Here is a 72,089-nt window from a genome sequence, read left to right as displayed (position 1 = left end):
TTTGGGTTGACCGAATTATTGGCAATATGCCCTAACCCTAACCACACTATTCCCATATCTAATCCTAACCCTAATCTTAACCACACTCTATTCTCACAGCTAACCCTAACCCTAGTGGTCTTCTGATCTCTACCCTACCAACCCCACTCACTAACCCTAACCCTAGATGTTACTGAATTCTAATTAACTAACCCTAGCTGTCTTCTGATTGGTACTCTACTAACCCTACCCACTAACTCTAACCATAGTCGTCATCTTCATCTTTTAACTCTAACTATAGCTGTCTTCGCAACCCTAACCCTAACCCTAACCCTAGCATATAAATAAATAAATAAATAAAAGATATCATTGGATGAAACAGACTTATACTTTACTAACCCTATCCACTAACTCTAACCCTAGCCGTCATCTTCACATTTAAACTCTAACTCTAGCTGTCTTCGCAACCCTAACCCTAACCCTAACCCTAACCCTAGTATAGAAATAAATAAATAAAGATATAATTGGATAAAACAGACTCGTACTTTACTAACCAACCCTATCCACTAACTCTAACCTTAGCCGTCATCTTCACCTTTTAATTCTAACTCTAATTGTCTTCGTAACCCTAACCCTAACCCTAACCCTAGCATAGAAATAAAGAAATAATTAATTAAATATATCATTGAGTAAAACAGAGATAAAAACCATTAAAACACTTAAACTACACATATAAAACAATTAAAACACCAATACATTCAATAAACTTCAGATTAAAAGTTAAAAATATCAAAGGTGGTATGAAGATTAAAATCCATTTAATAATAATTAATATAGTTATAATGCATTATATGTGCAGTTTTACAATGGCAAAACTCATGAGAACTACATTTCATTGGGGGATTATAGGGTTAAGGGTAATGGTGAAAAATAAATTCGGTTCATTGTTGGGAGAAAAAGTTATGCAAATGAGGGATATAAAAGCCAGCGCACACGAAGAGCCTCAGTTTGCATTTGACCACCGGAGTGACAACACAAAGAGCTGCGCTTGGGGAATCTGTGTGCCAGGGACCTGAAGAAGGCTCACAAGAGCCGAAACGTCGTCCAGGCACACGGGGATACAATTCTTGGGGGGTTTTTTTTGGTTGTTTTTTTTGTTTTGGTTTTTTCAATTGTTTTTTGGTTTTTTGGTTGATTATTATAAAAATACATTACAAATTGATACCTTGGCTAATAAATACAAAACAAATCAAACAATTCATTACTTATATAACCAAGGCGAATTCTTTACTTATATAACCAAGGCGAACTCATAATTAAAAAATACAAATAAATAAATAAATAAATAAATAATTACAACCTAAGTAACAAAACATGGGTTGGGATGGCCAGTGGACTACGGTCCGCTATGGAGGACGTGGCCGGACGGACCGTCAGCAACAGGGGCGGCGGGAGGACGGGTATGGGCGCGGGGGGATGGACCGTGCACTTCCTTCCCGATCCCGGGGTGGGGATTATCGCCCCAACACCGGGAGAGGGAGGGATCGGTTTCATTCCCCTAACCCTAACCCTAACCCTAACCCTAACCCTAACCCTAACCCTAACCCTAAACCCTAACCCACTAACCCTAACCCTAACCCTAACCCTAACCCTAACCCTAACCTTTTCTTTCCGGGGGTCGGAAAGAGACCTTTCACCCTCGGAGAGGAAGGGTTCAGCCCTCCTTTCCTAACCCTAACCCTAACCCTCTAACTCTAGTTGTCTTCGCAACCCTAACCCTAGCATAGAAATAAATAAATAATTAATTAAATATATCATTAAGTAAAACAGATAAAAACCATTAAAACACTTCAACTACACATATAAAACAATTAAAACACCAATACATTCAACAAACTTCAGATTAAAAGTTAAAAATATCAAAGGTGGTATGAAGATTAAAAACCATTTAATAATAATTAATATAGTTATAATGCATTATATGTGCAGTTTTACAATGGGAAAACTCATTAGAACTACATTTCATTGGGGGATTATAGGGTTAAGGGTAATGGTGAAAAATAAATTCGGTTCATTGTTGGGAGAAAACGTTTATGCAAATGAGGGAGTATATAAAAGCCAGCGCACACGAAGAGCCTCAGTTTGCATTTGACCACCGGAGTGACAACACAAAGAGCTGCGCTTGGGGAATCTTTGTGCCAGGGACCTGAAGAAGGCTCACAAGAGCCGAACCGTCGTCCAGGCACACGGGGATACAATTCTTGGGGGGTTTTTTTTGGTTGTTTTTTTGTTTTTGGTTTTTTTCAATTGTTTTTTGGTTGATTATTATAAAAATACATTACAAATTGATACCTTGGCTAATAAATACAAAACAAATCAAACAATTCATTACTTATATAACCAAGGCGAATTCATTAATTATATAACCAAGGCGAACTCAGAATTAAAAAATACAAATAAATTAATTAAATAAATAATTACAACCTAAGTAACAAAACATGGGTTGGGATGGCCAGTGGACTACGGTCCGCTATGGAGGACGTGGCCGGACGGACCGTCAGCAACAGGGGCGGCGGGAGGACGGGTATGGGCGCGGGGGGATGGACCGTGCACTTCCTTCCCGATCCCGGGGTGGGGATTATCGCCCCAACACCGGGAGAGGGAGGGATCGGTTTCATTCCCCTAACCCTAACCCTATTAAAAGAAAGCCTATAAATAAAAAAGCTATTAAAAAAGTCTATTGAAAAAGATAAAAAAAGAAGTCTATAAAATAAAAAGTCTATAAAATAAAGTCTATTAAATAAAAATATTAAAAAAGTATTTTAAAAATATATAAAAAAAGTATAAAAAAAAGTCAATAATAAAGTCATTAATAAGGGTCAAAAGAGTTAACAGTTAAACCACAGTTCATATAAGTTAAATGGCATTAAAAGCTAAAAAACTGAACTAATAAACTACAACAACTAAAAAATATATAAAAACAATACTATTGAACCTAATTAATAATCAAGTGTTATAATAAAAACAATGTTATTTCAAATTAGCACATCATTTGGTTGGATATACAGTGATTTTTAGGGACATTGCAAAACATTTGGCTATTATGGGGTTAATTTCTAAATTGAAACACAAAATGTTAGTGTTGTAAAAAGATCTGTATTATCAATACAGATCTAACCTAATAAATAGCATAATTGAAAACAACCGTTATTATTTACATAGCAAAGGCGAATCCACCACAATAAATAAATAATTACTGGATAAAAGAAATATTCACAAATTAAAAACAAAGATGTGGAATGGGCAGTGGACCCAAGTCCACTATGGACGACGACGCCAACAGGCGCGTCACCGGGAACTGGAGGACGGAGAAGGACCGTGCACCCCCCTCCCGATCCTGGAAGGGGGATTACGTCCCTGTGTCCGGGAGAGCTCGGTTCCCCTCTCCTAACCCTACCTATTAATATAGTACATCTAAAATAATAAATTACATAAGACTATACAATTCATTGGGAATTTAAAAAAAAGAATTTAAGACAGTAAACATACGACAGTTCAAACTTTACTCAAAATGGCGACCGCGGTGAAGTCACATTCAAGCGACACTTCCGCCATGAGGACGAAGACAATTATGCATAACGCCGCTAAAACACCACGCCAACACTAGAAAATGCTTCACACCACAAGCCAGCGACGCCGCCGAGTCAATTCATTGGGGCGTCGAGTAAAGCTCAAACTTTGCTCAACAAAACAGCCACGCGCTACAGCGGCGGCGGCGTCATATTCAAGCGACACTCCCGCCACGAGGACGACGGAAATTGGTCATTCCAACACAGCTAAAACACTCAAAGGCTTCACAGCGCCGCAAAGTGTAAAACGCCAAGCCAACGACGCGACCAGGTCAATTATTTATTTGGGCGTCGAGTAAGGATCGAACTTTGCTCAAAATGGCGACCGCGGAGAAGCTGCAGTGACGTCACATTCAAGCGACGCTTCCGCCATGAGGACGAAGACAATTGTGCATAACACCGCTAAAACACCACACTAACACTCAAAAATGCTTCACATCACAAGCCAGCGACGCCACAGAGTCAATTATTCATTTGGGCGTCGAGTAAAGTTCAAACTTTACTCAAAATGGCGACCGCGGAGCAGCAGTGTCGAGGTCATATTCAAGCGACACTCCCGCCATGAGGACGAAGACAATTGTGCATTACAACACCGCTTAAATATTGGAAACTCCTTCGCACCACTCACGCGAAGTTTAAAATGCCAAGCCAGCGACGCCAATTATACATTTGGGCGTCGAATAAAGCTCAAAGTTTACTAAACAATGGCGACCGCGGAGCAGAAACGCTGCCGCAGTGACGTCACATTTAAGCGACAGTCCCGCCACAGGACGACGGCAATTGTGCGTTACAACACCGATAAAAAAAAACTCCAAACGCATTCGCACCGCTCGGGCAATGTGTAAAATGCCAAACCAGTGACGTCAGGAAGCCTATTATGCATTTGGTCGTTAAGTAAAGCTCAAACTTTGCGCCACAAAATGGCGACCCCGCAGATACACTGAGCTGTGTAAGCACCAACTAACGCATCTAAAATCACTCACAAGACACTATCAGATTCCGGGTGGGTGCCCGAGTCAAACATGTAAAAAACGCGCTCAAATAAGTCAAGTTACAGCAAAAACAACATTCATTGCTAGAGAGCGTGAAACAGCACCCTCACCTTGACAGGAACAAAGAGGAAGTCACGCCACTCGCCTCAGGCGTTTAAGCGATCCAAACCGGAAATAGATTTACTGCATTAACCAATCAGCTTAGTTTGCGTACCTTTTGGCGCAATATGCGACCAATCAGATGACCAAGTCCTAATTATGTCCGAGAACTGTACATTTCTCATTTCTCGCTTGATTGAAGTCATTCACGTGATGCCTAAGTCTGCTGTACTCGTACTAGTACTCGGAGGAAAGGTTGTCAATGATGTTTCATTTGCATCACAGTTTTTATTTTTGAAATAACTGAATGGTTCAGGGTCACGACACACAATGGAAGTTTTTCGTTCAAATGTTATATTTTCAAAGACATTTAGAAAACAAATATTCCCCAAAAAGTTTGGATTCTGCAGCTTTTGCCATAAATGTAGTAAAATTTTTACATAGTTGTTTAATTAGTCTGCATTGATTCTCATGAGGCCACAATTTGGGTATAAGTGCATTACTTTTCTATTTAGAAGTGGAGGTATTTTTTACTTTATTTTCACAATGCTCTGCAACAATCACTGCGTTTTCCAATACGGTTTATTCCTTACTGGATGGATTCACAAACAACATACAGAACACACTGAGGCATTTGAAACGCACGCCTGTCATGCAATAGTCCATCTGAAAGCAGAGTTGTGTTGGGAAAAGAGTCAAAGTCAGTTTATGACAGAACACCTTTATAGCTCCTCACTCTAAACATTTAATTAATCAACAATTAAGAGAAATGACAACTTCATATTGTGTCAGCTTTGTTGGTCACAATGTATGTAGGGAGAAGCTGCGGCAAACGTTTTCATACAAACCGAACAAACTGACACGCAGGTATTAATAAAACTTACTTTTAAGTCAGACACGTTGGAAGCAGCAGCAGTCGCACATTTATCACACCATCAAGTCATTTTAATTTCCAAAGCTTATCTTTGTTATATGACGGAACAACTGGCAACACGCACACACTCGTGCAAGCACCCCGCATTGCGGAATCATTGTTAACCCCATTAAATTACATTCAAACAACCATTGATAAAATTAAATATACATGAGCTTTCTTTTTAAAACCAATATACACATTGCAATCACATGTTCAGAACAAGTTGATGATACAATTTCAAAAAGTTACACATTGTAGACAAACATTTTATTTTCATCAATAAGTGATTCATGAGTCTACTTAAGCTTTAGCTTTAAGCTTCAAATGGATAACGGGGTTACCATGGTAACACGTTGGCCCGGCGCATCAGTGGACACAGGAGCAGGAACGCCACAGCCATGGATCACATCGATGGGCGTGCATTTTTACATTACATATTTAATAGTTCATCACAAATAAAAATGCATATTCTTCACCTAATTTGACGTAAACGTGTGTACACGCGCATTTCCCTACATCAAGAAGTCTGTAAAGTGCGAGCCCAGACACAGTAAACTTTAAATGAACGCCACATTGCACACACCGTTGGAGTGTGTCGCTCTACTTGGCACAACACCACAAAAGCCTTGAAGGCAAAAAGGCAGCAGCGCACACTGGATGCAGAAACTGCACCCGACGACAGTGGAGCTTGGCGATGCTCGACCGTGAGCGGAAACGAGCATGTTCCTGCACGCGCTATCATTTAGTATGCCCCTCACAGCAAGCATCAGCTTAGACTAAACATGCTTATGCAAACGACGAATTTGTCCATTTGGCCAACTTGATTTCTTGATGGATCCAATCGTGTTTATGAACGCACGGGGGGATGGACCTGTGGGTGGTGGGGGATTGGACAGCCAACCCACGAGAGCAAGACAATAAGAACAATTGGGAACAACTGGCAAAGCAAACATTCAAATTGATGCATTACATCTAGAGTCAGCTGATCATGAACCACCTCCATGACCTCTTTAGTTGAGGTCACAACAAGCCAAACAAAGTCAAAACCACTTGAGCACCTTGCATGTGCAGATCATTATCAGTATTATTATCAGTAGTATTATTAACAGCAGCGGCACAGTGGACGACTGGTTAGAACGTCAGCCTCACAGTTCTGAGGACCCGGATTCAATCCCCGGCCCTGCCTGTGTGGAGTTTGCATGTTCTCCCCGTGCCTGCGTGGATTTTCTCCGAGCACTCCGGTTTCCTCCCACATCCCCAAAACATGCATACTAGGTTAATTGAAGACTCTAAATTGCCCGTAGGTGTGACTCTGCGTGCGAATGGTTGTTAGTTTGTATGTGCCCTGCGATTGGCTGGCAACCGGTTCAGGGTGTACCCCGCCTCCTGCCCGATGACGGCTGGGATAGGCTCCGGCACGCCCGCGACCCTAGTGAGGAGAAGCGGCTCAGAAAATGGATGGATTATTAACAGCTCGACACACAAATACATTCAATGTTTTTCTTTTCTGTTCAACGTCCAAGATTTCTGCACATCGGCTTCTGGTGTCATTGAAGGTTGCGTGGCGTAGAAACAAGGTGTCCACGAAAAGTCTCATTTCAGTCTGAAGGCGGTTTCCATCGTGTTGTTTCTAAAAGATGGCTGTAGTCCGCTGCATACAAGCAACGTGTAGAGACTGTTTATGACAAAATGACATAATTATAGGCTCTTTCATGAGCACAGCAGGCCAGTGGAGGAGCAATGCGAGTGACACCGCTTCGAAAAAAAAAAGCACAGTAAGGAAACGCAAAACAGCTAATCCTTGCCGCCTACGCCGCAGTCAGGACAGCGGGTGCAGGCAGATAAGAGGACGGCATCTCCTCACTCGCGGCGGTCAAGGTTAGGGGCCGGAAAAGATCGTCGGTTGCCTGGCGATTCTGCTTCAGGAGTCGTACACTTGACATCCCGTGTTCCTAAAGCGGCACGACCGCAAACGATTACAAACTCCAAATACGAGCTCGTACAAAAACCACGCTGTGTCCTATAGGTTGGATATCATTGGCGTTGGGTGGAATACTTGCATGTACAAAACCATCACTTTTCAGGAAAACAAAATAACTACGTTTTTATTAACACTGCATCATCAAAGAGCAAGCAATTTACAACGCTGAGTTATTTGTAAGAATAACAGTCCCACGGGGACTGAACAACAGTATCAATAGGTGAAAAAATATTCAATTGAACAGGTTAAGTCACTGGTGTAGTGGTGCACTCGCCTGACTTTGGTGCGGGCAGCGTAGGTTCAGTTCCCACTAAGTGATGGTGTGAATGTGAGTGCGAATGGTTGTCCCTGTCTATATGTGCCCTGCGACTGACTGGCGACCAGTTCAGGGTGTAGTCCGCCTTTCTCCCAAAGTCAGCTGGGAAAGGCTCCGACGCAGCGCCCCGCGACCTTTACCGGGATAAGCGGTGTTGAAAATGGATGGATGGACGGACTAAATTTGGACATGGAAGATTTTGGCCCGATGCCCGCAATATATACACTATATACACGTGCGCACAAAAATGATTTCCAAAAGTTCTTCTAAAAATGGTACATCTTTAACAACTGGCCACAACTTTAGGACCAATTATCATTTATAAAATACTTTTTGGATTGAAAATGTCAGAGAGGTATTCATTTAAAAAAATAAAAATAAACTCACTACACATGCTACTTTGTGTTGAAAACACTCGGAGCTGGCACGCTGACATCTAATTATGTTAATGTTGCAACATACATCGGCAGTGTGCAAGCACGCATGTTCTCAGGACAAAGGCTATTTCGGTGGGTGAGGCTCTCAAAAAGGATAGGAGAATAAATTGGTGGACAATATGGAAAGGGGGGGAAAGAAATGCTGTGTGAAAGCAGCTTCAAGCAGCTGGCAATGCAGCTGCAAATTATACCTCACCGGGCCGCTAGAGGGAAGAAAAGTAGCCTGCTCAAAACAACAGTCCAAATTCCAATTTGTCTGCAAGATGACTTTGGGTGTGTTTTATCGGCTGTTCCGACCTGAGAGCGAGCGGTTTAACTTTTGCTTGTGGAGCTTTTCCTTCTCCCTCTTCACCTTGACATGATCTTAAGCTTTATGCTGCTTTTACTACTGGGACGTGCCAACCCCTGGATGCACACACAATCACACGTGGCACAACGCACACAAGCACGCACGCCAGGGTGTTTCGCAATCCTTACCTCCTCGGCACAGTGCGTGAGTGGACAGATCCGGTGGATGTCATCCAGTTTGTGGAGCTCAGCACTCAGGCTGTTCAGGGTGAAGCGGAGCCCATCTTCCTCAGGGAACTCGGACTGAGGAGGATGAGAAGAAGGGTGCGCGAGAGATCAGATGGCCAAAAAGTGGCAGCAGCTAGTGGCGAGAGAGGTTACCAGATGTTTTCCATCCAGAAGCATGGTTGTCTCTGCCTGGAGAACTTTGCTGCTGTTGACAATTTCCACGGCTGTGCTGCGACTCCAAAACTGAAAATTAACAACACTTGTTTGAGTGATTTATCCAAAACCTACAAAACATGTATTTTTGGGAATTAAAGTCAAACATTTGGGGTTAGTGCTACATCAAAAGCAGAGTTGTGGCGCACTTTTTTTCTTTTTAAATCCATGACATGTCAGGCCACATGTTCTCTGGACGACAGTAAAGTAGTCCTGTAACATTCGTCGAGCCCTGCGCTCACTTTATCCGCGTACATCAGAATATGGTACAAAAATGGTATGAAATTCACACAACACACTGTAAAAGCGCTGTAAAAGCTGTATCACGGGTACTTCGCATTAATGCACTCTGGGATGGTTCGGGGTTGACACGTAACAGCGTCCCCGCACATCTCACGTTCAAATGTGCATTGAGTGGGTCCAACGGCGGGCCGTCTGTAGTCCCGTCTGGACCCATCTGCCTACACCTGGTGCCCCTACCTCAGGGCTGGACAGCTTGGCCTTGGTCAGCACCGTGGCGCTGGCGTTGACAGCGTGTGCCAGCTCCTGCTCCACCAGCTTGTGGATCTTGGCGGCCTCGCGGATCCTGGGGAGGAGTGAAAATAGGAAGCGACGATATATCAAGTGTTATAATAAAAACAATGATATGTCAAGTTAGGACATCTTTCTGTTGGCTATACATTGATTTATTGGACATGACAAAACTTTTGCCCATTATGGGGTTAATTTCTACATTGAAACACTAAATGTTAGTAGTGTAAAAAGAAAAGTAAATACAATGATGAGCAGAGGTTATATAAGGATGTGCACTCAGTTTAGCTCAATTCAAGTTGGTTCACCGCAGTGCGAACATCGAACATCGCGAACCTGGTGTGCTGTGACTGTCTGCCATTGGACCTGAGGAAGGCTCAAGGAGCAAAAACGTTGCCTAGGCACACAGAATTGGACCGGAAGTCACAGCCTATTTCAGATTTGGCCATTTTTTTAGTTTTTTTGGGTTTAATGAAAAATATGTTTTTTTTTTAATTATATAAAAATACATTATCAATACAGATCTAACCTAATAAATAGCACAATTGAAAACAACCATTATTATTTATATAGCAAAGGCGAATCCATTACAATTAATAAATAAATAAATATTACTGGATAAAATATAAATATACACATAAATTAAAAACAGAAAAATGGGGAATGGACAGTGGACCCAAGTCTACTATGGACGACGACGCCAACAGGCGCGTCACCAGGAACGGGAGGACGGAGGGGAGCGTTGGGGGAAGGACCGTGCACCTCCCTCCCGATCCTGGAAGGGGGATTATATCCCTGTGTGCGGGAGAGGGAGGTCTCGGTTCCCCTCACCGAACCCTTCATTCCCCTCACTTAACCCTTCATTCCCCTACCCTAACCACTAACCCTAATTCACACTAACCCTTATAAAGATAAATAATTGAATAAGAATAAAGAAATTACTTATTAGAAAATCTTATGAACATTACGATAAATTAGGGGACAACAATAAAAACCAAGCATAGGATTCAGATTAAGACATTAAAACAGGAAAGGGAACTAATGGGTGCATAAAAACAATAAAAAAATGATTTAAATTTATAGGACATTTAAAACACTATAAAATTACATAAAATGGTAAATATGTTCCTAATACGATGATAGGATAAAAATACAGATTACAGGGATTGAAATTATATATAGTGCATATAGAGTTCTTATTAAAAAAAGAAAAAAACTAAAAAAAAACACAGAAAAACTATAAAAACTGTAAAACACATTAAAAAACAAAACCAGTTAAAAGATATTAATAAGGTTAACATTTTTGGTTAAAATGGTATAAATACAGTTAAAATAGAGGTTATTTAATGGTTATAGATAATAAAAGACAACAACATAGGGTTAATTTGAAGTTGTTACTTTTAACAGAAGTTAAAATGTTGTAAAAAGAGCAGCATATAAAAGGCTGACAAGCCCAGAGGCCTCAGTTTTGTTTTGGATTTCGGAGGGAGAACATCACCAAAGAGTATAGCTGCTTTGCTCTTGTTGTTTTTAAAAAAAAAAAAAAGTGTGCCACGACCTGAGGAAGGCCCTTACAGGCCGAAACGTTGTCGGGGCACACGCATAATAGGTTGTTATAGGTTTTTTGGTTTGAATTACGGATTTTTTTTTTTTATTGACTTTTATTTTATTTCTTTGATTCAAATACATTATAAATTCATAACAAAACTAATAAATAAGAAACAACAAAAATAAAGATTACTTAAATAGCCAAGGCGAACTCAAATAAAAGAAACAAACATCATGGAGGGTGGGGGTTGGACAGAGGTCCGCTATGGGCGGGGCTGCCAGACCACATACCCCAGGGATTGTAACCAGGGTTACGGGAGGGGGAAGCATGGGTGGATGGACCGTGCACCATCCTTTCCGACAGGAAGAGGGGGCAATGCCCCCAATTCCTGGTGGGGAAGAGTTCAGTTCCCCAAACCTAACCCAATGGGAGTGGTTCACAGGAAGGTTAGGATTAGCTGGACACGTAGAAATTGAAATGGTGCCAATCGGTTGAGAAATTAGGAAACTGTAGCTAAATTTGTAAACATTTTGAATTTCTGGCTTTTATTTTGAAAATTCGCAAAATTTAGGGAATGAGAGTGGTTCACAGAATGGCCAGAATGAGCTGAACACATAGAAGTTGAAGCGGTGTGAATAGCTAAGAGACTTTTGTGAGGGCTCTATTGTCTTTGTGGTTAGGGTTAGGTTAGGGTTAGGATGAGTGAGAAGAGCCCCCCTCCCGTTATTTTGGGAGGAGGTGAATGCACGGTCCTTCCTCCAGTGTTCCCGTCCCTCCCGGTACCGAGGTGGTTGGTCTCCGACTCCATATCTCCTGGCTTTGGGGTCAGTCCGGGCATCTTCGCCCATAGCGAAGCACTGTCCATTCATCATTCCCAAGCATGGTTTATTTATTTATTTATTCAGCACGTTTTCTTTTTTGAGTCACCTCCTTTGTTAAGGCTTTTGTTAGATTTGTTTATCTATTTCTTGTTTTTCTTTTTTTATTGAAAAAAGAAAAACAATGTTTTTGTATTTAATTATTTGTAACTTTTTTCAAATTTGTTTTTTTTTTACTTTTTTTGGTTGTTGTATTGTTGTCTTTTATCTGAATTTATTCTTATTTGTATTACTTTTATCCAATTTTCTTGTCCTGCTTTTTTTTTAAAAAAAGAACGGTATGTTGTATTTATGTGTGTCATGTATTATGTGTGGGGCTGTATTGCCCTCTAGTGGTGAGATGAGTAAATAAATGAGCTAATTGAAAAACGAAAAAAAGAAAAAGAGCCCAAAAGAAATGAGACTCAGAGAGAGAGATACAGAGTGCCCGTCGCGACGTTTCGACCTTTTAGGGCCTTCCTGGGAGAGAAGAGAAGACAAGAAAGAGAATAATTTACAGTAAAGTGGTTAATTAACCGGCTTACTGTTTGAATTGGCTTCAGCGGCTAAGGAGATGCTCACTTGTCGAGCAGCTGGGCAAAATGGTGGAGGCGGACGAGTCTCCGCCTACTTTTATTTTTAGATCGCGTTGCGACGCTTCCGGGTCGATGATCCAATGAGTGATCATAATTTTTGGGGGGAGGTCATTCATCATTCTTTTGTGATTCAGTCAACTTATTTTTTTCTTAATTTTTTAATGTTATTATATCTCTTAGTTTTTTAGGTAAACAGGGATGAAGATAAGTCCGAACAGGTAAGTATTCCAAATAGGGTAAATATTTAGAAAATCAAATATATACTTCCGGTGGGTTTTCCAGGTAAGTAGTAGTAGTAATTGTAATTATTAATATGTTGGTTGTAAGTTAATTAAATAATCCAATAAAAAGAAAAAAATAGTTTAATTAGATGAACCCTATGTTTTATTTTATGTATTTCAAAATTTTTTTAATGTAATTAAAAAAATATATATATATATATAAACCAATATATAGGTAAATATATTAAATAATTAAATGAACAAATAAATAAATAAATACTTTATTTTGTTATGTTGGCGTATTCTAAATGAATTAAATAATCCAAATAATTAAATCAATAAAATAAATTAATGAACATTATAAATAATATATTAATGATCAAATAAATAAATAAAGCCTTTATTTTATTTTGAGTATTATTAAGGTAAGTATTTGAGGTTAAGTATTTTTTTATTATTATTTTTCTTCAGAATTTGGATGCATCCCTGTAGATTTGGGGAAATCAATTTTAAGGTTAGGGCCCTCAGTTTGAGATAGTCAATTTTCAAATTGGTTAAATTTAGGAAAAGGTTCGAGTTAGTTGTTAGATGCCGGTTAAGTTTAGGCAGAGGTTTAGAATAGGTGTTGGGACTAAAATTATGGTTAGGGCTAATAAGTGAGATTGGTTAAATTTAGGAAGAAGTTTAGGATTAGTCGTAAGAATATAATTTAGGCTGTGGTTATGGTTAGGTCTGTCCATGCAAAGGGGTTAAGTTTAGAAAGAGGTTAGGGTTAAACAGTCAGTGTGACCTGGTTCAGGCCCAAAAGAGAGAGGATGTCAAATCCGAGCTGAGTTCACAATGCGGACTTGTCAGTTGTTGTATTTCTCATGCAAGTCCAAGGGATCCAAAGTGTCTGATTGTCGTATCCACTTGCTTGTGGGTTTGGTCCCTTCTGTCCTGGGAGTAAGGGGACTCACAAGTCTAAGTACATTGTCCAGTGGTCAAGTACAGCTGATGCTGTTGATTTGGACCAATGTATTCAGAATCAGAATCAGAATCATCTTTATTTGCCAAGTATGTCCAAAACACAAGGAATTTTTCTCCGGTAGTTGGAGCCGCTCGAGTACAACAGACAGTCAATTTACAGAACACTTTGGAGACATAAATACATTGACAAAAAACAATTGTGCAAAAAGATGCAGAGTCCTCTAGCACTTAGAGCAGTTCGAATGACTAATATTGCAATAGTCCGGTGCAATGACCATTGTGCAAAGGGCGCTGAGACTTCAAGGAGTGGATGCGGTTTAAAGTGACGAGTCGTGCGATCATCTGGGACAATGTTGGTTGTGCAAATGTTACAGATACTCCTCAATCAGTGTGCAAATGGAGCAGGTGCTACTCTGGCATGAGTGGCCAGTATATGCAAATAGTGCAGCGTGGCGAGACAACTACAGTGAGTGCACGAGTAATCCATAATTGGCCCCACAGAAAGGTGACAATGAACTCAAGTCAAATAATTGCCATCTTATTGTAATGGAATTATAGGTTAGGTGTTTAAGAAGTTGATCGCAAGAGGGAAGAAGCTGTTGGAATGTCTACTAGTTCTAGTTTGTGTTGATCGGTAGCCCCTACCTGAGGGAAGGAGCTGGAAGAGCCGGTGACCGGGGTGCTGACGGTCCGAGACGATTTTGCACACCCTTGTCTTAGTTCTGGCAGCGTGCAAGTCCTCAATGGTGGGTAAGAGGGTACCGACAATCCTTTCAGCAGTTTTGATTGTCCGTCGCAGTCGGAGTTTGTCCTTTTTTGTAGCAGTCGCCCGCTTCAGGTCCTGAGAGATTGTAATTCCCAGGAACTTGAAGGTCTCGACGGTTGACACAAGGCAGCTGGACAACGTGAGGGGCAGCTGTGGCGAAGGATGCCTCCTGAAGTCCACGATCATCGCTACCGTCTTGAGCGTGTTCAGCTCCAGGTCGTGTCGGCCGCACCGCAGCTCCGGCCGCTCCGCTTCCTGTCGATATGCAGACTCGTCACCGTCCTCGATGAGGCCGATGACAGTGGTGTCATCTGCAAACTTCAGTAGCTTGACAGTCGGGTTCGCTGAGGTGCAGTCGTTCGTGTAGAGAGAGAAGAGCAGCGGAGAGAGGACACAACCTTGGGGCGCCCCAGTGCTGATGCTGCGTGTGGATGAGGTGGCCTCCCCCAGCCTGACCTGCTGTGTCCTGCCCGTCAGAAAGCTGTAAATCCACTGGCAGGTGGCAGGTGAGACGCTGAGCTGGAGAAGCTTGGTTGAAAGTAGTTCAGGGATGATGGTGTTGAACGCTGAGCTGAAGTCCACGAACAGGTCCCTGCACTCTCGAGGTGTTCTAGGATGAAGTGCAGTCCCATGTTGACTGCATCATCCGCAGACCTGTTTGCTTGGTAGGCAAACTGCAGGGGGTCCAGCAGGGGACCTGTGACGCTCTTGAGGTGGTCCAGCACGAGACGTTCAAAGGACTTCATGACCACAGATGTCAAAGCGACAGGCCTGTAGTCGTTCAGACCAGAGATTGCAGGTTTCTTGGGGACTGGAATGATGGTGGAGCGTTTGAAACAGGATGGAACTTCGCACATTTCCAAAGATCTGAGTGAAGACTGGAGCGAGCTGGTCCGCGCAGACTTTGAGGCAGGATGGGGACACATGGTCCGGTCCTGCCGCTTTGTTAATCTTCTGTTGTTTGAAGATGCGTCTCACATCCTGTTCATGGATGGTTAACGCAGAAGTCAGAGGTGTGGTTGTGGTCGCGGGTTCCATCCCCTTCCGAAGAGAAGTCCAAATGGTGAATTTTTGGAATACTATTTGTGTTGGCCGTTATGTAGTTGTTGAGTTTTCGAAGGCGTAATTGTGTTTGTGCTGGGAGACAATGTGAAAATTTTATTTCTGGGACCCAAATAGTTGCTGCTGGGAATTGTTGCTTTGCCGCACGGATTGCTGTTTGGATCTGTTTTATTGTAGTTTCTTTAATTTTCTGATATCTACAGTTTATGCCAAAGGAGAGGACTAATTTGTTGACCAAGGTCAGGTGTTTGGTTTTGGAGAGAATGGATGCTGCGTGGCGAAAGTTGGCGCCAGGGTAGCTCTCTATCTGGAGGTCAGGATTTGAAAAAGGTGGCATCTTTGCTAGGTTGGAATCTCCGATGATGATGTATTTTCTTGTCGTTGTTAAATTCCAATCCCTAATTTTTTTATTTGTGTTCAAATTTCTTTGGACTTTTTGAGGGTTGGTGGTCGTGACTTCGCTTGGGTGGCACCCCTTTGAGGAATGGAAAGGGTAGGAGTAAATGTTTTTTGCGTGAGGGTTCTCACCGGCAGTTCCAATTATCTCAGTCTTGAGGTTGTAGTCGGACATTCCTGACTTCTCAAATTGAGTGGAAGCGGTTCGGGTAGGTGGGTCGATGATGTGTTTTCCTCTGCGAGGTCAAGTCGCATCTTTTCGAAGCTATCATCCCCCGATGATTGCGGGTTAAAGTCAATCAGAGGTGTCTCCTCCTCCAGGGAGATCTCCAGAAGCAAACTCTCCTTCGGAATCATGCAGGCGTTGTTTTTAGAGAAGGTTGGGTGTCTCCGTTCCTTAGGTTCCACGGGTAAGGGGGAGACTGGTGTTGAGTCCCTTGGTTGGTCTCCATCCTCAGATTTCCGCAATGGGGACCAGTCCGAGTTTCCTTCCGTCATTGTGCCCCTTGTTGTTATTAGTGTAGGATTACTTGTGTTCTCATTGTTGCGGTGAACGTCCACTTTGGTGGTGGTTCGGTTGTCCTGGGTTGCACTGAGGGTTAGGGTTAACCCTAACCCTGAAAATGAAGATAAAGATGTAATCGTTCATGTAACATACAGTTTCTCCGACTTGGTTACGACTTACTTTGTGTTATATTCTGGTACCTGTGACATAAACAAAAAATGAGAAGCAAATCGTCTCCCGTTTTGTTTTTCTACATCAGAAGAGAAATGTAATGGTTCACCTTTTATTTCTAGTTATTTTTTTTACACTCTGTTCATGTTTTAACCTCACTCTTTTTTTATTTCAACAATGACAAGATATTGAAGTGACATGCTCACTAGTTCTTTCCCCCTTCTAGGCTGTCAGAGGAAGAATCGGGTGGTGATTTTGCTTGTTATTGCTGTTCATTAATTCAGTCGTTGTCTTGTTTTTGCTGTAAATAAAGTATCTTAACCTGGTATGATGCAAATGTAAACTTATTACAACATACTTTTTAAAGTCCTGTATTCATTACCACCACAGTTTTCCAAATAAGAGGCAAAACGTGCTTATTTCAAGCTGTTTATTCATCACTCACTGTTAAAGTTTACTGTAAAACAAAAAAGAATTAAACATTGTGTATATTTAAAGACCAAAAGTTTCAACCAACATTCCAGGAAATAAAAATAATAGTAACAAAAAAAACAGCTTGCTTGCGTTTCCAGACACCTGCTGTCATATACAGTATCATTGCACAATAGAGATTAGTAGAATGGCCTTCTAGTCATTGATGACCCATGACATCAAATGATTTGCAAACATGCATGAAAAAAGTGACCCCACACCCCCCCCAAAACAAAGCAATCTGGAAGACTGACGAGTACAATAAGGCAAAAAAAAAAAAAAAAAAAATTCTTCACGTAGAAAAACATTTATTTACACCCCTCAAGTACATGTTGATGGACAAATTTAAGATTAAAATTGCCTCATTTATTTGCTTTTTTTGTTTTGGCCTCCAACTCCTCTGACATGTCCTCAGTGGGAGGAGGGGGTGGGGGTCACACACAAACATGTTCTAACATGTCTGGTCAGGAAATTCGGCTTTTAGCAGAAACTATAGCCCCTTCGTGAGGTCAGACAGGGACATGGACAAGGGGAAGAGGGGTGCAAACCACAGCAGAACAATAGTTCGACAGTCTAGATATTTGACCCCAAGTAACAGTCAAATCGTGTTCTTATTTTTTACCCAACAATTCAAGCCTATACAGGAAGTCCTCGAGTTACGACGTACTCGACCTACGACGTTTCGACTTTACGACGCCCGTGCCTCGTCCGCCATTTTGTCCCCAGCACCGTAGTGTTTCTGCTGAGCTAGTACATAGTGCTTGTCTGTGTTTGTGCGGCGGGAGTATCTTTTCCTTTTTTCACACTCTCAGCAGTAATGGTAAGTACAGCATCTTATTTTTTAATTTTAATGTATTTTAGTTTCTTTTAACGAAGTGTTAACCTTTCCTGCTACGGTCACCTGACCGTGGTCGGGAGACGCAGGGGTTAACTCCCTTCTCTCATTGCACAGCTGAGCTGGGTGGCGGCAACAATAAAGGCACGAAACACCGATTTGCTGCTTTAATGGCTTTATTAGCTCCTCTGCACATTCGACGTCAACGGGTTCTCCGCTAATCGCTACTCTTCCCCGGTCGCCGTCACTACACTTGCTACTGTACACACTCGCACCGGCGCACACTCCTTCCTCCTTCACAGTCCGTCTCACTCACACGTCGACGCACACGCCCACACACACTGAGCTTGCTGTCACAATCACGTGGGACAATACCCGTAACAGAAGTATTTCGCCGTAAGTTTTGACTTTAACGATGAAATCCGACTTACGCGGAAATTGGTCCTACGTCGCCAGCGTAGGAACGGAACTCGTTCGTAAATCGAGGACTTTCTGTAGTGCCTTTATGGAACTTATGAGTGAATGCGCGGAATCGGTATCATATACCTTTAAAGTTAAAAGCAGAGAGCCGTTATGACTGCAAAACTATATCATTGTTTGACTGACTTATCATATTACTGCATAAACACAAAAAAAAATTCTATATTTTGTTGAGATGCCCCATTTTTGTTGGTGCATTTTTTTTTTTTTTAGTATTTGAATGCTGTATTCAATTAACAGAGAAATCTAAATTTTTAGTGTACCTTTAGTTTTGAGTACACATTTGTGATGGCTTAGAGGTTTATAAAGACAGCTCCTGATCCATAGCATACTTCATCGCTACTGCTTTTTATTTTCATCTAGTAACGCAATCATAAATACACAAAAGATAAATTGTAGTTACAATTTTTAGATTTGAAGTCTTAACCCACTCAGACGATGGACGTTCTGATATGGCTGCATTCTCAGCTGATATGTCTGAACACGTCCATCAATTACGCCTCATCACATGATTTAGGTGACCGCGCATGACCCTTTGAAGTACGGTTCTATTGTTTTATGATCACTAGACGATTAATCATAATCACTATTAATCTCTCACTATCATACGTATCATACGAACGACGACTATGAACAACAGCTAGCACCACAAAAATCATTAAAATGATAGGAGGATCAGCAAGCTGATGTGTTCAAAATGTAGGTGGGCCAAAATCTGGCTGAAAATCAAATATTTCATCAGAAAATAAGCCTAAAACTACTACTGAGCCAATTTTGGAGCAGACATTTTTAAGTTCAGAACTATGGAATAAGTCCCAATGTTCTCACCATCAACAAGGTCCATTAAGAAGGTACATAGAATACAATCATTCTTGGTGCATGAAGTGACGAAGCCTGCTCGCATTAGAGGTGAAAACTTTATTGATCACTGCTATTCTTACCAACACACTTGTGTTTCTTAAAATAGTGGTGTCGAGAGAATCTTTGATTGCAATCTGCGCAGGCAAATGGTTTCTCACCAGTGTGTGTTCTTGTGTGACTTTTTAAGGTTCCCTTCTGAGAGAATCTTTGCCCACAAACTAAGCAGGAAAAAGGTTTCTCACCAGTGTGTGTTCTTGTGTGTCTTTTCAAGTCTGCCTTAGTCGAGAATGTTTTTCCACAAACTAAGCACACAAAAGGTTTCTCCCCAGTGTGTGTTCTTGTGTGACGTTTCATCGTTTCCTTCTGAGAGAATCTTTGGCCACAAACTGAGCAGGAAAAAGGTTTCTCACCAGTATGTGTTCTTGTGTGTTTTTTTAAGGTTCCATTCGCAGAGAATCTTTGACCACATACTGCGCAGGTAAAAGGTTTCTCACCAGTGTGTGTTCTTGTGTGACTTCTTAAGAGTACCTTATGAGAGAATCTTTTACTACAAACTGAGCAGGGAAAAGCTTTTTCTCCAGTGTGTGTTCTTGTGTGTGTTTTTAAGCTTCCTTTTTCGGAGAATCTTTGACCACATTCTGCACAGGCAAATGGTTTCTCACCAGTGTGTGTCCTTGTGTGGCTTTTTAAGGTTCCCTTCTGAGAGAATCTTTGGTCACAAATTAAGCAGGAAAAAGGTTTCTCACCCGTGTGTGTTCTTGTGTGACTTTTTAAGGTTCCCTTCTGAGAGAATCTTTGGCCACAAACTGAGCAGGAAAAAGGTTTCTCACCAGTGTGTGTTCTTGTGTGTTTTTTTAAGGTTCCCTTAATAGAGAACCTTTGACCACAATCTGAGCAGGCAAAAGGTTTATCACCAGTGTGGGTTCTTGTGTGTACTTTTAAGTTTGCCTCTGCTGAGAATGTTTGACCGCAAACTGAGCAGGCAAAAGGTTTCTCACCATTGTGGGTTCTTGTGTGACTTGTCAAGTTGCCCTTCTTGGTGAATCTTTGACCGCAAACTGAACAGGTAAAATATTTCTTCACAGTGTGTGTTCTTGTGTGACGACTTAAGATGACCTTCTGAGAGAATCTTTGGCCACAAACTGTGCAGGCAAAAGGTTTCTCACCAGTGTGTGTTCTCATGTGTTCTTTCAACTGACCCTTAGAATAAAAGGTTTTCCTACACTGAGAACATTTACACCCCTTTTTGTCAGGGTGACATGTCTTATCACCTTCAAACTGTTTATCATTATCATCATCATCAGTGTGAGGAGAGTGTGACGTCATGTCGTCACTATCTGATAGTGGAGCTAAGAGGCCGTCTGCTTGTAATTCTTCACAGTGATCTCCATCACCTTCCGTTGTCATGTGTTGACTTGAGCTGCTGCTTGGAGGCTGCGCCCCTCTGTTCTCCTCAGTTTGACCTTCATCTTCACTCTTCAAAGACACACCAGTCACAGGAACCTTAATGATTTCTTCCTGCTTAACGTGGAGGAACTCTGCCTCCTCCTCTTTGATGTGGCGGGGCTTCAAGTCTTCTTCCTCTTTAATGTGACAAACCTCTTTGTCCTCCTCTTCCTCTTTAATGTGAGAGGAGTCTGGCTTCAGCCACTCAGGACGAAGATCTTGACTGATGTCTGCAAGACACAAGACGACAAACACACATGGGCCAAATCTCATTTAACTGCAACCTCTCTCCTTGATCCTGTTTACATGTTAGTGCCTCCCAACAGAGAGCCCATTGAGGAGATGACGAGAATAACAGAGGTGCTTGCAGCGAGGAGTGAAAAATAATTGTAGACATCATACCTCAACGTCGCTGCAATTAAAGATGTTACATCATTGACGCGTGTCACAGTATCAATGAAATGAATCCGCAAATGAGTTGAGTGTGGCCAACACAAACTGGAGCTGAACATGCTCAAGACAGTAGAGATGAACGTGGACTTCAGGAAACATCGTTCACCATAGCTGCACCTCACGCCGTACAACTGACCTGATACTGGCACACCTGTTCTCAATCAAGAAATCACTTAAATAGGACCTGCCTGACAAAGTAAAGGAGACCAAAGGATCTAGACATTATGCCGAGGTCTGAAGAAATTCAGGAACAAATGACAGAGACAGTAATTGAGATTTGAACTCACATTACGAATTAGCTGTATTTTTGATCTGGTAGGTTTGTATAGTTTTTCAAAGAATTAGCTGTCAAACAATAATTAGTCATAATAATAATAATAATAATACTCAGTAATAACAATAATCTTTGTGCATGCGCTGATGGACTGGTAACAATTTGTTTTTTTCATCTGGTGTCGGGACAGGCCACAGGCCATGCTTGATGTAAAAGAAATTACCGGTACCTGTAATTGTCAGAAAAGAATCCCTCGACCGACTAAAATAAATGCTCAATGATGGTATAACTTTTTAATAGTACTGTTGCTCATATGTACTACAATCTTACATATCATCCATTCATCCATTTTATCCTCAATAGGGTCGCGGGTATGCTGCAACCTATTCCAGTTAACTGCGGGCAGGAGGCGGGATACACCCTGAACTGGTTGCCAGCCAATCGCAGAGCACCAGAGGTGGGAAGAGTAGCCAAATATTGTACTCAAGTAATGTTACTTTAAAATAATATAAAAGTAAAAAGTAGTCTTCCAAATATTTACTTGAGTATGGGTAAGAAAGTACTCAATGGAAAAAACCTACTCAAGAGTAACCTGTGAGTAACTTCTGATTGTTTTTTGTTTTGTTTTTTTAAATCAGAACATAAACATCAGATGAAACAAACAAAAAGAAACAATATATGGGAGTCAACATACACCTGCCACCATTTCAATTGTTAACTGCCCAAAAACCACCGACACATACATTGGGTCCTACAGAAACATTATTTGCTTTATTCGCTTAAATAACTTCATAAAGAAGCTGTTTGTTGAACAGACTTATTGATTGTGTGTGCGTCTGTGACACCATAGGGATAGTGCTAATTTTGCCATATCGACTGCCAAAACAACAATATAAACAACTGCAACTTACCGCAAGTTGTTTTCTCAAGTTAGAAGTGGTCTGAAATATCCAAGTTTGGGCAGTCACAATTTTAGAGCTGCATGATAAAGCTGTTGTTTTTTGGAGTCTGTAAAATGAACAGTCGCAAGGCAGTCCCCCCCAAAATTAGTAATTTTGATTGGCTCGCAAAGGCTATGTGCGCGGTCATGTGACTGCCTTTTGTCGTCTGATTGGTGAATTTAAATGACATTAGTGATCCCGTTTGATTGCCGCAACGGGTACCCTTCGAAGTCGAAGATGGAGTCTAAAAATAGATGCGCACACGCGAGAATGAATAAATAAAAGTAGCGAATTGCATGTCAATTATTGTAACGGAGAAAATGTATCGATCCTTCTTCACATAAATACAAGTAAAAGTAAAAAGTATGGTGCATTGAAAGTACTCTGACAAGTACAGGTCACTGATGGTGTAGTACATACATGTGAAACACAGGCCCGGGGGCCAAATTTGGTCCACAATCTAATTATATCTTGCCCGCAAGACCAAATCAAATGTGTATTAGAGCTGGCAGGCCAGTATATAGCACATGCGCAACTAATATTACAAATCCCAGAATGCTTTGCTAGCCGTCAGTCTAGACCAGCGAGTGCCCCTTCCCTTTCTGTTGCGGTCGTTAGCAACTATGCTACCAGTCTCCTCGGGCAAATGTACACTTCCCCTTTCCAAAAATGGCAAAACGAAAGATGAAAAACGGGTAACTTCCAAGACAGGTGGGAGCCAGATTATCTGTTCACTAAAGTAAAAGACAGACCTGCTTGTCGTGTGCGGAGCAATGTGGCCATAACAAAGAATATAACATTAATTGAATTAATGTTTTTTTTATAACCCTTTTTCAACTCCTTGGCAGGGACTGTTAATAATTTGTTTGGATTTTTATTGAAGGACATTCTTAGTTTTTTGGGTTGTTTTGTTGTTGGCCTTTGAAAAAAGATTTACCGTATTTCCACAACCATAGGGCGCACCGTATTAAAAGGTGCAGTCTCAGTTACGGGGTCTATTTCTGTATTTAACACATACATAAGGCGCACCGTATTATTGGGCGCTGGCATGGTAAAACATACGGTCGCTTAAAACACACGGTGGCATGCCGTGTTACCGTGTTACCTAATATGCATGCCGCGCATATTAGTCATTCGAACTGCTCTAAGTGCTAGAGGACTCTGCATCTTTTTGCACAATTGTTTTTTTGTCAATGTCTTTATGTCTCCAAAGTGTTCTGTAAATTGACTGTCTGTTGTACTAGAGCGGCTCCAATTACCGGAGACAAATTCCTTGTGTGTTTTGGACATACTTGGCAAATAAAGATGATTCTGATTCTGATTCTGATGCACGCTAAAACAATGTTTTTAAAAAGGCAGCGGGAGAAAAACTGAGTTCGGTTGTACTTTATTTAAGTATTTAACAATGTATCCATCCATCCATTTTCTGAGCCGCTTCTCCTCACTAGGGTCGCGGGCGTGCTGGAGCCCATCCCAGCTATCATCGGGCAAGCGGTGGGGTACACCCTGAACTGGTTGCCAGCCAATTTTAACAATGTACTCACGCTATTTTTTTGATCAATCCTCATCCACAAATCCATCAAAGTCCGCATCTTCTGTATCTGAAATTGAACAGCCGGGCAAGTTCTCCATCAAACACGCCATGTTCGAGTCAGTCTCGTTGCCGTGCGAAAGCTCGAACAAGCATCCACAACCCATTCACAAATTGTGGCGTAACTCGCCCGGCGCTGCCTCCTCGTCTTAGTAAAGCTGTGTTCGCCATCTGTCATCCATGGCTCCCACGCCGCTCGCAACTTCACTTTGAACGCCCTGTTTACACCGATGTCCAGCGGTTCGTCGAGCCTCCCGGAATGATGGCAAGCCCCGAGTTATTGCACTCAGTCGAATGGTGACTTGAGACGCTTCTCCCGGCTGTTCTTTGCTCGTTAATCCGTTGATCGAGTTGTAAAACTAACTCGGGCCACCTCGCCTTGTTTCCGCGTTTTCTTTTTCTTTTTTTTCCCGCGGAAACTTAGCTTCGTCTTCTTGACTTGGGGAAGCTCGTTTTCCTGCTTCCTCCACTTGCGAACCGTGGATTCGTTGATCTTGAATTCTCTTGCGGCTGCTCGATTCCCACGTTCCTCCGCGTAACTGATAGCTTGCGGTTTACACTGTGCTTCGTAAGCGTGTCTCTTCGTAGGTGACATTTTCGGGGGTCCTTAGCCAAACCGATGTTTTTTTAAGTGCGCCTTATGGTCGTGAAAATACGGTAATCAATTTGTCTAACTCAATCTACCTCCTTGTATTTTATCAACCTTCCAATAAACCTCCTGTGGACAAGTGTTGATAATTGGCACTCAGGCTAAAACACTTAAAGTAATGCATCTGCTTTAGCCAATGTTTTTGTGACATATATATCCACCCATCCATTTTATTTACCGCTTATCCTCACTAGGGTCGCGGACTGCTTGAGCCTATCCCAGCTATCTTGGGACGGGAGGCGGGGTACACCCTGAATCAGTCGCCAGCCACTCGCAGGGCACATGACATATATATCAAATAAATGAATTCTACTGTATTCTAAGTTAAATTTTTGCTCCCAACACAAAGCAAAACAAATCGACTGGCCTGTAATTACAAAACCCCGTTCGTCAATTAGGACACTCTTTAATCAAAGTACCACTGAATTGTAAACGGAGGCCTTGCTGGCCCTATTGGCTCACGGCTGCTTCAAAGGCACCTCCACGTCCACATGGTAGACATCTTGGAGTTTTGGAGACTTTTAAGTGCGCCTTATGGTCGTGAAAATACGGTACATAAAAAAGAAAGGTAGTTGGAGATGGATTAAATAGAAGATTGAGGGACAGAATAATTCATGTTATCTATTTAAATACAAAACAACAAACAAATACCACTGATGTCTTTTATCGCAAATTGGATTTCTCATGTGTTTATAATATTAGTTTTTGTTTATTCCAGATTCAGTTTGGAAACAAAATTGAATTATGTTGCCATATGATAAACTTTAACACTACATTCCCGCAGAGAAGGGAAACATGCACATTGCAGTGATTTTTCATTGAATATTGAGTTTGCCCCGTGACGTTGTCCCAATTTTTAATTTTGGTCCACCGTGAATTTGAGTTTGACACCCCTGGTGTAGTGGAACACTCGCCTGACTTTGGTGCGGGCAGCGTGGGTTCAGTCCCCACTCAGTGACCGGGCAAATGTGAGTGTGAATGGTTGTCCGTGTCTATGCGTGCCCTGCGACTGATTGGCGAACAGTTCAGGGTGTAGTCCCTCCGGTGCCTCCTCCATTGCATCATGAACAGCGATCTCATCCTCCTCCCACAGCATGTCATCCTCTGTGCCATCCATGGCATTTGCGAGACAACTTTTTGGAATCCCCTGAAAAATATGTCAGGGGAAACCGCATCCCATGCGTCTTTTACCCATGCGGTTATTTTCACCAGTTCGTGTTTCCTTACATTGCCACCTGCAGTGAACGTATGAGTGCCCAATGGCATCCACATGTTCCATTTCTTCCGCATGTGCTTTTTAAAAGTGCGATTGCACAATACACCATCACATGCAACTGTGCAGTCATGCCACCAGGAATGATTACCAAGTCATTTTTATTTTCTTTGAGGATTTGTTTGATGGCTGGCATGCAATGGCACCGAAACGCATGCAGCACCAGCATTTTGCGACAGTCTCTTGTGGTCACACCAGACTGACCTAATCCAGTCCTTCGTAAGCGCCTCATCCATCCACCCTTTTGGGTGGCATCTCACTATGACGCCCTTTGGCCACTAGCAGTGGGTGGGAAGAGTTTTTTGTTGAAAGATTATGTATGGCTTCCTTTTAGTCCCAACTTCTTAAACACCTAACCTACAATTCAATTACAACATGCTGGCAATTTTTTGACTTGAGTTCGTTGTCACCTTTCTGTGGGGCCAATTATGTATGACTCGTGCACTCACTGTAGTTGCCTCGCCACGCTGCACTATTTGCATATCTGTTGTTGACCAATACTGGCCACTCATGCCAGAGTAGCATCTGCTCCATTTGCGCACTGATTGATGAGTATCTGCAACATTTGCACAATCAACATTGTCCCAGATTATCACACTACTCGCTTGAAGTCTCGGCGCCCTTTGCACAATGGTCATTGCACCGGACTATTGCAATATTAGTCATTCGAACTGCTCTAAGTGCTCTAAGAGGCATCTTTTTGCACAATTGTCAAAAAAAAAATACAAAAATGTTCCGGCATTACCAGATAACTAGCAACCCTTTATTGCTCAGTGACTGTTTTTTGTCAATGTCTTTCTGTCACCAAAGTGTTCTCTGTCAATTGACTGTCTTTTGTCGTACTAGAGCGGCTCCAACTACTGGAGACAAATTCCTTGTGTGTGTTTGGACATACTTGGCAAATAAAGATTATTCTGATTCTGATCTCCATAAGCGTCCAGCATTACAGCTAGGGTTGGGCATCGAGAACCGATTGGAACCGGGACTAACATTCCGGTTCTCCCGGGATCGTTCAAATTAAAAACATTTGGTTCCCAGTTTAGATGCGTACAGTCCGCCGACCCCAAAAAAGAAAGTGGTGAAAACCAAGGAAGAAGCGGCAAAAAGCAACAGAACACGCATGAAGCCGTGCTTGTGCCCAACGGCAGCGGTGAACAAAAGTGTTAATTATGTTAAAATAAATGACCAGTCACCACAGTGCAACACTTGGATTAAGATTATATTGTGCAAAGGAGGCTTTCACGATGTGTAGAAGTCTGACGCGCTCCCTCTGGCGCCGAGCCTCCGCCTACACCGTGCGGAACTTCAAAGAAGTCAATTGGGCGAGTGAAACTAAACTATGTCTATGGCAACATTGAGGCAGCGCAGTTAAACGCAGGAAAAACTCATTGGAACTATCCGATTCACGTAAATATCCTATTTTGAGTTCAAAACAGCGAATTTCGCCGAAAGGCAACTGATTTGCATGTATGTATATAGAATCCAGAGTCAAAAGTTCACTTTAGTTCATGCTGCAGGCTGCTAAGAAAATGGATGTTCATAATTTGGACACCCTTTATTTAAACAATGCAAACTTTTTTGACCTAGACACCCAAAAGAATCAGAATCGAGAATCGTTTGGAACAGGAATCAAAATGAAGAACCGGAATCGGGACCGAAATCGCTCAAATGCAAACAATGCCCAACCCTAATTCTAATAAAGTGCTTTTTTTGGCCTTCCCATGGGCTGTGGGAGGGGCCATAGGGGTCGGGTGCAGTGTGAGCTGGGCGGTGGGCGAAGGCGGGGACCTTGGCGATCCGATCCCCGGCTACAGAAGCTGGCTCTAGGGACGTGGAATGTCACCTCTCTGGCAGGGAAGGAGCCCGAGCTGGTGTGTGAGATCGACAAGTTCCGACTAGATATAGTCGGACTCGCCTCCACACACAGCTTGGGCTCTGGTACCAGTCCTCTCGAGAGGGGTTGGACTCTCTTCCACTCTGGAGTTGCCCACGGTGAGAGGCGCTGAGCAGGTGTGGGTATACTTGTTGCCCCCCGGCTCGGCGCCTGTACGTTGGGGTTCACCCCGGTGGACGAGAGGGTAGCCTCCCTCCGCCTTCGGGTGGGGGGACGGGTCCTGACTGTTGTTTGTGGCTATGCACCAAACAGCAGTTCCGAGTACCCACCCTTTTTGGAGTCCTTGGAGGGGGTGCTGGAGAGCGCCCCCGCTGGGGACTCCATTGTTCTGTTGGGGGACTTCAATGCTCACGTGGGCAATGACAGTGAGACCTGGAAGGGCGTGATTGGGAGGAACGGCCCCCCCGATCAGAACCCAAGCGGTGTTCTGTTATTGGACTTCTGTGCTCGTCATGGATTGTCCATAACGAACACCATGTTCAAGCATAAGGGTGTCCACATGTGCACTTGGCACCAGGACACCCTAGGTCGCAGTTCGATGATCGACTTTGTGGTCGTGTCATCGGACTTGCGGCCACGTGTCTTGGACACTCGGGTGAAGAGAGGGGCGGAGCTGTCAACTGAACACCACCTGGTGGTGAGTTGGCTCCGATGGTGGGGGAAGATGCCGGTCCGACGTGGCAGGCCCAAACGTATTGTGAGGGTCTGCTGGGAACGTCTGGCAGAATCCCCTGTCAGAAGGAGTTTCAACTCCCACCTCCGACAGAACTTTGCTCATGTTCCGGGGGAGGCTGGGGACATCGAGTCCGAGTGGGCCATGTTCCACGCCTCCATTGCTGAGGCGGCCGACCGGAGCTCTGGCCGTAAGGTGGTCGGTGCCTGTCGTGGCGGCAATCCCCGAACCCGTTGGTGGACACCAACGGTGAGGGATGCCGTCAAGTTGAAGAAGGAGTCCTATTGGGCCTTTTTGGCCTGTGGGACTCCTGAGGCAGCTGATGGGTACCGGCTGGCCAAGCGGAATGCAGCTCTGGTGGTCGCTGAAGCAAAAACTCGGGTATGGGAGGAGTTCGGTGAGGCCATGGAGAAAGACTTCCGGACGGCTTCGAGGAAATTCTGGTCCACCATCCGACGTCTCGGGAGAGGAAAGCAGTGCACCACCAACACTGTGTATAGTGGGGATGGGGCGCTGCTGACCTCGACTCGGCACGTTGTGAGTCGGTGGGGAGAATACTTCGAAGACCTCCTCGATTCCACCGACACGCCTTCCCATGAGGAAGCAGAGTGTGGGTTCTCTGAGGCGGGCTCTCCTATCTCTGGGTTTGAGGTCACCGAGGTAGTTAAAAAGCTCCTCGGTGGCAGGGCCCCGGGGGTGGATGAGATTCGCCCGGAGTTCCTAAAGGCTCTGGATGTTGTGGGGCTGTCCTGGATGACACGCCTCTGCAACATCGCGTGGACATCGGGGACAGTGCCTCTGGATTGGCAGACTGGGGTGGTGTTCCCCCTTTTTAAGAAGGGGGACCGGAGGGTGTGTTCCAACTACAGGGGGATCACACTGCTCAGCCTCCCTGGTAAGGTCTATTCAGGGGTGCTGGAGAGGAGGGTCCGTCGGGAAGTCGAATATCAGATTCAGGAGGAGCAGTGTGGTTTTCGTCCTGGCCGTGGAACAGTGGACCGGCTCTCCACCCTCGGCAGGGTCCTCGAGGGTGCATGGGAGTTCGCCCAACCGGTCTACATGTGTTTTGTGGACTTGGAGAAGGCGTTCGACCGTGTCCCTCGGGGAGTCCTGTGGAGGGTGCTTCAGGAGTATGGGGTACCGAACCCCCTAATACGGGCTGTTTGGTCCCTGTACGACCGTAGTCAGAGTTTGGTCCGCATATCCGGCAGTAAGTCGGACTCGTTCCCGGTGAGGGTTGGACTCCGCCAAGGCTGCCCTTTGTCGCCGATTCTGTTCATAACTTTTATGGACAGAATTTCTAGGCGCAGCCAAGGCGAAGAGGGGGTCCGGTTAGGAGGCCTCAGTATTGCATCTCTGCTTTTTGCTGATGATGTGGTTCTGTTGGCTTCATCAAGCCGTGAGCTCCAACTCTCACTGGAGCAGTTCGCAGCCGAGTGTGAAGCGGCTGGGATGAGAATCAGCACCTCCAAATCTGAGACCTTGGTCATCAGTCGGAAAAGGGTGGCGTGCCCTCTCCGGGTCGGGGATGAGATCCTGCCCCAAGTGGAGGAGTTCAAGTATCTTGGGGTCTTGTTCACGAGTGAGGGAAGAATGGAACGGGAGATCGACAGACGGATCGGTGCAGCGTCTGCAGTGATGCGGACTTCGTATCGGTCCGTTGTGGTAAAGAAGGAGCTAAGCCGAAAGGCGAAGCTCTCAATTTACCGGTCGATCTTCGTTCCTACCCTCACCTATGGTCACGAGCTGTGGGTCGTGACCGAAAGAACGAGATCCCGGATACAAGCGGCCGAAATGAGTTTCCTCCGCAGGGTGTCCGGGCTCTCCCTTCGAGATAGGGTGAGAAGCTCGGTCATCCGGGAGGATCTCAGAGTAGAGCCGCTGCTCCTCCGCATTGAGAGTAGCCAGGTGAGGTGGCTGGGGCATCTGATTCGGATGCCTCCCGGACGCCTCTCTGGTGAAGTGTTCCGGGCACGTCCCACCGGGAGGAGACTCCGGGGACGACCCAGGACACGCCGGAGAGACTACGTCCTTCGGCTGGCCTGGGAACGCCTCGGGATCCCTCCAGAAGAGCTGGATTATGTGGCTGGGGAGAGGGAAGTCTGGGCGTCCCTGCTAAAGCTACTGCCCCCGCGACCCGACCCGGATAAGCGGTAGAAAATGGATGGATGGATGGATGCTTTTTTTGGTTCCTAGGAGACTTTACCTTCACTGTTTTTGCAGGTTTTTTTTGTTTGATCAGCATTTGCTGGGCAGCCAATTTCTTATTCTTGCTGCTTTCTCACCCCAATGATGAACTGCTGGTATTTTGTCAATTTATCCTCATAATTGGCTGGAAGACGTTGTGCAATTGTTGTTCTGCGCCTAACAGAGAGCATGTGCCTCCTAATAAATGAGTAACATCAGTTAGCGGATGCCCTGAAGTCTTGGCTACCTTTATTCCTCATTATTCTCGAAGATTTGAGACAAAGTTCAGCAGTGTTGATCGCGCAGCCACTTGCCCTCTGTTCTACTATAATCTGCAGCAGCTCTTCGACCATGTCTGGAAACTGTGGGACTTTCCCACGTCCCGAAGCTCTTGCATCTGCTCTTTGCTGGAAGATTTTCTCCTTCGTTTTCCTCCACAATCTCACGTTCGATTCCAATACTTTGAATTGCCGCGCTGCTCCGCGGTTTCCCACATCTTCGGCAGCGATGATTTTTAAAGTGGCCGTGTAACTAACCCTTTTAGTCTACATTTTCTATCTTAGGTTTAAGGTAAAACAAACTTAAGGGTAGCCGTTTCTGCCGTGTAATGCAATAGCAAGAAACATGCTACGCTAATGACAACAACAAGGCAAGCTGCCGCGAGCAGGTCAGGAATCTCAGACTGGCGGCGCACATTACCGTAATATATGGGCTTAACATGCAACATTAGATATCATACTGGAATGTAAGTGTCCACCTTTTTCACAACTCTTAGGTACTGGTATACAATTATACAATGTAATTTGTTCTAAAACTTATATTTAATGCGCTCTATTGACTGAAAATATTTTGGGAAAATTTGCACATTATACACAAGAAATTACAGTAATTAATTATTATTTTACATTTTATGGAATGGGTTTTTCTGCCTTCTTGTAATTTTATGTAACTGTTAAGCACTTTGGAATTGTCTTGTGTACGAATTCAAAATGTAGATCTACATCACCCCGTGTAATCATGGCGACGCATTCGTTCTATGCGGAAGAGATATGCATTAACTCATTCACTGCCAGCCTTCCAAGTTAACATGGATATTTGACTTCTAAAGCCGTTCATGGCAGAGAATGTGTTAAATGCGGGAACGCAATTGTTGTCAAACTGCACACAGCCACCCTGAAAAAGATAAACTACACTAAAGATGCACACACCTTAAATTTGAAGTCGACCAGGACTATTTTATTACTTGGCTTTACATGATCAGGATTTTTGTGGCCGATTACCCATCAGCGAGTTAAAAAAACGATAACCGATCACAAGATGGAGCAATCTGTCTATTTAAATGACTTGTTCATTTACTGTATATACTTGTGTACTGTATACCGAGTATTTTCAAAAGGATTCTCGAGTCAGGTCATGTATTCTAATCAGTCAGGTCAAACCAACATTACAACATGACTGAAATAATGGCTGCTAATTTACTGTAATTATATTACTTTATTGGAATTAAATTACTTCACACACACCGAAACTTTAGAGGATGATTCAACAGAACGCCAGCATGTTTACGTACAACTGTTAGTACTCTGACTAGCTTGCTAGGCTACATACCGTTGTGTTGCCTGCTTGCGAGCTGTATCATATTAAAAGTATGTGAACATAACCTCAAGCGAGCCTTAAATTAACGTAATCTCCCGAGCACCGCTGACCACCACCACACGTTTTCCCCATTTTGTTCTTGTAATACACGCGGCGCGATCCATTGTTGATGTCGCCACCATGGTAACGAGTGTATCCGGTGGTGTTTGAGTAGACAACATGAACCCCAGAGTGAACCCCCCACAGTCCGACATAAAAAATAAAATATATGTGACAACGCACAAAATATATATGACAACAGATCTAACCATGAACGAGCAAAAAAAAAAAGACAAATGAATAAAAAAGTTCTCTCTTCTTTACTCTAGCTAGGCTAACTACCTCTGTTTAATTAACTTTTCATGCTTGTCAAGCTGGATAATGAGTATTTACCAGCACCAGGGGAAACTAATGGGACGTTTTCTCACTGTAAAATGGGATAAATGTAGGATTCTGTAAAAACTTACCCAGATGTGGAGCTCTCTTCCTCCTTCTCGATGACTCCAATGTGTTTTTGTTTTAGGTCCTGAATGATCATCGTGATGCTTCTGTGCCATGCCAATCTCGCTTTGACAAAGTTTGCAAACAACACACTATTTGGCTTCGTGTAGAAAGAAATGCTCCCACATTTTTGAAGACTTACGTCAAATTGTTGTTTCATGGCTCAGTCGTGTTTGAGCCCACTTTAGAAAAGAAGATGGCACACCTCCTTCTCTTCTGTTTTTTTTTGTATCTTTGGTGGCGTTACAGCAATGTTCATCGTGGGTTGCGAACATAATAACCACGCAACGACTCGATAATGAAACTCGTTACCACCACTTTTAACTAGCAATTTTTATAAATTTTATACATTAATCATTGCAGCCCTATGGAACGTCACACAGTGCCCACGTTACAAACATGTTAATGCATTTCCGAAACAATGAATTAAGAAGTGAACAGACCTGCTCTGTGCAGCACAAGTCGAGGCTGCAGATTGAATATAGCGTCCAGTAGTTGATGTTGTGGCTCATTCTCCTCTTTTGGTCCACAAAGTTCCTCCTTGTACTCTGGTGTCCTTCTTGCACACATTTTCGCTCTATGTTCAACAAAAGGACTCAGAACATTATTTTTGTTATTATTATATTACATTATTTCAGTCGTTTAGACAAACCAAATGATAATGACAATCTCGTCGTTGTTGTTTTCACATTTAAGATTTAATATTAGATATTGTGGTTCGCACGCCTTATTAGTAGGTGGCGGAAAAAGAACACTTTACGCTCACGCTGGAACTGCTGAGCGACATGTTGCTCAGAAAAGCGTCTATTTGTTAGCATGCTAAACTAAGCTAAGCTAGGCCAAGAAGCTTCAACGTGCACCGAGACGACGTCAACCGGACACGAACATTGAACGAATGATGTTTTAGTCCAGTAAAGTAGTGATTGACTTACTGTGACAAGGATTCAGCACGTTCGCTGCAAATTCAGGACATTTTTAATAAAGCACGTAGAAGTGGAGAAGAGCGTGTGATTCCGGCTGAGACCAGTGTTGTCCATTGATATGAAAACTAAACAAGCGAGCCGAACCAACGTGCCAACTTGGCGGCCATGTTGGGGAGGCCGTTGTTCCCATAGATGGCAATGCATGGATGCTCAAATTAAGTCGAAACTTGCTCATTTCTCAACCGATATTCATGAGGGTTACTGTTTTGTCAACGACGAAGCGTATGATGTCAATATACATCCTTTAAAAAAAAAAGAAGCAAAAACTATATATTTGTTAACATGTGAAGGGGATTCCTGGTTTCCTTGTCGTAATTGTGAAGCGTTTAACGCAAACGTATAGAGCACAATGTCATAATGGATCAGCATCCTTGGTCTTTCGCTATTGTTGCCGTCCACACACATGGAATGCGCTGTCGCATTTGACCTCCCTAGCTTAGCGTTACAGTCGGCACAAAATGAGCGTGTCCTATCTACCAATACATAACTGCGAGTGTCGTCAACCAAACACAAACAATCCTTGCGTCCGACCAACTTCAATTGGTCGAGTTTCGTCTTTATCCCACCTGCAGATTCTTGATCTCGTTTTGTCACTATCCTTCAGTGTAAACCTAGTTTGTAACGATCGCGATTCTTATTAGGGTAGCGGGTGCAGAGGGTGCAGAGGTGGGTAGTATCGCGCTACATTTATTCCGTTACATTTACTGGAGTAACATTTTTGGATAATTTTTACCTGCCAGAGTAGTTCGAATGCAATAAACTTTTGACTTTTACTTAAATATTTATGTGAAGAAGAATCGATAGTTTTGCTCCGTTACAATGATCAACATAACCCTGGCTACTTTTATTTGTCCATTTATTTTTCGACTTCATCTTTGACTTCCGCCTAGGGCGCCGTCGCGCCAATCCAACAAACACTAAACCTACACCGATCTGATCGGCCTGATAGATATCGGCCGATAATTCGCATTTTATGATGATCGGCTTTAATGTCATAATTCGCCGATCCGATCCAATCAATGACATCATTGATCGGCTCTGCAAGACATTTCTTCCGCGTCGCCATCGTGTACAGTATATTTGAATCCAAAAGCTAGTTTATTTTTAGCCTCGTCGTGTGTCTTTTGACGTAGTACTGTAAATATCAGACCACCAATAAAGTTATAAAAAAAAAAGAAATGTGGGACAGACGACACGTGTGAGACAGACAACATGTAATGCGTGGCTCAGACAACAAGACAAATTTGGTCTTTCGCGATTGCACTATGTCCGACAACTGCAATAAAATCTTGTATTCCGATATCACCGCATCCCATTTTTTATGATCACTGGTGTTAGAGGTTAGGAAAAGAGGTCAAAGAAAAGTCGCGGCCCGGGTATAACCTGGCTGCCGTACAAACCTCAATTGCCCAATTCTTTTATTCTGGTCGAGGTAAAACCTCAATGATTAGGCCGGATGAAAAGTTTAACAATTTATGAGAAAATACAAAGTCAAACAATAAGGTTGAAGAAAGTTCAGCGCTGGGCTTTCCTCCACTTGGTTCAGAATAACAGCCATGAAAAGAGAGTGCAGAAGTGAAGGAAATAGGGGTAATGAAGAAGTGATAGGTAAATTCAGCATCCAGGAAAGGAACTTGGAGGGACAGATGGTGGTAGACTTTACAAAGTAGTAGTGAATTTTTTTCCCCCACAAAAGGCAGGAACATAGGGTGACATCAAAGAGTGGAGGTAGAAGCACGTAGGTGGATTACATCTTGTGCAGACGATGTCATGTGAAGGAGGTTACTGACTTTAAGGTAGTGGTAGGGGAGAGTGGCTAGACAGCATAGTATGGTGGTGTGTAAGAGGACTCTCATGGTCGGGAGGAAGTTTAAGAAGACAAAGGCAGAGCAGAGAACCATGTGGTGGAAGCTGAGACAGGAAGAGTGTTGTACGGCTTTTCGGGAAGAGCTGAGACAGGCTCTCGGTGGACAGGAGGAGCTCCCAGAACACTGGACCACTACAGCCAAGGTGATCAGAGAGACAGGCAGCAGAGTACTTGGTGTATCTTCTGGTAGGAAAGGGGAGAAGGAGACTTGGTGGTGGAACCTCACAGTACAGGAAATCATACAAGGAAAGAGGTTAGCTAAAAAGAAATGGAACACTGAGGAGAGGAGAAAGGAATACATGGAGATGCGACATAGGACAAGGGTAGAGGTGGCAAAGGCCAAACGAGGCATATGATGACACGTATGCCAAGTTGGACACAAAAAGAGAAAATGATCTATACAGGTTGGCCAGACAGAGGAATCATCAAAGAGAGGTGGCTGTGGAGTTTTTGATCAGCTTGTTCAACAGAATTCTAGCGGATGAGAAGATGCCTTTGGAATGGAGGAAAAGTGTGCTGGTGCCCATTTTTAAGAACAAAGATAATGTGCAGAGCTGTGGGAACTATAGAGGAATAAAGTGGATGAGCCACACAATGAAGTTATGGGAAAGAGTAGAGGAAGGCCAGACTCAGGACAGAAGTGAGTATTTGCAAGCAACAGTATGGTTTCATGCCTAGAAAGAGAATTATAATTATTTTCCTTGAGGATGTTGAGAGAGAAGGTCAGAAAGAGCGACATTGGGTCTTTGTGGATCTAGAGAAAGCCGATGACAGAGTACCCAGAGAGGAACTGTGGTACTGCATGCAAAAGTCTGGAGTGTCAGAGAAGTATGTTATAATAATGCAGGACATATACAAGGGCAGAAGAAGAGTGGTGAGGTGTGCTCTTGATGTGACAGAGGAGTTTAAGGCGGAGGTGGGACTGCATCAGGGATCAGCCCCAAGCCCCGTCCTGTTTGCAGTGGTGATGGATAGGCTGACAGATGAGGTTAGAGTGTAGTCCCCGTGGACCATGATGTTTGCAGATGACATTGTGATCTGCAGTGAAAGCAGGGAGCAGGTGGAGGAACAGTTAGAAAGGTGGAGGGATGCGCTGGAAAGGAGAGGAATGACGATGATCCAAAGTAAAACAGAATATATGTACAAGCCCAATTCCAATGAAGACATTGTGTTAAACATAAATAAAAAAACAGCATCTGTGATGGTATGGGGCTGTGTTAGTGCCAATGGCATGGGTAACTTACACATCTGTGAAGGCACCATTAATGCTGAAAGGTACATATAGGTTTTGGAGAAACATATGCTGCCATCCAAGCAATGTCTTTTTCATGGACGCCCCTGCTTATTTCAGCAATACAATGCCAAACCACATTCTGCACTTGTTACAACAGCGTGGCTTTGTAGTAAAAGAGTGCAGGTACTAGACTGCCCTGCCTGCAGTCCAGACCTGTCTCCCAACACAGTGGTAAACATGACGCTCTCCCAGCTTTTTTGGAACGTGTTGCAGCCATAAAATTCTGAGTTAAGGATTATTTGCTAAAAACAATAAAGTTTATCAGTTTGAACATTAAGTATCTTGTCTTTGTAGTGTATTCAATTAAATATAGGTCGAACATGATTTGCAAATCATTGTATTCTGTTTTTATTTATGTTTAACACAACGTCCCAAATTCATTGGAATTGGGGTTGTATATGTGCATGAATGAGAGGGGTGGTGGGGGACGAGTGAGGCCACCGGGAGATGATAGTGAGAATGGAGGACTTTAAATATTTGGGGTTAATAGTCCAGAGCAATGGTGAGTGTGGTCAGGAAATGAAGAAAGGAGTCCAAGCAGGTTGGAACGGGTGGAGGAAGGTGTCAGGTGTGTTATGTGACAGAAGAGTCTCTGCTAGGATGAAGGGCAAAGTTTATAAAACAGTGGTGAGGCCAGCCATGATGTACGGATTAGAGACAGTGGCACTGAAGAGACAAAAGGGAGCAGAGCTGGAGGTGGCGGAAATTAAGACGTTGAGGTTCGCTCTCGGAGTGACCAGGTTGGATAAGACATTCAGTTTAAAACATTTATTTTTTTAAACCAGGCACTGCTATTCACCTGTCCAATACAATCCCAACAGTGAAGCATGGTGGTAGCAACATCATGCTGTGGGGGTGTTTTTCAGTTGCAGGGACAGGACGACTGGTTGCAATCGAACGAAAGATGAATGCAGCCAAGTACAGGGATATCCTGGATGAAAACGTTCTCCAGTGCTCAGGACCTCAGACTGGGCCGAAGGGTCACCTTCCAACAAGACAATGACCCTGAGCACGCAGCTAAAATCACAAAGGAGAGGCTTCAAAATAACTCCGTAATTGTTCTTCAATGGCCCAGCCAGAGCCCTGACTTAAACCCAATTGAGCATCTCTGGAGAGACCTGAACATGGCTGTCTACCAACGTTCACCATCCAATCTGGCAGAACTGGAGAGGATCTGGAAGGAGGAATAGCAGAGGATCCCCAAATCCAAGTGTGAAAAACTTGTTGCATCCTTCCCAAAAGGTCTTATGGCTGTATTAGCTCAAAAGGGTGCGTCAACTAAATACTGAGCAAAGGGTCTGAATACTTATGGCGGTGTGATATTTCATTTTTCTTTTTTCATAAATCTGCAAAAATTTCAACAAATCTGTTTTTTTCTGTCAATATGGGGTGCTGTGTGTACATTAATGAGGGAAAATAATAATAAAAGATTTTAGCAAATGGCTGCAATATATAAAAAAAGGGACAAATTTAAGGGGTCTGAATACTTTCTGTACCCACTGTAAATATTGGAACAGATATTTGGTCCAATAAATAATCACAGACTGCACACCATAAATAAATAATCTTTATCAAGCAATCAAACTTTATTTGTAAGCACTTTCCATACGCGTAACAGTAACTCAAAGTGCATGATATTCATTAAAATACGAAATTAGAACAATCCCACCTGCTGCTTGACAACTGCAAGGACACAGACATTCATACACATACAGGTTAAAAATTATACCATCATGACCTAATAAGCTGGAGCCGTCTGCACCTGGACCATATGCCGTTGCCACAGGCCACCAAGACAATATTAATAACACGGGCTTAAAAAGATACATTTATTTTATTTATATTTTAAATTACCTTTCCTAACATAACATATACCATAACTACACAGGTAGCAGATTATCAAAATACAATTTACAGCATTACAAAAAGACATTTAATTCTTTATGAGCAGAATTGATGTTTGCATGTTGGTGTGGCCCTCAAATCAAATCAAGTTTATCCATATAGCACTGCTCATATATTAAAATGCAACACAAAGTGGTTTACAGAAATTAAAAGAGAATATTACATGGCAAGATATTTACAAGATCCACCCCTCCCACCCCCACATATGAACACAAAACACAGCGCATAGGTACAGCACTGGTAAATTCACAACCGTCACCTTGCTGTTACAGCGTCGTTGTCTTCCAGCTTGCCCGCCCACCGTCCTTGCGCTTTGCTTACCAGACACACCCTCCCGTCTTTGCAAACCTCATGTTCGTCAACTTCCCCCATCACCTTCAGCCGCAGGCTCTCACATTCTTCTTCTTCTTCTTTGTTTTGTTTGGCGCCAGATGGCTTTTAACGTTTTAGGATGCATTGTCACCAACTACTGTGCTGGCATATGGGTATGAGCAAACGAAACGTAACTTGTCTTTTTCGTTCTTTTTTCTCTTAGAAACTAAAATTAGGATCATGAAATAAATGTCTTCAGTCTCAACACACACTGTAACTATCTATCTACAGTATGTATCGATCAATATCACCATGTAAAATATTTTGTTACCCTTAATTCGATGTCTCTCGGCTGGCCTGAGCACTGAGATCATCCCTCAACTCCTCCCATATTAGCTGTTTTATGTCAAGAGGATTTTCTGCTACTCTTGTTATATTCTGTATTGTTTTTTTTATTGTATTCCATTGTTGCATTTATTACCCCTGCAATGAATGTTATGACTCTTTTTGTATCCAACAGTTACCCCTCATTTTTTTGTTCCGCTCGTTTCTTATTGCTTTTAATTTTCCTCCACTGTTTCCCTCTCTGCTGGTTCCACACCCTTGCAAACTCTGCATATGCTCGTTTCTTTTGCACTCTAGCCTGCAGTACCTCTCTTTTCATAATTTATTTTCCCAGTCGCCATCTAATCAAACATCTTGCCAAGCGGTGTTTCTTCCCAGGCTCTCACATTGAGCCACAGGTGAAACTTAGAAAGCCTAAGTGGTTTCCGTCCCCGGAGAACCCACGCCCTCAGACCACGACTATACATTACAAAAAGTATTTCCATTAAATTCCTGATCACATATGCAAAGAGTCAAAGTTTTCTCAGTCTATTTGAGTAAATCGTTTCATTTTTTGATATGCACATCACAAAAACATTTGACAAAGCAGATATAGTGCTACAAGTGTTTTAGCACGAGTGCTAATTTTCAACACTTTTCCACTAGAGGCCTTTAAGAAGGTACATTAGAATACAATCATCCTTGGTGCATGAAATTATGAAGCCTGCTCAGATGAGAGGCAGAACCTTCATTGATCACTGCTATTGTCATAAACACACTTGTGATTCTTAGCCAGATACTTATGAGAGAATCTTTGGCCACAAACTGAGCAAACAAAGGGTTCCTTTCGAGTGTGTGTTCTTGTGTGACTTTTGAAGTTTCCCTTCTGAGCGAATCCTTTGCCACAAACTGAGCAGGAAAAAGGTTTCTCCCCAGTGTGGGTTCGTGTGTGACGTTTTAAGGTTCCCTTCTCAGAGAATCTTTGGTCACAAACTAAACAGGCAAAAGGTTTCTCCCCAGTGTGTGTTCTTCTATGACGTTTTAAGGTTCCGTTCTCAGAGAATCTTTGACCACAAATTAAGCAGGTGAATGGTTTCTCCCCAGTGTGGGTTCTTGTATGACTTTTTAAGTGTCCCTTTTCAGAGAATCTTTGACCACAAACTGAGCAGCAAAAAGGTTTCTCCCCAGTGTGTGTTCTTGTATGACTTTTTAAGGTACCCTTCTGAGAGAATCTTTGACCACAAACTGAGCAGGCAAAAGGTTTCTCTCCAGTGTGGGTTCTTGAGTGTGATATTAACTTACCCTTTACAGTGAATCTTTTACCACAGTCGGAACAGGCAAAAGGCTTCTCTCCAGTGTGTAATTTTATGTGCTGTTTCAAATTGCTCTTAGAAGCAAAAGTTTTCCCACACTTAGAACATTTCCAGCATTTGAGATCAGTGTGACATGTCATATTACGTTCCGACTGTTCTTTATCATCACCATCATCATAGTCAGAAGAGTGTGACGTTGTCTCGTCACTATCTGATAGTGGAGCTAACAGTCCCTCTGCTTGTGATTCTCCACAGTGGTCTCCATCACCTTCTGTTGTCATGTGTTGACTTGAGCTGCTACTGGGAGGCTCCACCCCTCGGTTTTCCTCACTTTGACTTTGATATTCACTCTTCAAAAGGACCCCAGTCAAAGGAATCTTGATGATTTCCTCCTGCTCTTCCTCTTTAATGTGTACGAACTCTTCCTCCTCCTCTTTGATTTGTTGAACCTCTCCATCCTCCTCTTCCTCTTTAATGTGGGGGGAATCTGACTCCTGCCGCTCTGGACAAAGATTTTCCACAACGTCTGCAAGACACAAGAAGACAAACACACACGGGTCGAATATAATTTGTTCCCAATATTTATGCGGCTTTGTCGAGTTGGACGGCCCCATCACTGGTGTGCTGGCCCGGGGGTAGCAGAGCGGTTAGCCGATGCCTCGGTCCGTGCACCACGCGTGGGTGCACACGGCAGACACTGTAGCCCAAATAACAGAAGAAAATTCAGGAAGATGTACTATTTCATGTTGTAGGCATTGCTTGCTAGTTAAGAGCACACTGTAGTCGTAAAAAAGTTAATATTACTAAGTAAATCACAATCGCGGCGATTGGTGCGGACTTGGGCGTGGTTTTAGCCACGTCTTAAAAAAATCCAGAGAACTGAAATGGGGATTAAAAATTTAAAGGACCTATGACTGGATCTAGATTAATGGTTTTCAACTGTTGTCACCCTGGGACTGTATTTTTCTATTGTTGTTAAGTCGCGACCCACTATCACAAAAGTTAGGAACAATAAAGAACATGTATTGTTCAAAAATAACCTTTGAAAAAATATCACATTTTTAAACATAACTACTCATGCTTACATGTTTAAAGTGCCTTTCAGAGCACCTTAAGAAACAGGATGAACAAAACCATGTACAAAAGTCTATTTTGGTACTCATCTCTTCTTTTTAGGAAAGAGCCACATCAATATTTTGTCTTTTTCGTAAATGAAGGCTGCAGTCTAAAGCAACTAACAGTTTTAACAGTCTGAATTATGCTATACATTTTTACCTGTCCATTACCCACTCAAAATGGCTACGTGACCCACTTTTGGGTTCTGACCCACCAGCTGAGAATCACTAGTCTAGATCAGTGATTCCCAACCTTTATTGAGTCAAGGCACACGTATTTTACATTTGAAAATCGCACGGCACACCAACAAACAAAAACGTCACAAAAAATGGATACAAAAGTCAATTCTACACTTTCTGACATCTAATAGAAGAGCATTTATTTGTTCTGTCTGTCTCCATATGCCGCTGGCATAGATGGATGAACAAAGATACATTATTTGTTGTAAATAAATAATAATTTGACCAATTAAGTGAAATTTGATAATTTTCCGTGGCACATCAGAAGAGCTCTCATGGCACACTGGTTGGGAATCACTGATCTAGATGGTACATAATTCACTTACAGTACAAATTGTCTTTGTGTTTTTTGCTCAAGAAAATGAAACTGGAAGTCCCTTTTTCATTACCTTCATAACCTCACCCTACATGTCTTGGTGTGACGTCAGTGGCAGAAGTGGAGATCAGTGGGTTCCGGAACCTATCCCTCTCGATAAACGAGGGAACGCTATTGTCGTTGTCAGGTGGAATTTTCCAACCTCCAAAATGACAACTTTTCAGGAAATGGAGGAGAAAAAAAAGACCTCTTGCCTGAGTTTCCAAAGACCACTTTGTTCAAGTTGGTATTATACTTTATATTGCTATCATATACCGTTGCACACTCACATGAACACGGCAATACCCCAAGATTTTGTTCAATCGGGAATTTAATATGCTCAAATGACTAATTCATCAGGATGCCATCAATTAAAATGGCAAAAACACAGCGGCGGGCACGAGACTTCCTCATCACAGGAGAGTCTAAAACTTAGTGTAAAATGCTTAATTTATGTGGACATCTCTCCATATGCCCAACCTCAGGAAAAAAAATAAAATGATTGGGCCAACATTGTGTATTTTATGGACATTAAGCATTTCCTCGCCATAGATACTGACTGTTTTTAAAAAAATTATCATAACGTCACTAAATTTTAGAAAATTGCGACTGATCGTGACCAAAATGTATGTGGTCATGTCTAATTTCCCCCCCTTCCACCTCTCAAAATATTAGAATGATCGCCCCAATATTTTTAATTTTATGGAGGTTAACAAATTTTCCTCATGAGAGGACTGTCCCTCGATATTGGCCGATATCAGCGACTTCCGGGTGAATTGGTCGCCATGTGGTGTGGAGACGTCTCCCAGACATCTTCCAATTGCAACCCTCATGCATGAACCCAAGAAAACATAGCTTAATGTCGTAAAACTGTCATCAATCATCACCAACGTTTCCGTGGACATCCCCACTCATGGCAGCTTCAACCTCTGAAAATATTACGATAGGCCCAATATTTGGGATTTTATGAACATTACACGTATTGTCTGACTCAATGTAACAGGGTTTGCGTGTGTGGCATCTCTGCGGAGGTGCGATGCTCAGGACGAGAACATGCGGCAACTTTTTTCTGAAATAATCATCTATAGCATGGGTGTCAAACTCATTTTCACCAAGGGCCATATTGGCATTATCGATACCGTCGAAGGGCCGGAAAGTATTCATACTCCGTTAAAGTTTTCACTCTTTGTTAAATTGCAGCCATTTCCTAAAATCATTTTCTTTTTTCCCTCATTAATGTACACACAGCACCCATATTGACAAAAAAAAATGGAATTGCTGACATTTTAGCAGATTTATTAAAAAATAAGAACTGAAATATCACACAACTATAAGTATTCAGACCCTTTGCTCAGTAGAAGCACCCTTTTGAGCTCATACAGCCATGAGTCTTTGGGAATGATGCAACACGTTTTTCACACCTGGATTTGAGGATGCTCTGCCATTCCTCCTTGCAGATCCTCTCCAGTTCTGTTAGGTTGGATGGTGAATGCTGGTGGACAGCCATTTTCAGGTCTCTCCAGAGATGCTCAATTGGGTTTAAATCAGGGCTCTGGCTGGGCCATTCAAGAACAGTAACGGAGTTGTTCTGAAGCCACTCCTTCGGTATTTTAGCTGTGTGCTTAAGGTTGTTGTCTTGCTGGAAGGTGAACCTTCGGCCCAGTCTAAGGTCCAGAGCACTCTGGAGAAGGTTTTCTCCAGGATATCCCTATACTTGATCACATTCATCTTTCCTTTGATTGCAACCAGTCGTCCTGTCCCTGCAGCTGAAAACCTCCCCCACAGCATGATGCTTCCGCCACAATGCTTCACTGTTGGGACTGTATGGGACAGGTGATGAGCAGTCCCTGGTTTTCTCCACACATACCGCTTAGAATTAAGGCCAAAACGTTCTCTCTTGGTCTCATCAGACCAGAGAATCTTATTTCTCACCATCCTGGAGTCCTTCAGGTGTTTTATAGCAAACTCCATGCGGGCTTTCATGTGTCTTGCACTGAGGAGAGGCTTCCGTCAGGCTACTCTGCCATAAAGCCCCAACTGGTGGAGGGCTGCAGTGATGGTTGACTTTCTAGAACTTTCTCTCATTGCCCAACTGCATCTCTAGAGCTCAGCCACAGTCATCTTTGGGTTCTTCTTTACCTCTCACCAAGGCTCTTCTCCCCCGATTGCTGAGTTTGGCCGGACAGCCAGCTCTAGGAAGGGTTCTGGTCATCCCAAACGTCATCCATTTAAGGATTATGGAGGCTACTGTGCTCTTAGGAACCTTAAGTGCAGCAGAATGTTTTTGGTAACCTTGGCCAGATCTGTGCCTTGCCACAATTCTGTCTCTGAGTTCTTCAGCCAGTTCCTTTGACCTCATGATTCTCATTTGCTCTGACATGCACTGTGAGCTATAAGGTCTTATATAGACAGGTGTGTGGCTTTCCTAATCAAGTCCAGTCAGTACAATCAAACACAGCTGGACTCAAATGAAGGTGTAGAACCATCTCAAGGATGATTAGAAGAAATGGACAGTACCAAAGTTAAATATGAGTGTCACAGCAAAGGGTCTGAATACTTATGGCTGTGATATTTCAGTTTTTCGTTTTTATGAAATATGCAAAAATTTCAACAATTCAGTTTTTTTCTGTCAATATGGTGTGCTTGTGTGTACATTAATGAGGAAAAAAATGAACTTAAATTATTTTAGCAAATGGCTGCAATATAACAAAGTGAAAAATTTAAGGGGGTCTGAATACTTTCCGTACCCACTGTAACTAAATATAAATATACTCGCAACATATTGTTAAATAACGATTTATTATTACTTATTCCCCTGGTATTATTACATGAATCCTAAGAAACCCGCATTGCTCATCAATCAACCATCAACGTATTTAAGTAAATAAAGAAGTATCTCCAAACCCAGGTTTTGACATTAACTTTTTTTCAAAGATTTTTTGTTACACTTGACAAATTTGCACTACTCAGAACATTGGTGACAGTTAGCATTTTAGAAATACAAATCAGCCTGGTATAAAGTGCAAAGGGAATACCACCTGCTATTGAGAAATGTGTGAATAGTGAATACTGTAAAAATTTGTCAGCATGAATACAGAAACCCCTTAAAACAGCAGCAGAAAAAAATATCTTTGTTTTCCAATCTGTGTTGAAAAAGCCTTCTATCTGAATCAATTTTCCGCTTCCTCGACATTTTGGGATCATCACCTAGTGGTAAGATCCCTTCACTTGGTGGTCATTTGTATTATGGGATATGTAGTTGATGGCAAATACCTTGTAAACTGCTAATTTTACTTATTTTAAGACCTTTCAAGCCCCCGCGGGCCACAAAATGACACGGCGGGCCACATGATCTATAGCGAGGAAAACGCTTTGGTTCATAACATCATAAATTCTGGGCTGATCTGATAATTTCAGAGGTGTACGTGTGCATGAATAGGGATGTAGACAAACATTTTGCTGACAATCAGCCACAGTTTTGGGACATTATATGGGGTAACATGTTTGGCCGGGAGACCCTCGTCATGGATCATCCGACGTTATGACAGCCAGCCAAAGTCCACGTCTGTCAAACGATGCCACCTACAGAAATGCCTTTGTGATCTATAGGAACTTTATTAAACATCTTCGAGGCATTTGTGTCATAAAATGTGGTCAGGTCTTAATCTGGCTAAAAATCTAATATTCCATCAGAAAACAATTCCAGAATTACTACAGTCTATTTTGGAGGGCTTTTTTTCTGCAGACATCATTTGTAAGTCCAGAACTATGGAATAAGTGCCAACGTTCTCACCATAACTAGTTTTTATAAAGTAATTTGGCACCAGTGCCAATTCTCGACACTTGTACACAGGAGCCTTTTCGAAAATATATGGACAACAAGGATAGATAAAATAAAAGATGGTAAACAGAATACAATAATCTAAATTTTTGTAAGTCAGTAACATAGTAATTACTTTTGATATTAAACATGTACATTTTCATTAAATGCTTCTTGATGACTGCTATTCTCACCAGCACACTTGTGTGTCTTCAGGCGATCCTTACGAGAGAATCTTTGACCACAAACTGAGCAGGAAAAAGGTTTCTCTCCAGTGTGTGTTCTTGTGTGTAATTTTAAGGCTCCCTTCTGAGTGAATCTCTGACCACAATCTGAGCAGGAAAAAAGTTTCTCTCCAGTGTGCATTCTTGTGTGTATTTTTAAGGTTCCTTTCTGAGTGAATCTTTGACCACAATCTGAGCAGGAAAAAGGTTTGTCTCCAGTGTGGGTTCTTGTGTGTATTGTTAATTTTCCCTTTGCAGAGAATTTTTGACTACAAACTGAGCAAGCAAACGGTTTTTCTCCAGTGTGTCTTCTTGCGTGTACTGTTAATTTTCCGTTCTCAGAGAATCTTTGACCACAAACTGAGCAGACAAAAGGTTTTTCTCCAGTGTGCGTTCTGGTGTGCCTTGTCAAGTCTCCCTTATAGGAGAATCTTTTACCACAATCTGAACAGGCAAAAGCTTTCTCTCCGGTGTGTGTTCTCGTGTGTTGTTTCAAACTGCTCTTATAAGCAAAGGTTTTCCCACACTGAGAACATTTCCAGCGTTTGTTATCACCTTCAGACGGTTTATCATCATCATCATCAGTGTGAGGAGAGTGAGACGTCATGTCGTCACTATCTAATTGTGTAGCTAAGAGGCCTTCTGCTTGTGATCCTCCACAGTGGTCTCCATCACCTTCTGTTGTCATGTGTCGACTTGAGCTGCTTCTGCTCTCCTCACGTCGACCTTCATCTTCACTCTTCAAAGGGACACTAGTCGATGGAAACTTGGCGATACACTCCTCTTTCTGTTTGATGTGGGGTTGCACTTCTTCATTCTCTTTTTTAATGGAAGTGGTCTTCAATTCCTCTTCTTCTTTGATGTGGGGGTGCGCTTCATCCTCCACTTCCTCTTTAATGTAAAGGGGCTCTGGCTCCCGACACTCATGACGAAGATCTTCACTGATGTCTACAAGACAAGACAAAAAAAAAAAAGAAAACATGGTTTGCAAAATCAATTCTCATGTTGCGACTTTAATGTTGTGTATTATGGCTTATATTTATATTTAATGTTATTTGGAGAGCTAGATGAGTTTGATTTATTGGAAATAATACCATTAGGAAAGTCAACAGCAACAATGTAAAAAAGAGCAATATAATCAAGTGCATAAAAACAAGTATCTAAAACGGTAATACAGTTGTAGCGTTTATTGGTTTTGGGTAAAAGCGTAATTAATTTGGAAAAGAAATACGTCGTTAAGTAAAGGTCCGGGAAACAGTTCGGTCAGTGGGGGGGCTGGTGTGGGGTGCTCCTGCACCAGTTTGAGCTGTGTCATTTTCGGGTTCCAAGCATTGGATTGTTGTTCTAAGCAGTTCCGCAGCTTCTGGGTCTTTTGGTAGAGCAGGGAGGCTATGCTGAAAATCATGCAGTGACTGAGGATGGTTACGGCCACTAAGTTAAGGTCTGTAGCAGACCAGGAATGCGCACACAGGGCTTCTGGCGTCTTAGTGTTGGTCATGTGAATTGCCTGAGTTCCTTCAAATTTAATTTGTTCAAGTATTTCAGGGTCAAATTTGAATTTGTGTTGTTTGAAAAACTTAGAAATCACAATATGACTGTCGCCACTGCCGGACGGCAGGTGGTCCCGGGTGACAGCCTCAATATGCAAAGTGGCATCTTTGAGGAAGTCGCTGATTGGGCGAGCGACAAGGAAGGCTATTTCTCAGAACTCAGGGTTGACATGCAGAGGTGTGGAGCTTGTAAGGAAAAAACCTGAGATAGGCCAGATTAGTGGGGCCTGTCAGGTCCATAGACCAAACAATTTCGATTAAGCCGAGGGGTCCCAAATGTGTAAGTATTGAAGGTAATATAGAATACTTTATATTCTAATATGTAATTCTATATGTAATATCATATAATATAGAGTTTCATGGGGTAACTGGTTTGGAAGGTAAGCAAGGATGTGTATTGCAGTATAATCAGATAAGGGGGTAGGAGTTTATTGCAGGAAAGCCCCCCCATCGTAAGCAAGGATGTGTATTGCAGTATAATCAGATAAGGGGGTAGGAGTTTATTGCAGGAAAGCCCCCCCATCAGGGTGTAGCTGGAGACAATAAAGAACAGATGTCAAGTAAGAAAAGGACTGCGGGGAGCCACTATAAACATTAGATTCAGGACTGTGGGACGGCGCCTGGAGACAGCGGCAAATGGTCATCATTCTGCAGAGCAACGATGACGTCAGATCAGACTATGGACCAATCAGACGACAGCGATTCCATACTTTCACGTTTGAAACATTGTATAAGTCTGGGGTAGCATCAGATAGTTTTGTTCGACAACTCTATCTGCTAAGGATAAGATAGGGATAGTTACGAACCCAGAGCTCTGCAAAATGTATAGACTCCTCTGTCAGGAATAAATTGGTTGGTTTTTAATACATTGTTATGAATGTAGTTCTTTCACGAAAACGAGCACGCTGGGAACCACGAGAGTAATAGGAGATTTGAAACACAAGGTTCCTTCAAATGGTGACCCCGACGTGATCTGAAAGAACATCAGATAAAAAGACAGAGGAGCGGACAGGAATTCAGTTGGACTGCAAATCTCCCCAGTGCACCGAAATAAAAAAGGTGAGCGGAAGCCTGTTTGATTATATCACGAATTCTGCACATTTGAAATTACGAAATTTGGGAGACTTATGGTACAGTTGTTTTGTTGTCAATAGTTAATAAGACGTTGTGTTGTTAAAATTGCATAATTAGAAGTCAGGGTAACAGAGGACCTGACGTCAGGGTAACAAGGTACCTGACAAACCAGGATAATAGAAAATCCTGGGAGAGAGTAGGGTAACAAGGTACCTACTTGTCCTGTCGTAGACTGACTTGAAATCGGACGCGGTTTCAAATTGTAACGTTTCGGTAGACGTTGGGGATTTTGGGACCCCCAAAACCGATTTAGAATAAGATGAGTGTGCCACCAAAACCCTGGGTTGTGAATTGGACAGTCAAGTGTAGAGGTAATGAATGTGATATGTGTCGGAGTGATTACCAGACGTCATTGGAGGATTTGTGGATTGAAATAGAAAGTCAGAAAAAGAAACAAGCAGGATTTAGAAGTGTGTGGGCAAAGTGGAAAATAAAAAGGAATGTAAGTTGTTTCACGTAACAGATGAGTTTCAGAAGGAAGAAAGAGAGGTTATTCTGAAAGGAAAAAAGATGAAGGAAAAGTTGGATGCTGCAGGGTGGAGAGAGAAAAGAGATTTGAATAAGAAAATAGAAGAGAAAGAAAAATTGACGAGAAACATTTATGAGATTTGTGCGGTGTGCTCTGCCATGGCAGATGTTCAGCGAAAAGAAAAAAAAAAGAGCGACAAATTCCCCCACTGAATACAATTTGATGACCTTCCCGAAAACGGCCCCCAGTGACGTCCCTATATCCGGGCTTTGCCGGTCAAGGGAGCTGCTCAAATGACAGACCAATTGTAGAGGGGAAATAAAACTCCTATCAATTCCGCACGAGCCCGCATTCAAAAAGGTGGGTAAATATACAAAAATTGTCTTTAAAAGATTTTGAGTTTTTACAGAAACGGCTGCCCGGACTGGCTGCTGTTGGTGAAATTTGGAGCCAGGGGCTGAAAAAGTTGACGGACAGCATGAGCCTGACGTGTGCTGACGTATGTTTGCGGTCATCCGTGACATGTTCTCGCTCTCCAAGCCGACGGGACGAGGCACCCGGACAACAAACCTATCATGGATCCCAGTTCTCACTTTGAAAATTGCATAAGTATTTGGACAGAGAAGACAAGGTCACATTCCTCCCGTTTAAGGGAGGCAAATGTTATTTATAGAATTGCTTTGCTTGACAGATTGCCAGCTGAAGTTAGGACTGAACTTTTAAAGACCCTGACTTCACGAAAGGGGGAGATAGCTACTTTAATCGTCATGTGTCACACCATTTGAAACTTTTTGTCGACAGACAACACAAATCATCAGATGAGGTAAAGGACATGCAGGAATAACTGTTGAAGCTACAATTGGCCCAGGCCCATAAAGTGGCCATTAAAAAAAAATAATAATAAATAATAAAAGTGGAAGCAGAAAGGCAGATGTGGATGGCGCAGGGGTCAACGACGAGACTAGGCGGGAGTCGTGACAGGGGATACACCAACGGAGGCAGGGGACGCGCTCGCCGACCTCCAACGGACCAAGCATGCTTCAATTGTGGTCAGTATGGACACTGGTATTGTCAATATAATGCTCCCCCACTGATGCAACAGAGACCTCCAGTGGGACCCAGAGAGGCCCCACCTCAAAGAAGAGGCTACAGAGCTCCACACGGCAAAGGTGGATGCAGCCCGGCACCCTGGCAACAGCATCTGCAGCGGGCTCCACAGCAACAACAGCCATCTCGCCAGTACTACTGCGATGAGGACTGGTCTGAATGCCCAATGAGCTCGGCGCCAGGGGACGGAGGAAAGGCAGAGCCCCTTATCCCCGCTAAGGGAAGACGACCACCTGAATGAGCTTTGCAGGAGTGCCCATGAGTCTGCCGATTACGACACCATTAAAGACTGAAATTGCTGGACAGACACATGAACATCAGTTTGTCCTGATGAAAGGGGGGGGGGCTCCAGTGAATCTGATGGGCAGAGATCTGCTTATCTAAACCAGGGCTACCATCCTTTGTAGCCCCGATGGACTGACGATACGGTTGCCCGATGGGACTGTGATGAACTGAGAGTGGAAAATTGTCCACTGCATGGAACATGGTACAACATGAACGTCCGGAAGCGACCGCTGCAGAAACCATGGCGGGAGGAGGTGTCTACTCGGCCTTCCTGCGGTGGAAGCCCTCAATCGACTCTCTTGCCTCCTACAGCCCTCCGATCGATCCCCTCCATCTCACACTGTTTTATGATAAAAATGATGATTTGGTTTATAGGGAATCTTTTGAGTCAATACAGGAGGAAAACTGGATGCTCAATAGTAAAGGTATTTACATAGGGAAGCAAGGTGTGGCAGCTGCCTCCACCTTGACGCCAGAGCAGAGTGAGTGGTTTATGATGAGTTTGACATCTTTTCCACACTTTTTCACTTGCACTTGGTCATGAAGCCTGAGAACTGGCACCGATGGTGAGAAAATGCCATTTGGCAAATGATTGGCAACAAGGTCAAATACAATGTGTTGTACTGTCCTAGTACTGAATGTTTTTGTATTCAGGGTGCAACAGAAGACGGGGAATGTTGGAGCATGTGACTTTGGCGCGATTACATGGCAGAGAGCTCTCGGACCATGAGGAAGCCGCACAGCTGTTAAAATTCACTGCCGGACTCACTGTGGTCCGAGGCGCCTGCAGATGGGGGTCTATGTGCATCCGTGACTCCGGTAACATTCGAGGTAGACAAGACTGCTTTTGTTAACGTGGCGTAGTATCCTTGTAAACAAGAGGCCATAGAAGATATCGCGGAAACCCAAATTCTGAAATCCAAACGCTTTGGTCCATAAATTAGGTTATGAAACCCTCCGCTCAAGCTGCAGAGCTGCTGGCCATTTGCAGGGCACTGGAGGTATCTGAAAGTCAGAGTGTTACTATTTATTAATGGTGCTGAAAAAGTAGCAGGCTAATAAATGGATGCTGAAGGAAAATATGTTGTTAAACAGGATCAGTTAATTGACTTTCTCCCTGCAGTAACAGTTGATGTGGTGCGTGACCTCCAAGAGGCGGCGCCAGAGGAAGACAAGCGTAAGTGGCGAAAGACAGGTGCTGAGTATGATGACAAGGAGAAGCTGTGGTTTGGCCCGACGAGAAGCCCTAGGAGACTGGTCTTAACTACAGGAAAGTTCATGTGGTTAGTGGAGGAGGAAGCACACACCCCGACACATAAGAGTTATGTGTCAATGCTGTACAAGCTGCACTTTTGGTGGCACCCTGATCTTCTGCATAAGGTAAAAGATTTTTGTGTTTTTTGTGATATATGTCAAGATTTCAGTGTTTGCCCTACAACGAAGAGGGAATTGCAACACACTGAGATGGGCCGATGCCCGAATGATGTGATGGTAACGGACCGAACCGACAATGGTGGTCCCAGTCCAAAGCATAAGGTACTTATTAATGATTGTCGACACTTTTTCTGGATGGCCGAAAGGCTATCCTTGTGCAAAAGAAAACGTGCCGTCGGTCGACAAAGCGCTGGTTAACCATTATATCCCGACGCATGAGTTTCCACGAGTAATCAGATCGGCTACTTGTCACAAACATGTCCTGCGCAGGCCTCTATTGTAAAAAAAATGTGGACTGAGTGTGAATGGTATAAATATTCTGTGCGATACGTTTTATAAATTGTGTACACAATATAAAGTAAACCTTAGAACTTTGATGAAAAAATTATGAGTATATATGTAAAACGTTCTAAAGCGCTTCAAAGGGTACCCATTATATTTATTAACTAAATAAATAAGGCATACATATTGTATGTATAAATAGGTATGCATATGTTATTCTGGAAGATAAATTAAATAATAGATAAATTAAGGCGTGTGCCTGGCGGATGTGATCAAGCCAGAGTGGCATCGTGATTTTCTATTTCCGGGTCAGCAGAGCGGACCAGAGCGGCTCTGCGTGCCCGGGATAACAGCCTGAAAAAAGTACGGGAGGTTTTTGGTTTCAGAAAACGCTTCGGAGTTTGAATAAATGACGTGCAAGTTGCTATCTGAGCTGGTGAAGGGGATTTGATATATATTGCTTAGAGAGTGGCGGCACGGTGTACGACTGGTTAGAGCGTCAGCCTCACAGTTCTGAGGACTGGGGTTCAATCCCTGGCCCCGCCTGTGTGGAGTTTGCATGTTCTTCCTGTGCCTGCGTGGATTTTCTCCGGGCACTCCGGTTTCCTCCCACATCCCAAAAACATGCATGGTAGATAAATTGGAGACTCTAAATTCCCCGTAGGTGTGACTGTGAGTGCAAATGGTTGTTTGTTTGTATGTGCCCTGCGATGGGCTGGCAACCAGTTCAGGGTGTACCCCGCCTCCTGCCCGATGATAGCTGGGATAGGCTCCAGCACGCCTGCGACCCTAGTGAGGAGAAGCGGCTCAGAAAATGGTCGGATGCTAAGAGAGCACTTGAAGTGCTACAGGATTGTGAGAAGCACATTAACGCATACGATGGCTTTAGTCTTGTTGGTGCCTAGAAGAGGAGCTTTGACATAGTTTGCAAAGTGTTAACTTGTGTGTCAGAGGGAGTCATTTTGTGTGTTTTTTACGGAGTGGCACACAAGTAAGCGGCTGGAAGACTGTAATTGGGAATATACAGGCAGTCTGTGATTTTTGTAAGTAGATATACATAGAAGTTCCTGTTTGTGGCAAACCGGATTATGAAAATTACGCGAGGTACGCCAGTCAACTAAAGACATCCTTACAATATTTAGTTGATACAATATAGTGACTATTAATACAGCATAGCGAATGCAACTCTTTTCATTCACAGACGTGAAGGATATGCCAGAGGTGTCAAGTTGAGTTGCTACTTATGCTACATACGTCATGAGACTGTGCCTAATTTGCATCATGTACAAGGGAAATATATGGAGTACATGTTTTTGAGAATGGCTAATATGTATGATGATGATTGTCTCCCCAGATTCAGCATTAGAGCAGGGAGGACAAAGAGGATTTTTCCATCTGTCTGGCAAGTCAATTTTGAGGAGGTTTATTTATTTGCATTCTGTCTCCTAAGTCAGGATGATTACAACAATTTGTGGACAAGCGGAGAACTACTTTTTGTGCAAAAGGGTAATAGTGAAGCACCATATATTGATTAATAAATACAAGTTAAGTCTTATTGAGGAATTAGCAAACAGAATAATCTGGGATGTTTTGTCTGTGTGGTGTATGTGAGAGGACATTCACTCCTGGGTCCAGGTTAATGTTATTGTCTGTGAAGTCTCGCTTGTCATGTCACGTTAATTGTTTATGTTTTGTGTTTAATGTTTGTTTCGTCTTAATTAGAAGAAGTTAGTCCAGAGAAGAATTAGTCCAGAGAAGAAGTGCACAGGAAGTCCGAGGGCTTTAAGGAGAGACACAACCCACATGTAATTTGTTGTCACAGCAATTAGTGTCTATGCGCATCGAAGGAGGCAAACTGACTTAGTTTTTTCAAATAATTATTCTGAAGTTAAGCACTTTATTTGAACGAGTAATACTTTTTTTTTTTATTTACTTGCTCTTATTTTGAACTTCATTGCCCTACTTTTACTTAGTAAATGAGAAATGGTAAATGGACTGCACTTATATAACACTTTATCTACACTATCACAGTGCCCAAAGCGCTTTACAAAGCCTCAAACACACAGTTGTGCTCATATGTTTGATTACACAGACAGAATTTGTAAGATGGGTACAATTTTTGAAATAAAACATGAAGGGCCAGGCGAAACATTTAATTTAATTTTAATGGGATTCAAATTAAACTGTCAAGCATTTCAGAAAAGCATTATCATCAAACAAAACATAACCATAAAGAAATTAATGATGGTTGTTGTTCAGTCGTATTTAAAAAACATTTCACAAATTCTGCCAGGGTATGTAAACTTATGAGCACAACTGTACATATTATGCAGTCACACGTACCCCTGTCATATTGGAATGAAAGTGTAGGCTACAACGTTTTCATAACCACTAGGTGGCGGTGGTATATTAGAATGAAAGTGTACACCTTTCTCATAACCTCTATGTGGCGGTGGTATATTGAAATGAAAGTGTACAGCTTTGTCATAACCTCAAGATGTATAATGCTCACCGTTGACTTTTGACATTTTGTTGGGGGGGGGGAATGTGCATTATACACGAGAAATTACAGTAATTTGACTTCTTAGGGGTGATCAGTCGACTCCGACAGATTGCTTTTGAGTTGCGAAATTTCGGATGCGGTAGTTTGTAACAGTGTTTCCTGTGTGTGTTTAGTCCAGTGCTTCTCAAATAGTGGGACGTTGCGATGCCAGGGGGGGGGCGTGTGAGACAAATGAAGAACATGCTTTGCCGTACGAGAATAAAGTGTAATTGCACATCCACTGCAGTAGATGGCAGTCTATATCTCTTTCTTTTGTACTTTCTTCAATGTTTATAAGGATTAGATTACATTATCCTTTATATACGATGGTACATAGAGGTGTCCTCAAAAAAAAAAGTCTTCTTCCTGGGGGGTCGTAAAAGAAAACAATTGAGAAGCACTGGGTTAGTCTGTACGCACGAAGCAAGGGCTTGTTTGAACTGCTTGTTCTCACGGGCCAGTGCGACACTGTCAACGGAGAGCGTCTCTTGAACAGTGTTGGCTTTGGGGTGAGATGCACACTGTGCTTTCGCATCCTCAAACTGAGTTTCAGCATCAACTCGGCGGGCCTGTGCATCGTTTAAATAGTTGATTTGAGTTGATTCAACTTTTTTTGAGTTGAAATCATCTTTTTTTCAAGTTGATTTGTGTCTGCTGTTTAGCTTCTAGTTTGAGCCTCATTCAGCTATCTTCCATATTGCTTCGTTTTAATTGTGACACTAAGTTCAAAACCATGCAACTGAGCATTTGAGAGAGGTTCTTTCGTTTTGTTTTTGGCGTCGCTCATAAATTGCGTGACGTTAGCATTAAGGACCTCAATTATCGCCACGTCCGAAATTCGTGGCACGTCAAAGAGAACCTCAAAGGTCTTTTAACAATAATCGGTGTAGGAAATTCTACCACACGACAGATGCATCCAATACACAAAACAACGGATATCCAAATAACATTTAACCATACAACAAATTCACTCCAGTTTCACTGAGAGGGCTAATCTTGGTTTCCAGTTCACAAGTGCTCAAAACTCTGTGTCGCTATGGTAATGGCTTGCGCTCACACACAGCCTACGTCTGAACATGCCCACTTCAAGATGGCGGAAACACTGCCTAGATTTATTGCAAATATTGTGAATTTTGTGTGTTTGAATTGAACGAAAACATGATATCGCCTCACACGGGGCACCACGGTGTAGGGTATATTGGTTTTGGGTAAAAGCGTAATTAATTTGGAAAAGAAATACGTCGGAAAGTAAACGCTTGCATTTACTTCCGGTTTAGTTTGATGTACCTTTAACGTTACAATCAAATTATGTCTCGTATAGGGCACAACGTCTCAACGCCAATCAGCATAAAATGCTAATTATTGGCCGACACCAATTAAGCCAATTAGATCGGTGTAAAGTCTAGAAGCAGGAATGCAAAGGTTTATCAGTTCTTGGGGTTTCGTTGACAACCGGGCCATAGGCGTAGTCGCTACACAGTGGGTTAGGCTTTTTGAATGAACACGTGGAGTGTTAAACAAAGTACGGGTACCAGTACCAGCTATTTTGACGTAAAAAAAAATGGCACTGAACAAGTTTTTTTTTTTTTTTTTTTTTTAGTACCGGTACTTTTTAAAAAAAAAAAAAAGGAAACATACACGACAGCGAGCAACTAAAGTAGGCACTGTATCTGTTGTTTTTGTTTGCTCTTTATTAGACAGGCAAAACTGAGAAAGCGTTCACCGGTGGTAGCGTGAGCGAGGCAATACAAAAAAATTATCGAAAGAAATTGGTCAACTGACCAATTCATATTTTAAATGACAATGTGACATCCCACTTTATTTATTTTCTGAACAGAAAAAGAAAAGTTCCCTGATCAGTTTGCTATGCCAAAATCAATCAATGAATTACAAAAGAAAGAGACAAAAAAAAAAAAAAACCTGAATCAGAATTTTTTTTGTTTCACTCCAGTTCATACTGAATATGACACTGGCGCTCAATAAAGCACTTGGAGCTCGAACGCTACTTTCTGACTCCTGTATTAATTTTGAATGGAGTTTGGCTCGCTCCTAACTTGCGTCCATCTACACGCAAGGAGAACAGTACAGAGAAAAGATTTCTACGCAGCTGTCCTCAACGACAGTACAGCTGCACATAACAGTGAGTTACAAACACTATGGAGCACAAATATGTTCAACCATCTCCACATCAAGATGGAAGGGGGCCACGGCATACGGGCTCATCACGATGTTCAAGACGATGAAGTCACCGTAGCCGCAACACAAGCAAGAGCGTTAGCAGAGGTGCACGCGTCACATTCACAGAAAAAGAACCTGCCGTTAAAGTCGGCAAAGCTAAAATTGAGGCTAAATTGCATCTTGCACAAGAGGCTGCAGCAGCTACCGCGCAGGCCCAAAAAATGGAAGCAGTTCCAGAACAGGAAATCCAAAAGAGCCACTCAGCTTCACATGAACGTGTCAATAATTAAGTGAGGGACCAAACGTTCCGCTTGAACTATCAGTCTGAACTAGTTCCAAATTCACCCCACAAATTGGGTGACAAGTATTCCATTCAGCTCAAACCTTGTATTCCAAAGCACCATTTGGAGGAAAGAATCAATATGTAAGATAAAATTGGCAACCATCCCTCAGCCGTAACACCACAGACAACATTAAACATGCCCCACGACCCTCATTCATCATTTAGGCAGCATTATGATGATCATATCAAATTTAAATCAGATCATTCCACGAAACAACAAGAATGCCCCGCAGTACAAAAGAGACACACCAGTGCATCATCCGGAGACCTCTGGAATGATGGAAATGGAAAAATATGGCCTGTCTCATTTTAATGACCAACCAGAAAACTTCAGAGCATGGAGGTCATATTTCCTCAACACAGAGACCTACATCTGACTGCACGTGAAGAGTTGGAGCTACTCAATAAAGAACCATCAGAATACGTGGTACGCTTTAGAGTAGTACATGTTGGAAACTCAGAAGCAGCACTACAAATGACCTGGAAAAAGCTTGATGAATGCGACAGCGCTACTGAAGTCATAGAAAATGCTCTCTTTAAAAAGCTAAAAAGCTCTCCTCGGATTTCGAACGAAGATAACATCTCTTAATGGAGCTCCTGTCAGCAAATGATGATGGTTACCTACGTGGCTTGGCTTACCTGGACACTGCACGCAGTGTCAGCCCCGTAGTGGAAGAATTGCCATACAGCCTACAGCAGAAATGGTTGGCTCAAGATTCAAGGTACAACCCAAATTCCAATGAAGTTGGGACATTGTGTTAAACATAAATAAAAACAGAATACAATCATTTGCAAATCATTTTCAGCCTATATTTAATTAAATACACGACAAAGACAAGATATTTAATGTTCAAACTGATAAACTTCATTGTTTTTAGCAAATAATCATGAACTTAGAATTTTATGCCTGCAACACGTTCCAAAAAAGCTGGGACAGGGTCATGTTTACCACTGTGTTACATCACCTTTTCGTTTAACAACATTCAATAGACGTTTGGGAACTGAGGATACTAATTGTTGAAGCTTTGTAGGTGGAATTCTTTCCCATTCTTGCTTGATGTACAACTTCAGCTGTTCAACAGTCCGGGGTCTCCGTTGTTGTATTTTACGCTTCATAATGTGCCACACATTTTCAATGGGAGACAGGTCTGGACTGCAGGCAGGCCAGTCTAGTATCCGCACTCTTTTACTACGAAGCCACGCTGTTGTAACACGTGCAGAATGTGGTTTTGCATTGTCTTGCTGAAATAAGCAGGCGCATCCATGAAAAAGACGTTGCTTGGATGGCAGCATATGTTTCTCCAAAACCTGTATGTACCTTTCATCATTAATGGTGCCTTCACAGATGTGTAAGTCACCCATGCCATTGGCACTAACACAGCCCCATACCATCACAGATGCTAGCTTTTGAACTTTGCGTCCATAACAGTCCTAATGGTTATTTTCCTCTTTGGCCCGGAGGACACGACGTCCACAATTTCCAAAAACAATTTGAAATGTGGACTCGTCGGGACGACGGAACACTTTTCCACTTTGCATCAGTCCATCTTAGATGAGCTCAGGCCCAGAGAAGCCGGCTGCGTTTCTGGGTGTTGTTGATAAATGGCTTTTGCTTTGCATAGTAGAGTTTTAATTTGCACTTCCGGATGTAGCGCTGAACTATATTTACTGACATTGGTTTTCTGAAGTGTTCCTGAGACCATGTGGTGATATCCTTTACACTTTTGATTTCGGTTTTTGATGCAGTGCCGCCTGTGGGATCGAAGGTCACGGGCATTCAATGTTGGTTTTCAGCCTTGCCGCTTACATGCAGTGATTTCTCCAGATTCTCTGAACGTTTTGATGATATTATGGACCGTACATGATGAAATCCCTAAATTCCTTGCAACTGTACGTTGAGGAACATTGTCCTTAAACTGTTCGACTATTTTCACACGCACTTGTTCACAAAGAGGTGAACCTCGCCCCATCTTTGCTTGTGAATGACCGAGCAATTCAGGGAAGCTCCTTTTCTCCCCAATCATGGCACCCACCTGTTCCCAATTAGCCTGTTCACCTGTGGGATGTTCCAAACAGGTGTTTGATAAGGATTCCTCAACTTTCTCCGTCTTTCTTGCCACCTGTCCCAGCTTTTTTGGAACGTGTTGCAGCCATAAAATTCTAAGTTAATGATTATTTGCTAAAAACAATCACGTTTATCAGTTTGAACATGAAATATCTTGTCTTTGTATTGTATTCAATTAAATATAGGTTCAATATGATTTGGAAATCATTGTATTAGGTTTATATTTATGTTTAACACAACGTCCCAACTTCATTGGAATTGGGGTTGTATAAGGAAGACTACAACGTGGCCCACCCACCATTCTTGTTCTTTACGAATTTCATCTGCTATCAAGCCAAGACTAGGAATGATCTTAGCTTCACTCTTCTTGGTTCCTTCTCTCACTGGAATGAAAAAAAGAATCCACAAACACACCAACATTAGAGTTCCAATATCAGTTCGCAAGACTAACATCTCCTCAGAGTAAAGCTGAACCTAAGGACAAACCTGTTAAACACTGTGCAATACACAATAAGCCCATCCTCTAAAAATGTGCCATGGCTTCAGACTGAAACTTATTGAAGAATGCAAAGCTTACCTTAAAGTGCACACACGGTGCCCTTAAATAAACACAAAATTAGAATGCATTTACTATAAAAGTGAGAGGGAAGTGAACTGACCTGCTCTGCGTAGCACAGTTCGAGGCTGCAGATTGAAAACAGCATCCAGTAGTTGATGTTGTGGCTCTTTTGGTCCAGAAAGTTCCTCCTCATACTCTGCTGTCCTTCTTGCACACATTTTCACATGACGACCACAACACTTTACGCTCTAGGTTGGAGGGATGAGAAAAGCAATAAAAATTGGACAGTTGAAACAATTATAAGATTAAGATTTGGAAATTCTAAGTTAAACCAGTGTTTCACAACCAGGGGTACGCGAGCACATGCAGGGGTTACGTGGAAGCATGCTTAGACAGGTGTCACGGAATACATGTACCGCCCTTATGTATTCAAGATTAAAAAAATTTTTTTTTTTAACTATAATCCAGTTACTGAAAAAAGAAATCAGATGATAGATACATTTATTAAAAAAATTGAATATTTCACAGGTTTAGATTTTTAATGTTCAAACCCCTTACCTATTCAAAATGGTCTCCCCCAGGGGTCTCTACTGGGTCACATTTTATTTATTATTTATATACAGTGGGTACGGAAAGTATTCAGACCCCCTTAAATTTTGCACTTTTATATATTGCAGCCGTTTGCTAAAATCATTTAAGTTCTTTTTTTCCCCCATCAATGTAAACACAGCACCCCATATTGACAGGGAAAAAAAACCTGAATTAATGACATTTTTGCAGATTATAAAAGAAAAACTGAAATATCACACCGCCATAAGTATTCAGACCCTTTGCTCAGTATTTAGTTGACGCACCCTTTTCAGCCAATACAGCCATGAGTCTTTTTGGGAATGATGCAACAAATTTTTCACACATGGATTTGGGGATCCTCTGCCATTCCATTGCTCCTTGCAGATCCTTTCCAGTTCTGTCAGGTTGGATGGTGAACGTTGGTGGACAGCCATTTTCAGGTCTCTCCAAAGCTTCTCAATTGGGTTTAAGGCAGGGCTCTGGCTGGGCCATTCAAGAACAGTTACAAAGTTGCTCTGAAGCCACTCCTTCAATATTTTCGAGTCATTGTCTTGTTGGAAGGTGAACCTTGTGCCCAGTCTGAGATCCTGAGCACTCGGGAGACGGTTTTCGTCCAGGATAGCCTTGTACTTGGCCGCATTCATCTTTTCTTCAATTGCAATCAGTTGTCCTGTCCCTGCAGCTGAAAAACACCCACACAGCATGATGCTGCCACCACCATGTTTCACTGTTGACTGTATTCGACAGGTAATGAGCAGTGCCTGGTTTTCTCCACACGTACCGCTTAGAATTAAGGCCAAAAAATTATATCTTGGTCTCATCAGACCAGAGAATCTTATTTCTCATCTTCAGTTTTTTTTTTTAGCAAACTCCATGCAGGCTTTCCTGTGTCTTGCACTAAGGAGAGGCTTTCGTTGAGCCACTCTGCCATATAGCCCCAACTGGTGGACGGGTGCAGTGATGGTTGACTTTCTAGAACGTTCTCCCATCTCCCGACTGCATCTCTGGAGCTCAGCCACAGTGATTTTGGGTTCTTCTTTACCTCTCTAACTAAGGCTCTTCTCCCCCGATTGCTCAGTTTGTCTGGACGGCCAGCTTTAGGAAGGGTTCTGGTCGTCCCAAATGTCTTCCATTTAAGGATTATGGAGGCCACTGTGCTCTTAGGAACCTTAAGTGCAGCAGACTTTTTTTGTAACCTTGGCCAGATCTGTGCCTTGCCACAATTCTGTCTCTGAGCTCTTCAGGCAGTTCCTTTGACCTCATGATTCTCATTTGCTCTGACATGCACTGTGAGCTCTAAGGTCATGTATAGACAGGTGTGTGGCTTTCCTAATGAAGTCCAGTCAGTATAATCAAACACAGCTGGACTCCAATGAAGGTGTAGAACCATCTTAAGCATAATCAGAAGAAATGGACAGCACCTGAGTTTAATATGAGTGTCACAGCAAAGGGTCTGAATACTTATGACTGTGTGATATTTCAGTTTTTCTTTTGTAATAAATCAGCAAACATTTCAAAAATTATGTTTCTCTCTCTCAATATGGGGTGCTGCGTGTACACTAATGTGGAAAAAATGAACTTAAATGATTTTAACAAATGGCTGCAATGTAACAAAGAGTGAAAAATTTAGGGGGTCTGAAAACTTTCCGTACCCACTGTATCTGCAGCAGGGTGAACAAGTGGTTAGCACATCTGCCTCAGAGTTCTTGGGTTTTAGATTCATATTCGGGGTGTTCCAGCTTCCTCCCACATTCCAAAACCATGCATATTAAACACTCATAAACCAGAAAAGACCAGATAAAAAATATATTGTATTGATATTTAATTTATTTTGTCATCTTTTAGCACCTTTGGTTTTGGAGTAATTAAACGTAATAAAGTTACATGACTTTAATATTATGGTGCTTGGATCACATGACTAACTAAATTTTTTTAACAGGTAATAACGGTATCAAAATACATTTTTAAAGTAACCCTCACAAACCTGCATGGAAACATTTAATAATTTATTCCAAAATGATAAGTAAATATTCTCAGTCATTTTATAAGATCGTCAATAAAATGGTCAGTGTGCGCTATAACTAGTTAACCCGGCCAAATCAAACAGCCTCGTACGGGAAACTACAGACCCTTTCCAAAAAATCTGAATGTCATGGAAAATGTTCAGGGGGAACACAAGACAAAAAAATGGTTTGGAAGCACAAGGTTAAACAGTACGTTAGTTAAAATGGCAAACCACCAAAATCAACAAGAGGAAAGAGTAGAAGACGTAAATATGCATTGTAAGAGATATGAGACGGAAAAGAAGACAGCTAATGTGTGACCTCAGGGGGGGGGGGGAAATTAGGGTTTTAACAATATATGCATGCTCCAAAAGGATTGAGAAAATAAGTCTTATTGTTATTATTTCAGTATCTCAGACGAAAACAGCTGATAGAGAGAAACTAGTAGTTGTTTTCACATTGAAGAGTTAGTATTAGATATTTTGGTCAGCCTTACTAGTAGTTGGCGGAAAATGAACACGACGCTCACACTTGATCTCGGTTTTGCTAAAGGTTGCTCACAAAAAAACAAAAACAAAAAAACGCGTCTCTTTGTTAGCATGCTAAGCTAAGCTAGGCCGAGAAGCTTCACCGTGCACCGAGAAGACTTTAACCGAACACCAAGATTGAACGAATGTTGTTTTAGTCCAGTAAAGTAGTGATGGGCTTACTATGACGAGGATTCAGCACGTTTGGTTCAAATTCAGGATTTATTTTTTATTTTTTTAGCGCAGCACATGGAAACGCCTGTGGTTACGGCCGAGACGAGTGTCGTCACTGTCGTCCATAGATATGAATACTAGATACGCAAGCATTCTGAAGCAGCCCGGTTAGCCAACGTGTCTCCTGGCGGCCATGTTGAAGAGGTCGTCGTTCCCATAAAAGGCAATCCATGGACACTGAAATTATGTCGTAACTTGCTAATTTTTCAATTGATGTTCATGGGGGTTACTGCTTTGTTAACGCCAGATCATATGCTATCAATACACAACATTTGAAAAAGGCACAAGACTCGTACATGGGAAAGGGACTCCCAGGTCCCTTGTCGTAAGTGTGCTGCGTTTTCGTTTTACGTAACCGTATGCAGAATGATGGCGTAATGTATCGGCATCCTTGTTCTTTGGATTTTGTCGACGTCCACACACGTGGGATGCGCTGACGACTTTGACCTCCCTAGTTTAGCGTCACCGTGGGCACACAACTCAAAATGGGCGTGTCGTATCTACCGAAACATATCTGTGAGTATCGTCATGCAAACGCCGATCGCGACAGAGCTACTTCCATGCCCCTTTTTTTTTTTTTTTTTTTTTTGTGGAGTAACCGAGTTCGGTCGAGGACACCCATCACTACTTTGAAGGACTAAAATATCATTGAAATCATCTTGTTGGTTTTTCTCGGCCTAGTTAGCTCCTCTCGGTAGCCGCCAACAAAGTGAAGTATTTGTTCGCGACACATCGCAAATTAGAGATCGCCAGTGAAAGTTTTGTGATTATCGTGTGAAAAATGTGACAACTACGGGCAATTATGACATGAAAGCCGATTGGTCGATCAGCATAAAAGGCTAATTATCGGCCGATACCGATCAAACCGATCAGATCAATGTAAAGTCAAGTAAAAATAGTTTTCATCACATCAAATGCTTTATATGTGCGTTTTAACTTGACTTCCTGTTTTTAAGATTGTAGCCTTTTATTTTGAAGGGTACGCACCGGAACTCAGCATTTTGGCACGAAAAGTAAAATCACACGGCACCTGTGATTAAATTATTATTTTTCTAATGATTATTCATTGTGATGAACAGTTGCTACGGTGAAGTTTTAGCCCCATGTTAAGCCTAAAATAAACGTTAAAAACCATCAGTGCAAAACTGCAACCAACCGTTGACCTTATTAGCTGTCTCAATGTTGGTATAGACTTATTTTATTGTTTCACTCACCCAGTTGACTAAATGTTGACGTCACTGAAGCTCCGTGCGGTGTAGGCTGAGGCTCGGAGTGCATCAGACGGTACACATCGTGAAAGCCTCCTTTGCACATCCATCCATCCATTTTCTGAGCCGCTTCTCCTCACTAGGGTCGCTGGCGTGCTGGAGCCCATTCCAGCTGTCATCGGGCAGGAGGCGGGGTACACCCTGAACTGGTTGCTAGCCAATCGCAGGGCACATACAAACAAACAACATTCGCACTCACATTCACACCTACGGGCAATTTAGAGTCCCCAATTAATGCATGTTTTTGGGATGTGGGAGGAAACCGGAGCGCCCGGAGAAAACCCACGCAGGCACGGGGAGACCATGCAAACTCCACACAGGCGAGACCGGGGATTGAACCCCGCTCCTCAGAACTGTGAGGCTGACGCTCTAACCAGTCGGCCACCGTGCCGCCTCCTTTGCACAATATGATCTTATTCCAAGTGTCGCACTGAGCAGACTGGTCATTCATTTTAACAAAGTTAAGACACACTTTTGTTTGCAGCCGCCGCCATTGGGCATAAGCATGTCTTCGTGCGTGTTCTTTTTTGTTGGTTTTCGCCATTTCTTCTTCGGGGTGGGCGGACTGTAGGCATCGAAAGTGGGAACCGAAATTTTAAAATTGGAGCGATTGTGGGAGAACCGCAAAGTTAGTCCTGGTTCCAATCCAACTCCAAACCTTCATTTAGATTTTTTTAAGCCTTTTAGAAGTTGACTTCCTGATGTGCTTTGGATTGGTTAAAGAGCAATTATGAATACACAAGAGAAAATGAGACATTTCACTTAATAATGAACGACCAATTGGTTTCGTCTTTTAGATAATCAACAGTATTTTTCTTAATTTCACATTGTGCATATACTGGCAGCTGGAAACTGCATTTTCTAGTCAACAAACATTTCTCGTGAGGCAATTTCAAACACAAATATAAATATATTTCAGTTTAAACTTGGTATTTCTTGTATCGAAAATGTAAGGTGTTAATTTGAAAAAAGAGGAACACAAGTTTGTCATCTTGTTATAAAGGTTATAGTTTTATCTAAGGTAGGTTATTTGAAGAATTAAATTGCTCATAGGTGTGAATGTGAGTGTGGGTGATTGTTTGTTTATATTGTGGGTACGGAAAGGATGGTACGGATTCAGAACCCTTCAACTTTTTCACTCTGTTATATTGCAGCCATTTGTTAAAATCATTTAAGTTCATTTTTTTCTTCATTAATGTACACACAGCACCCCATATTGACACTAAAAATCATAATTGTTGAAATGTTTGCAGATTTATTAAAAAAGAAAAACTGAAATATCACAGACCCATAAGTATTCAGACCCTTTGCTCAGTATTTAGAAGAAGCAGCCTTTTGAGCTAGTACAGCCATGAGTCTTTTTGGGAACAAAGAAAGTTTTTCACACCTGGATTTGGGGATCATCTGCCGTTCCTCCTTGCAGATCCTCTCCAGTTCTGTCAGGTTGTATGGTGAACGTTGGTGGACAGCCATTTTCAGGTTTCTCCATAGATGCTCAATTGGGTTTAAGTCAGGGCTCTGGCTAGGCCATTCAAAAACAGTCACGGAGTTGTTCTGAAGCCACTCCTTCGGTATTTTAGCTGTGTGCTTAGGGTCATTGTCTTGTTGGAAGGTGAACCTTCGGCCCAGTCTGAGGTCCTCAGCACTCTGGAGGTTTTCGTCCAGGATATCCCTGTACTTGGCCGCATTCATCTTTCCTTCAATTGCAACCAGTTGTCATGTCCCATGCAGCTGAAAAAAAAAACCCACAGCATGATGCTGCCACCACCATGCTTCACTGTTGGACTGTATTGGACAGGTGATGAGCAGTGCCTGGTTTTCTCCACACGTACCGCTTAGAATTAAGGCCAAAAAGTTTTATCTTGGTCTCATCAGACCAGAGAATCTTATTTCTCACCATCTTGGAGTAGTTCAGGTGTTTTTTAGCAAACTCCATGCGGCCTTTCATGTGTTTTGCACTGAGGAGAGGCTTCCGCCGAGCTACTCTGCCATAAAGCCCCGACTGGTGGAGAGCTGCAGTGATGGTTGACTTTCTAGAACTTTCTCCCATCTCATGACTGCATCTCTGGAGCTCAGGCACAGTGATGTTTGGGTTCTCTTTACCTCTCTCACCAAGGGTCTTCTCCCCCAATTGGTCAGTTTGGCCGGACGGGAAGGGTTCTGGTCGTCCCAATCGTCTTCGTCTTATGGAGGCCACTGTGCTCTTAGGAACCTTAAGTGCAGCAGAATTCTTTTTGTAACCTTGGTCAGATCTGTGCCTTGCCACAATTCTGTGTCTGAGCTCTTCAGGCAGTTCCTTTTGACCTCATGATTCTCATTTGCTCTGACATGCGCTGTGAGCTGTAAGGTCTTATATAGACAGGTGTGTGGCTTTCAGTTTTTCTTTTTTAATAAATTAGCAAAAATTAAAAAACTAATCTATCAAGTTGGGGCGCTGTGTGAACATTAATGAGGAGCAAACATTTATTTTGATTTGATTTGAAAATGATTTTAGCAAATGGCTGCAATATAACAAAGAGTAACAATTTTAAGTGGGTCTGAATACTTCCGTCCCCACTGGATGTGCCCTGCGATTGGTTGGCCACCAGTTAGCTACAGTTAGCTGGGATAGGCGCCAGCATACCCTTGATCGTAGTGAGGATAAGTGGTGTAGAAAATGGAAATTTTATCCAACTGCGGTGTCAGTTGGAACACTAAGGGGGCACTCTGTTAAATATTACATCAGAAAGAGGCAAATGGCTCGGCGAAGAATATAGTTTCATGTCAAATAAATGCTCGCCGTGTGCTAATCGATTGGTAAATAAAGTGAATAAAAAAGAAATACAAGACTGATTGTTGAGAACTATTGGCTGTGTGACTATTTGCATGATCGCTTACAAAGCTAACTGCTAATGGTAACGAAAACAAGGATACAGGACGTCAAGCCACGCAATTCCCACAACGCAATGGAGATATTTTTTTTTGTTCCAAAAATTAACATCCTTATTTTTACCTTTGCCCTGCGATTGGCTGGCGACCAGTTCAGGGTGTACCCCGCCTCTCGTCCGAAGATAGATGGGATAGGCTCCAGCACGCCCGCAACCCTAGTGAGGATAAGCGGTACAGAAAATGGATGGATGGATGGATGGATACTGTTTCGTTAAATGTCGTTGTTGTTTCTGTGTATGTGGTTCTTGGGATGTATACCCTATTTAGCTGTCACATTTCTTCATTCATTCATTTTCAGACTAGGACGTAAATTTACCTTCCAACACGACAATGACCCAAATCACAGAGCCAAGATAACAAAGGAGTGGCTTCAGGAGCAGCCTGCGAATGTCGTAGAGTGGCCCAGCCAGAGCCCGGACTTGAATCCAATCGAACATCTCTAGAAAAACCTAAAAATGTCTGTCCACCGACGCTGCCCATCCAATCTGACTGAAATTGAGAGGATCTGCAGAGAAGAGTGGGAAATGTTTTTACTTTGTCATTATGGGATATTTAATAATGCAGCCCTATGGTGGGCACAAGCCAGTGCAACCTGTTGACTGGTCCCAAGCCCGGATAAATGCAGAGGGTTGTGTCAGGAAGGGCATCCGACTTAAAACTTTGCCAAAAAAATATGAGCGTTCATCTAAAGAATTCCATACCGGATCGGTCGTGGCCCGGGTTAACAACGTCCGCCCCCGGCACCGTTAACCTGCAGGGTGCCGGTGGAAATTCAGCTACTGTGGGTCGAAGATGAAGGAGAGGTGGAAAGTGGGTTCTTTGGCAGAAAGAGAAGATGAAAGCACAGAGCCGAGAACTGAATGTGGGGACTTTGAATGTTGGGACTATGACAGGAAAATCTCGGGAGTTGGTTGACATGATGATTAGGAGAAAGGCTGATATATTGTGTGTCCAGGAGACCAGGTGGAAAGGCAGTAAGGCTAGAAGTTTAGGGGCAGGGTTTAAATTATTTTACCATGGTGTAGATGGGAAGAGAATTGGAGTTAGGGTTATTTTAAAAGAAGAGCTGGCTCAGAATGTCTTGGAGGTGAAAAGAGTATCAGATCGAGTGATGAGGCTGAAACTTGAAATTGAAATCCTTTCAGAAGAGGCAGTAACAAAGATTCCTATAAGAGCGGAGGTGTCATGGTCTGTGTTTTGGTTTGGGTTGTGTTTAGTTTTGTTCCATGTTTTCCTGTGTTCCATGTTTGTGGCGTGCTCATTTGGTTGTTCTGTCCACCTGTTCTCGTCTACCTTGTGTCGACGAATCAGCTCTCTCCAGCCACTCGTGTCTTGTCCAGGTGTTCCTCGTTGTCTCGTCAATCTATTTGTATTTAGTTCCCTGGTTTCTTTCAGTTCTTGTCGGTTCATTGTCGTTGTCTTTGCATTACGTCATCTGTTCTACGTCCTACTCACCAGTGATAGTTTGTTTCCAGTTTTAAGTATTTAAGTGTTTCTTTGTTACTTTGGTTTGGGTTGTGTGACTTTGTTTAGTTTTGCTTTATCCACGTTCCTTGTTGGGTGTTTTTTGAATATTAAATATTATTTTTTTGAGACTCCCGCACTCCTGCCTTGCCTCCCTGCTTCCCTGCACTTGGGTCCTGCATGTTCTTGCCTTGCGTTCCTCGCCTTCGACCAAACCCGAAATGTGACAGAATGAACCGACCAGAACAGGACCCACCGGGAAGAACATGGCGTCACCCTGGACACCACCAAACTGCCTCCCACCGTCCTCAGCCTGCCACCCATACCTACCCTCCTCCAGTAAGCCCTATCGTTCAGTCTTTTCTGTCCTTTTCATCTGTGCCCCCCACTTGTCCTCGGTATTCACCAAGCCCAACTATTTTACATCCACATGTTTTTTAAGATTCTGATTTTTCTGATTGTGAAGATGGCCCCGATTTAGTTAACCTGCTGTCTGATTCTGACTCTGACACAGATTTTAATTTTTCTGGTTCCTTCCCTAGTTTATCCCGTCCTCGTCAGTTTTTGTCACGTCTCCCCGTTTCCAACCCCAGTGAGTCCAAATCCTTTCCCTCGGACCTTTTCTTGGGCACCCGTTTGGCCATCTACCCGGGACCGCCGCGTGGTGGCCAACGGAGGCGCCCAAGTAAAGGTCAAATTTTGCCCTCTCGTTTTTTCCCCCTGTTCCCAAGTCACTTAATTTTTCACCCCTCCCCACGTGTTGTTCCAAGGCTTCAATGAAGTCAGGTCTATTCAAACCTGCCCCCAAGCCACCATGTTCAGTACCAGCCATTTTTCCGAGTTCACCTTCCCAAGACCCTGTGCACTCTGCCCCTCCCGTACCCTCTACTCCCAAACCTCGATGGCGGCATGCTGAGGAAGCGACTGCAGGCCCTGTTCCTGCTCCTCGGCAGCTGCGGCAGGCTCCCTTTCCTGCTCCTCGGCAGCTGCGGCAGGCTCCCGTTCCTGCTCCTCGGCATCTGCGCCAGGCTCCCGTTCCTGCTCCTCGGCAGCTGCGCCAGGCTCCCGTTTTGGCTCCTCGGCAGCTGCGCCAGGCTCCCGTTCCGGCTCCTCGGCAGCTGCGCCAGGCTCCCGTTCCGGCTCCTCGGCAGCTGCGCCAGGCCTCCGTTCCGGGTCCTTGGCAGGCCCGCCAGGCTCCCGTTCCGGGTCCTCGGCAGGCCCGCCAGGCTCCCGTTCCGGGTCCTCGGCAGGCCCGCCAGGCTCCCGTTCTGGGTCCTCGGCAGGCCCGCCAGGCTCCCGTCCCGGCTCCGGCGGCGCTCGTCCAGCGGCCGCCACCCGTCCCGGCTCCGGCGGCGCTCGTCCAGCGGCCCGTCCCGGCGCCGCTTGTCCAGCGACCCGTCCCGGCTCCGGCGGCGCTCGTCCAATGGCCGCCACCCGTCCCGGCTCCGGCGGCGCTCGTCCAGCGGCCCGTCCCGGCTCCGGCGGCGCTAGTCCAGTGGCCGCCACCCGTCCCGGCTCCGGCGGCACTCGTCCAGCGGCCGCCACCCAACCTCGCTCCGGCGGCACTCATCCAGCGGCCGCCTCCCAACCTCGCTCCGGCAGCGCTCGTCCAGCGGCCGTCTCCCGTCCCGGCGGCGCTCGTCCAGTGGCCGCCACCCGACCTCGCTCCGGCGGCGCTTGTCCAGCGGCCGTCTCCCAACCTCGCTCCGGCGGTGCTCGTCCAGCGGCCGTCTCCCAACCTCGCTCCGGCGGCGCTCGTCCAGCGGCCGTCTCCCAACCTCGCTCCGGCGGCGCTCGTCCGGCGGCCGCCACCCGACCTCGCTCCGGCGCCGCTTGTCCAGCGGCCGACACCCAACGCTATTGCCTGGCCCCTGCATTACCATTGGGTTCGGCACCGTGGCCGTCCGCCTGAATGGCCCTGTAAAGACCCTGGTGCTTGCCGTCCTGGACGACCTCCTGAACCGCTCAACCAAGCACCTCACCTCGGGTGGCCTGGATGGCCACCACACTGACCTGAGGAGTGGACTCTGTACCCTCCTCCAGGCCCCCTTCCGCCCACCCTGGGTTGGTGACTTTTTGGTTGTTGTTTGGGGAACGTCTGGGATCCGTTCCTTTAGAGGGGGGGTACTGTCATGGTCTGTGTTTTGGTTTGGGTTGAGTTTAGTTTTGTTCCATGTTTTCCTGTGTTCCATGTTTGTCGTGTGCTCATTTGGTTGTTGTGTCCACCTGTTCTCGTCTATCTTGTGTTGACCAATCAGCTCTCTCCAGCCACTCGTGTCTAGTCCAGGTGTTCCTCGTTGTCTCGTCAATCTGTTTGTATTTAGTTCCCTGGTTTCTTTCAGTTCTTGTCGGTTCATTGTCATTGTCATTGTCTTTGCATTATGTCATTGTCAGGTGTCATTGTCCCTATCTGTTCTACGTCCTACTCACCAGTGATAGTTTGTTTCCAGTTTTAGGTATTTAAGTGTTTCTTTGTTACTTTGGTTTGGGTTGTGGGTCTTTGTTTAGTTTTGCTTTATCCACGTTCCTT

General features: G+C 43.2%; 3 protein-coding genes and 1 long non-coding RNA gene across 4 annotated transcripts; all 4 read right to left on the bottom strand.

The window, feature by feature from the left end:
* Window positions 1-7,480: 7,480 nt before the first annotated feature.
* Window positions 7,481-9,644, bottom strand: LOC133398178 (uncharacterized). The gene is made up of 4 exons (XR_009767764.1): window positions 9,559-9,644; window positions 9,019-9,108; window positions 8,827-8,940; window positions 7,481-7,567 (listed from the first exon to the last, which is right to left on the bottom strand). It is a non-coding gene; the product is annotated as an uncharacterized LOC133398178 (long non-coding RNA).
* Window positions 9,645-17,143: 7,499 nt separating this feature from the next.
* LOC133398188 (gastrula zinc finger protein XlCGF26.1-like) lies at window positions 17,144-33,891 on the bottom strand. Its single transcript, XM_061669777.1, has 3 exons — window positions 33,798-33,891; window positions 33,309-33,442; window positions 17,144-21,024 (listed from the first exon to the last, which is right to left on the bottom strand). The coding sequence occupies exons 2-3, from the start codon at window positions 33,433-33,435 to the stop codon at window positions 19,406-19,408; spliced, it is 1,746 nt and encodes a 581-aa protein (XP_061525761.1). The 5' UTR covers window positions 33,436-33,442; window positions 33,798-33,891; the 3' UTR covers window positions 17,144-19,405.
* A 4,676-nt stretch (window positions 33,892-38,567) lies between these two features.
* Window positions 38,568-41,477, bottom strand: LOC133398209 (zinc finger protein 771-like). Its single transcript, XM_061669826.1, has one exon. It carries the CDS (start codon window positions 41,475-41,477, stop codon window positions 40,299-40,301), a length of 1,179 nt encoding a protein of 392 aa, XP_061525810.1. The 3' UTR covers window positions 38,568-40,298.
* LOC133398203 (zinc finger protein 771-like) lies at window positions 41,470-63,943 on the bottom strand. The gene is made up of 4 exons (XM_061669814.1): window positions 63,635-63,943; window positions 60,666-60,813; window positions 46,588-47,565; window positions 41,470-41,560 (listed from the first exon to the last, which is right to left on the bottom strand). Exons 1-4 carry the CDS (start codon window positions 63,737-63,739, stop codon window positions 41,511-41,513), a joined length of 1,281 nt encoding a protein of 426 aa, XP_061525798.1. The 5' UTR covers window positions 63,740-63,943; the 3' UTR covers window positions 41,470-41,510.
* Window positions 63,944-72,089: the final 8,146 nt, after the last annotated feature.

Source organism: Phycodurus eques, unplaced genomic scaffold (assembly GCF_024500275.1).
Source record: "Phycodurus eques isolate BA_2022a unplaced genomic scaffold, UOR_Pequ_1.1 contig_25, whole genome shotgun sequence".
Lineage (NCBI taxonomy): Eukaryota > Metazoa > Chordata > Actinopteri > Syngnathiformes > Syngnathidae > Phycodurus > Phycodurus eques.
The sequence above is the reverse complement of the archived record's forward strand: the minus strand, read 5'-3'. Positions and strand labels throughout refer to the sequence as shown.

Bases quoted from the DNA above. Each gene is read 5' to 3' on its own strand.
- LOC133398188 (XM_061669777.1), bottom strand. From the start codon at position 33,435: ATGTGTGCAAGAAGGACACCAGAGTACAAGGAGGAACTTTGTGGACCA. The intron at 21,025-33,308 runs GTCTGTTCACTT...TGTGTCTTGCAG, and splicing joins ACTTGTGCTGCACAGAGCAG to ACATCAGTCAAGATCTTCGT.
- LOC133398203 (XM_061669814.1), bottom strand. From the start codon at position 63,739: ATGCTAACAAAGAGACGCGTTTTTTTGTTTTTGTTTTTTTGTGAGCAA. The intron at 47,566-60,665 runs GTCAGTTCACTT...CTTGTCTTGTAG, and splicing joins AACTGTGCTACGCAGAGCAG to ACATCAGTGAAGATCTTCGT. The intron at 41,561-46,587 runs GTGAGAATAGCA...TTTGGGCTACAG, and splicing joins GAAGACACACAAGTGTGCTG to TGTCTGCCGTGTGCACCCAC.
- LOC133398209 (XM_061669826.1), bottom strand. From the start codon at position 41,477: ATGGGGCCGTCCAACTCGACAAAGCCGCATAAATATTGGGAACAAATT.